Raw genomic sequence first — 60948 nt, forward strand, 5'->3', positions numbered from 1 at the left:
CACATTACAGATGGATATATGCAAGACTGGACGGAAGTCTTTCCATTAATTTTTAGGTGTAACACATAAAGCCCCAATGCAACTTAATCCAAGCGTTTTCAGAGGCGTAGCTATGATATTTTGCGCCCGGGGACGAACTATAAAATTGGCGCCCCAGCCCCCTCCCCGTTTAATCACATTTTTGAATATTATCCTTGTTTACTTATTATAATGTAACGTTGTAAGCCTCATTTTGGCGCCCCTGTACCTTGGCGCCCGGGGACATACGTACCCCCCTGCCCCCCCCCCCCCCCCCGCTACGCCTCTGAGCGTTTTCACGGACTAAATTTAACAGCTAACTGGCAGATATCGAATGTGGTCTCAACCTGCACTCAGTTACCTACAGGAATAGTGATATTCATTTTCGAAGTGGGGGAATTTTTGTTTCAAAATTCCTGTCTCCAAAAAGCTTGAACAAAATTATCTTGCTCAGTTATGAAGACATGTTGGAGGGTATATACGCCATATACTACTACTACTACTTCACTTCTGTCTGCGTGGGTTCGAGTCTCAGACTCGGCTAACGTTTGTACGTGAGAAAGCTTGCCAGTAGCTTCTCGTGGGTCTGCGGTTTGTGGTTCTTCGCCTTGGTTTTCCAGGGTACTTCCTCCACCAGTTATACTGGCCACCATGTATAGCCTATTACGTGCTGAAAATGGCGTTAAACCCTACAAGAACAACAACAACAACAACTACTGCTACTATTAATAATAATTATAATTGTGATAAAAGAAAACAATATCCTGGGTCAGAAAGAACGTATCTCTTAAGAGGGATGTCACTAAAATATCTTATTTATTGATCTTTGCTAAATGCTGACAATGTATCTTTCGAATTTTCCGTCATCCTGTCATGAAGTTTTGTGTCTAATTTAAGACGTATAATTTTCATACATTTTGAGGGGCCCCGAGTGGCCGAATGGTCTAAAGCTCTCCGTTACGGATCAGTGACATCTCACCTCTGTCTGCGTAGGTTCGAGTCTCGGATTCGGCCAATGTGGATATGTGAGAAAGCTTGCCAGTAGCTTCTCGAGGGTCGGTGGTTCTTTCCGGGGTTTTCCCGGGTTCTTCCTCCACCGTTAATATTAATACTGGCCGCCATGTATAGCCTATCGTGTGCTGAAAAATTGCGTTAAACCCTACAACAACAACAACAACATACATTTTGAGCACTGGACGTACAAGGGTTACTTTGAAGCACAAATATCTGACAACCACAACAAATAACCTCTCTTTTAGTTTTTTAATACGATCATGAAAATTAAATTCTTTGTACCTAGGTAACACACACACACACACACACACACACACACACACACATCAGCTCTACCATGTCGATACTTTAACCTTTAAAGGAGCAGCAGGGAAGGCGAACAGACCACTTGGTTGAAATATAATTTGCTTAAAACAAAACATCATACGAAAAAAAAATAAGGTCACAAACATCTTAGGGGTTATTCTTCGTATGTACTTTGTTTACATATATGAGGTCGCGCCTTTCCTGCTGCTATTAATTAAAAAAATTATTGTTATAATAAAATGGTACATCCGGAATCTCATGCTGCAAGAATAGCTCGAGAACGATTAGAAGCAATTAAGAAATTTCTTCCTGTTAGAGATTAATTTAGAAAAAACCTACAAGCGCAGCAGGAAGCACAAGTTGAGTACGAAGAAGATACTAAACAATTATTTAATTCCGTGACTGCAACAACTGAGAAAATTACAACTGTCATCAAGGAAGATCTTCTTCCGGTATCAAAACAAACAGCAGAACAAACTGAAAAAATAGCAAGAAGAACCAAACAAACAAAAAGGATTTTACGAGGTCTTCCAAGTGATATAGCTGCAGCTCAATCTCAACCTGTCGATGAAGAAATACTTGAGGGTATTTGAAAAATTCATACTGAAGTCGCCAACGTGAGAAAAGAACTTGCACCTAAACCTAAAACAAAAAGAGAAAATGTTGAACTGATTAAAAAAATTAAAGAAGGTGTTGTTGAGGAACTTAAAGAAAAAGTTAAAAAGGAAGATTTTTCTCGTTTTGTATTTGATAATTTTCCTCGAAGGTTTGAATTTTTTAAACCCAAGTACGCTGGCGCAGGGGATAAAAATTATTTTTAATGGTTATGTCGCGTGTATTATAACAAAACCCAGGCTAGAACTGGTGATAAAGTATACGATGAATATGTTAAAAATATAAATAAATTTCATTTGGAGTCACAACAACAATCACAACCTTCCCAGGGGGAACCTTCATATCAACTTCCTCCACCTTTGCAACAAATAGAACAACAACAATCACCACAGCAAAAGTTGATGTCAGAGCTGAAAAGGTCTGAAGAGCTACTTAAAAAAGCAAGGGTGGAAAGATCACCCTTAAGACTCTTTGAGAAAAGGGCGGAAACAAGTGAGGATGAAGGAGCAACGGGGAGTGGTCTGGGAAATAATTTTGTTTGTCCTGATAATATCCTCAATGATGTGTCACGGTTAGAAGTTCTCATAGGGGGAAAACGTGCCAGAAATAACTCATCAGAAATAATTAATGATGCAGCTGATATTTGTCAGCGATTATTCCAGGGTGGTATTATGGATATCGGTGTTCACCGAAAACTTATCGATGAACTCGTTGATGATTACAGTGACTAGTTGTTACCATGATTAGATAAATGGCAATTAAAATAAGATGATTGTACACAATAATCATCGTAAATCTGTACCTGTCAGAGTAGTGAACTCACGATTACCAGTCTACGAGGTATTTTACGGAGATGGACTTGGTGATGTTGTACGGGGATTATTTACAAGGATGGCTCCAAAAGCAGCGCCTATTGCAAAACAATTATCGATGAAGGCTATTGACATTGTTCGTGAAAAATCTCCTGCTGCAATCGTCAATGTTGCTGGTAAGGCGTTCTCGGCAATCAAAGATAGACTAGCACGATTAATAAGACGAAAATCACAACCAGTAAAACTACCAAGTACTGAAATTATGCTCGCAGACTCAGTAAAATAATAAATCAAGCTGCAAATCAGAGACTAGCAGCACTAGCAGATCAAGAGCTCGGTGAACCAAGGAATAATATTTCAAGTTTAATATCAGGAAGCGGAATTTCTCGAACACGATGATTCTTGTGTTAGACGAAAATAATTATAATAAAATGTTCAAGCGCGTATCCGACGAAGCGCTTGATATGGAAGCACCTGTCCGTAAGGATGAATCGGTACGTGATTATCAGTTTTATTCCTATGATGCACGATTACCAGATCAACGTGGAAGAATTGAACTACAAGTTCATGACACAAGTAGATATTTTCTACCCGCTGAGGCTTTTATTGAGGTAGATTTTACAATTGTAAGAACAAACGATGCTAATTACGCAGATGCAGTACAAGTTGGTTTTGTCAACAATGGTATTATGGCATTATTTGATAGCGCCACATATATGATTGATGGAAAAAATATTGAATCAATTCACAAAGATGTCGACGTTGCTACAACAATAATAGGATTGGCAAGATATTCTGATGATTATACAAGATCAGCAGGTCCCACAATGATGTTTGTAAAATATAATACTGGTCACCCCGATGATAGTCCGTATAATATAAGAGGACCAAGAAATTTTGCAGGAAACGCTGACGTTGATGTGGCGCCAGTAGTTCATGGTTCTAATCCAAATTTCAACTTGGGATTTGCAGCGCGTAAAAATATGTTGCTAGGAGCCAACAGAAGTTTTTCATATACAATTACATTATCGCATATTTTTGGATTTTGTAGGAATGTTAGAAAAGTTATTTTTGGAGCTAGACACACGGTTGTTTTTGTAAGAAATGGTGATGATAACGATGCAATCTGGAGACCTGCTGGTGATGCTGGTAAAGTAGTATTAACAAAATTTTCCTTGTGGATGCCGGTGATGACTCCAACGATCGCAGAAGAACAAAAATTACTTTCTTTCATGGACACAGGTGGTAAATCCTTGTTGTCATGGTTGACAACAAGCACGGATAGTATACAAAGTAATACTAACGGTCAGTTTGCATGGCATATAGCATCACAACAAGGTGTTTCTACACCGCGGCATATTTTTATTGCGTTTCAGAACTATGATCGTTTAAATAATCAAGAACGTACTCATATGATATTTGATAAACTAGGTATCACAGATATTTCTTTGCGAATAAACGAACAACAAGAACCAAAAGAAAATATACAACTGAATTATGAACAAAATCATATCGGACGTGTGTATCATCGTTTGATGTCGTTCATGGGACGTGATGAAAATGTGGATGCCGGTTTGCAAATATCACAACATGATTTTAGAACTTTGTATCCGATTTATTACTTTTCGCTGGAGCATCTTGATCTATCAAAACAATCTGTTGTTGATATACATCTCAAAGCGAGAGATTTTGTATGAATCAAAATATAAATCAAAAGGAGCTTCGATTAAAATTATTGATCATAACGCGCACGCGTGGACTAGCGCAGTAACAGTGTTTCCACGAAATCGAACTGTTAAATACTATCGCGGAGATATGTTTGATTTTATTAACGAAATAAGTAAAAACGATCCTGTGTCAGTATGGTTGTTTCAAAGTTCTGAAAACGACGAATATTGTACAAAAGAAAAAAGTAAATTTGATCAGTTTGTAAGACCGAATGGCGTTATTTATCGAACAGATCTTCTCCACGAGAAAATGAAAAATATTGCGCTGCAATATACTGATGATACTGATGAAATATTGAGAGCAACTGTTTTACTGTTCCGTCAGTTGCGGCTCATTTTGCTAGAAAGAAAAATTCGTGGAAACCAAATAGAGTTGATTTTCTCAATGACATAATATCGAGTTGTGTCGAATACGGACACGGTGGACTTTGGAATACTAAATACGATCATAAAGATGTTATTTCGGTTGATATGGTTGCATGTTATCCGGGAAGTTTTCTCGGATACGGAGATTGTTCTGTATACTTCAAGAGATTCGGTCATCCGACACACGAAATGACACGAGTATCGATAAATGGACCATTACCGGATTTTGATTTAACTGGATTTGCTTGTGTCGAGTCATTCGAGTTTGCTAAAGATCTCCATACGATTTGTTGTTTGGTTCGGTAGGCATTTTTCAGAAAAACGCTGGGCACCAATAGTACTATTATGGTATATGCTTGATTGTGCGATATTAATATTATTGATTGTAAGTGAAGCAATTATATCATATCGGAAACAAACCGAAGTTTGGTTACCACAGCAAAAAGAATATTCTGATGACGAAAACCCCAACAAAACTGATTACGAGAATAAAATCGCAAAAGATCTTGGCAGAAAAATAATTGGCAAGTTCACCCAAGGAGGATCATATGATCATAAACGATATTGTACAAGATTGATCATGGATGATGCTGAGTTAGATTTTATAATCGCTGATACAACGAATAAAAACACGTTTATAAATCGAGAAATAGCTTTCTTACCAAATGGAAATAAACTAGGTACAATTGTGAGCTATATGGACGGTGAGTCACCGCAGTTTACTCGTTTAAGATCTTCAATGTTAGCATACGTTTCGATAAATCTATTATCGATGATAAATAAAATTTCTGAGTTTGCTGTCAGAGTCGCTACGGATTAGTTTTATATCAATAAAAAATATTCAGGACTGTTAAAAAAATTAAATATAGACACTTGTGCATCGTTAGGTTCGTGGAGAATAAAAAAAGAAAATATACTTAATTATTCCGAATCAGCTGATGTTGCGGTTAAAGACATTTATTGTAAAAAATATCAAACATTAAAGCTATCGTCTGCACTATCGGTATACGATCCAATAACTAGAAATAAAACGGTTTATCTAAACGGACCTGGGGTTCTGGTAAAACCACTCGAGCGATCGAACTATTTCAGAATTCAGATATGATCGTGCTAACACCTACACACAGACTCGCGCGAGAAATGAAACAACGAGGAGTACAATCATGCACTTATCACAGCTTTTTTAGGTACAAAGGTGATGCATGGACTCCTGATCGAATGGGAGAAAAATATATTCCGAGGATTATCGTTTGGGATGAAATATGTACAGTATCATCAGAAACATTAAAAACATTTCTTGATTGGTTATTAACAAGAAATACTGCTGTGATAATGTGAGGCGATCACGGTCAACTACCACCTATAGTTGTACCATCTCCACATGATTGGTTGAAAAACTTCGTTGATTACTATGAAGAAATAACTGATGATCATAGAGCACTTGATGCAGAATCAAGAGAATTAAAAAAATTATTCAGACTACAACCGATTAAAATTCAGTGTGAAGTAATGCGTAAAATAATTTCAGAAACCTCTATGAACGACTTTTTGCAAACGTGGAGACCAAATGATTTGATAGTTGCAAGTAGAAAGATAGTTCGTGATACACTTCAACAGGAGTTGTTTCAGTTAAAACGAGAAAAGTTTCCAACGTTGCCAGTTCCGTTATGTTATCGACCAGCAGATACGCGACGGCAAAATATTGACGTTGATATACCAGGATAGGGGAAACAGAATCTTGTGTTGAATAATATTGTCGTAGTTGATGTTGATGTTGTTGAGGATGCTCTACCTGCTGATAAATCCCCGTGGACGCTTGGATACGCGATGACGATTAACTCATCTCAAGAATTAACTATTACTGATACAGTTGTCTGGATCGTTGATGATCGTATCTAACGGTCAAATTTGGTTTATCTTGCAGTGTCGAGAGTCAGAAGAATATCTCAACTGCGGAGAATTGTCATGGACTCGTCAGTGATCAATGATGATATTGACAACGATATAATAAGAAAAGAAAATTAGTTGGTTATAAACAAAGTGACAAAAAAAAAAACAACGCGATTTTGATCTCGACGTTGAATTTATCAACACGCTGAAACAACAGCAGAATAACCATTGTGCAAGTTGTAATTGTATAATGTTGTGGCGGTATCTGAAAAATGATCCAAGACAATTTACCGTAGATAGAAAAAATAACCGTCTTGGTCATACACAAGAAAATAATATGTTGACCTGTCTTGAATGTAATCGACGTAGAGGTGCTAGTTAAGTGATTTGGGCGATAATTGTGTGTCCTCGGGAATTACTTGTAATTGTTCACGTACAAATCCACGTTGAGGAGCAGTTGAATCCAATCTGTAGATTGCGGGTCTACCAGTGGATCTTGTTACGCTAGATCTTGTGCGTCGTAATACTCCAAATAGGATCAGTCGCTCTTTTTTTACCACCTTCAAGTTCACCGGGCTCATATAAATATCTTACAGTGGTATTACCTAATACTGGCTGTGTTAAAAAAATCACGTCGTTGTGTAGCTATGTTTTTTTTTTTTGTAATTGCATTAATGGGTTTCATGTTGGTTGTTCGAGTAATTTCATTATTTAACGCGGCTATCACATTTGGTAATCTTGCAACCCATTCGCGAGATCTCTTGTCTTAAATAAATTCCTTCGCGTATTGATATCCAAACAACCGCTCAGCAAGTGTTCGGTTAAATCGTTCAACAATTGCCTGATCACGATGAATTGCAGTATGTCCTCGTCGTATTTTGACATTATGTTGTTTCATCAACGATGATACTGGACCAAGAAATTCATTGCCAGGATCAACCTGTAATAGTTGTGGCCATCGCAGACCACCTTGTGGTCCAAGTCCTCGTTGATAAATTCGTTCAAACGCAGAAGCTATCTCAGATGCTGTTTTAGCTGATAGCGGTTCTGCATCTTTATATCTACTTGAAACATCAACAACAGTTAGCGCGTACTTGTATGTTATTTGACGTCTTTGAATTTTAACGGTATTATGTGGTAGAAATAATATATCAGCTTCATGAACTTCAGTAGGAACACTAACATCGAAATGTGCAAATCGAATTTTCTTAGGTGGCGGTAGATACATTTGCCATATTGCTTTTTTGGATAACCACGCTTTAGCAGTAGAATACTTGACTTTTGCTGCATCAGCGAGTTTACTAATTGCTGCTTTACCCCTCCAGTATCCTCTTGGAGAATAATAAATCGATTCCATTTTATATATTACCAGCACCTAGCGCTAATTTACCTTTCAACGCGGATCTTACTAACCAATTAGCTAATGATTCTCTAATGTTTTTATTTTTTTTATAAAATTTAATGAATGAATCAACTTCACATCTGCAATACGTCTGTCTTGTAGGTTTTTGCTTTTATATGCTACATCATGAACGTGACATGCTTTATCAATAGCGTTTATTGGTTCCTCGCCTGGGTTTGGTTGATCTTAGTTGTCAAGTCTGATATCAAGTTGGAATCCAGGGCCACAGTAATTATATCCTGGAAGATGTTTTTTTCCAGGGTATTTAGCCCAGGGAGTGCCTTGGAACTTTGACATTAATTTAGCAATATCACCACCATCTTTTTTAGGTAAAAAAGAAAACTTTTTTCTGTTACATACTGCACATTTTCCACCATATGCTATTCTCGCATTTTTTGTTGTAACCGTGGATAGATCATTAGTTGGGGTATTAGTTCTACAGCGTAAACAATATAGATTCATGTATTTATATAATATGGATATAACTGATTTCTCAGCAACTCGAAAACGAGAACCTATCAAGCACCATCCTGCGTTACCGAACTCGATTAGGATGATAATAATAGGACCATCTGGAAGTGGAAAGACACAGTTGTTGCTTAATCTTATAATGAGATGGCTAAAATGGGATAAGTTGTATTTGTTATCCCCGTCTGTAGATGATCAACGATGTTATAATGTGCTTAAAGATTTTAATGAAAACGCAAGATTATTGGATAAAGATAACGATGTTATCGAGTTTATAACCGATATTGATGAAGCACCGTCGGTAGATTCTATTGATGGATTTATTAATAATTTGGTTGTATACGATGATGTGATGCTGGACAAACAATCAAATCCTGCTAGGATTTTTTCTCGAGGTAGACATAAAAACACTGATGTGATCTATGTTACTCAGCGATATGTACAAATTCCGAAAGTAACCAGAGACAACTGTAATATTTTAGTTGTGTTTAATGGAGTCGATACTCATACGTTGCGAAATATTCATCAAACTTGGTGTGGCGGTGACATGGATATAAATAAATTTAGAAACTTTTTTTCACGAGCGCAAGCTACTCCGCATGGATTTATAACGATAAACTTACATGATCCTCGAACACGATATCGTGTAGGTCTCGATAAACGTTTGGGATAAATTAATAGCAGCAGGGAAGGCGCGACCTCATATATGTAAACAAAGTACATACGAAGAATAACCCCTAAGATGTTTGTGACCTTATTTTTTTTTTTCGTATGATGTTTTGTTTTAAGCAAATTATATTTCAACCAAGCGGTCTGTTCGCCTTCCCTGCTGCTAAAGGGTCGGAATGATTTTCTGTGAAATATAATCACTGATGACCGAAAATTGTCGTTATATGTATATAAAAATCAAAATATGGTACCAATATTATTACAACACATTTTTAGCTATTCGAGTTATATGGTATGTCATGGTTCGGTGTTTATGGTCCATCAACACTTTAAAGAGGGCCCCGAGTGGTCTAAAGCGCTCTCCATCTCACCTCTGTCTGCGCTTTTCGAGTCTCGGATTCAGCCAACGTGGGTACGTGAGAAAGCTTGCCAGTAGCTTCTCGTGGGTCGGTGGTTCTTTCGGAGGTTTTCCCAGGTTCTTCCTCCACCATTAATGCTGGCCGCCATGTATAAGCCTATCGTGTCCTGAAAAATGGCGTTAAACCCTACAGCAACAGTAACACTTTAAAAGTAATCGTGCCGAGGCATGCTGTGTAAAGTGCCAGTTTCAAGGACACACGCCATTGAACCAGCACCATTTTGGTCACGAGTCCAACACCTTAGTCACTGATGACCTTGGTACAGGCGAAATGTTAATTTTATTAACCTTTAAAACACGTCTGCAACCGAAGTCTTCATGGGTTGCAAATCGTTACCATAGGTACATTTCAAGCGTTACCAGTCATAACTTATCTAATCAAAAAAAAGTCGCTAGAAAGCGTATAAATTTAGCTACAGGAGAATATGGTCGTACACAAAAATACTTCTTATAACAAGATAAAATAACACCTGTCTCATTACAAAGCATAACTTCAGCTACAAGAGAATATGCTCGTGCAGTCATGTGCTCCTCATAACAAGGTGAAATAACACCCGTCTCTTTACAAAGTAACATAACTAATCGCACAATATCAGACACTGTTTGAAAACAAATTTGCTACTGTAGATAGTATCTCACTATCAACATCATTAAATACATTTTTAATCGAAAATTGCGTCATTATCATGAAGACCGTGTAGTAATGACTGCATTTTTTTCTCTCTCAAAAAGTTGTGATTTGGCACCAGCAGTTCTTTTTACACCGTACAGTATGATTACGTTTTACACTGGAAACGTTGGGGGGCGGGGGGTGGTTATTGGAATCTAAAAATCTTGGCGAGTAAGATGTAACAAAAACGACTGTGTAGTCATTTTAGATACATTTACTTGGCTTTGCAAGTCACTGAGAAACCTCCAAAAATAAGGCAGATTTACTGAAGAAATCATAATTTCCCAAAAATATTGTTAAGACTCGTTGGTCTTAAAGTAATAGAAAAGAGCGAAAATCAACAAGTTTTGTAAAATTCAACAAATAATTTATTTCCCTATAATGCAAAGTGAAAATGTAAAAAGAACTTACATGGCAAACATCAGCTACATCACGTTTCTCCATGGGTGAATACCAGTGTCAAAACACTCGGATTAACATAAATATGTTTATTTCTATTGATAATGATCTTAAAATGTAATCTACACTCACAAAGAAATATTAGCTTTGTATTATGTTGTTTACAAAATCAATGTCCTGAGTCAGGTACAAAGGGAATTTGATTTTGGACTAATCTAAATTACAAAATACAATTATACATAACATATAATCATGGGGAGGGAGAAAGAGTCAACAAACAATACATATCAAATATATATGATATGTACTAACGAGTTTAAGTATATAGAAAATTCTTTTTAATTAAATTTAACTGCACTTAACTGTCTCTATTTTGTTCTTTGTCCGAACATCTCATACCTGATACATGCAATGAATGCGTACTGGTAAATTTTCGTGTCAGTCACAACCTTTTGTATACCGAACTCGCTACAAAACAGATCGGTAAGGCGTAGGGGTCATTTTATTATTTCGGACATTAGCGGCGCACAACCAGTAATATCAGAAAATAATAAAAAGTGGCGGAAAACATTTCCGTGGTGTACAAGCGATGTATTATTTGGTGATCTCACAACGCTGGTCAGGTTATAGCGGTCCAGCGGCATTTTTAATAGTTAAAATATTTATTCTCGACGGTTTCTTTTCGCATAAAGAGCATAAAAGAAATGCGCTGGTTCTGCAGTTTTGCACATCACTTTGGCATTAAAACCTTCAAAATATTATTACTTTGGAATGAATACAACGAGTTGTGTCAGGAAGCTGTCCACTTTACAGACGGCTTTCTGACCAACAAGAAGTATGCATGACAATACATCTTACAGTGGGCTCCAGGAATTGATTGCATGCTGGAAAAGAGACAACACCAATTCTGGAAAGAATGAACATAAATTTAATTCAACAATTCCGTTAAGAGCAAAAGGATTTGTGTTGAGGCAACGCCAAAAGTAACCGGACTGAAGAAATAAGATAACACTAAATGCCCCTCCCCCGTTACAATACAAAGTTTTCCAAGGAAACTTTTCTTCCAGTAAGATTACATCAAACAACGAAGCTGTCATTATTCTGATACCTCCATGGTCGTCGACCAAAGGGGTGGGGTGGGGCATCAATAGCATTGTCCCTTTGGAAAAATGCACCCACCCCAATTTCTTGAAGTCGCAAAGGAATTAGCCAAATACGTGTACCAGCTAAAGTAGTATTAAATTCAGTTACACACACATGTATGTATGTATGTATGTATGCATGTATGTATGTATGTATGCATTCATGCATGTGTGTGTGTGTGTGTTTAAACTAGTAATAAAATAGTTATGTAATTTATCTCGTGTACAAAAGCTATCAACATTCTCTTTCAACTTTAGCATTCTTACATAGCAACTTCCTTTTTATTGTTTTGGTTGTTAATATTACCAAATGCAAATCCGGATCAAGGCTTGGGGGACCTGGGTCAATGAAGATAAGTGGGCAATTGTAGATCTATAAATACACCCTAAAAGCAGTCATTATACTGCTCTTTATATGTGTATAATTATTATGGCTATGTTATGCTAAGTATTAGACGGCTTGGACCTGTATTCAGTTAATTTTATCCCAAGCAACCAAGGGAACCTTGTGACTAGGACGGCCTGGGGCAGGCAGTTACGTAATACATTGCGGACAATAAAGGGTATTTCTTAAGTTTTCTTAGGTTTTTGTGATTATACGCGCTTACACACACAGAAATGCGAATTAAAAATAAGCAGTTCAGCATATATAAAGAAAAGGTCATCTACTCCGCTATATCTTAAACAAATAAAACTCCGTTCTGTTTACCGTGTCTCGAGTTTCCATCTGTTAATGCATAACAATAATTTCCCCTTAGAAGCCTCAACAGCAACAAGTGCTCCCAAACGGAGTGAATTAAATTCTTGAACACGATTGGTCAAGATCTAGCGGAAATAAGTAAAGGGAGATAAGATATTTACTTTAGTACGACAATGGAACACAGGTGATAACCGAAGCTTCATCCACGAAAACTACGCCAGATTTTAAACACGACATCCCGCCACTCCTGGAAATTTCTGAATTTGTCATTACCTACCTCCTATTTTAAGGTAAGAAGCTTAGAATACGTTTGAGAACTTTTATTAACTTTGTGACCATCGTTGTAGTTAAACTTCAAAAGTTGGAAGAAGGTCGCGCATGGTTTTGGTTTCAGTGTCCCCATATCGGAGAACTTTGCTCGTTGTTTTGAGCGTGGCCACGCAAGTTAATTAATTTCACATCCGTGTTAAGGGAATGTTCTTATATTGTTTTAAAAGCGTCATAAGTGGAATTTACTGATTGAAATTAACGTATGAATATTTGAGGTCATAAAATCAGGGACGCGGAACTTAGCCATTGTTTAGGGGGGGATGGCGCCTTATTTAATTACGTAACATGTTTACTGTAAAGACCCCAACCCTTTGTGTACTGTCGATATAGATTTGATAAGTGTAGGTGTCATGCATCATAAACTATACATGTGGACTTAATATTGGCGGGTCTCTCTGGCGTGGGGCCTGAGGGATTTAGGAAACAAAAGAGTTTGTTGATATTAGGTAAACAAGCCAGTAATCAAATGTGGTGCTATTGTGTAAGGATCGGTTAGTAAGGGTACACAAGTCCATTTTTATAGCCACATCCATTGTTTGTAAGAACTTGAAGAGGGAAGTGCAGACATCTTGTTATATGCTGGAGCTGAGTAATATTTATTTATATCTTTCTTTACTTGCTTTAATGATGACTTAGAAAGCTAAATTAGGTTTAGATGATCAAGAAAACTTAAGTGTGACATATTGTTTGGTTATTGGCATTTTGTTAAATGTAAAGTAGGATTTTTTTCATTATAACTTTAATCATATCATGTGCTGCAGTTAATAATTTGTTTGTACAGTATTTTAGGAATTTACTCTGGTGTTAGCAGTTAGCATTTCCAATTTGACACTATTTACATTCAAGTAAAAATTAATTATATTTTGCACTTTTTACAATGGAAGCAAAAAATGGAAAACATGAGGTAGAAAGATGAGATATATCACATTGAAAAGATTGTAGAGGATATTGTTTACTACAAGTTTTTAAACAGTAAAACTGGATCTTTTAAAAACCTTTATTGTATTATATGCTTTAATTATTACTTTTGTGACATTTTAGGAATTTTTTATCCCAAGTTTTAAAAAAAACATTCACCTGTGTCTTCTCAATATATTTTGACCAAGCTATCACTTCTCTCTGTATTGCTTTATTGACAAGAAGACATAGCAGAGAATTGGGATCATGACCCATGGATAGTTGGGTTGGGGACAGGGTATAACATGTTATTGCTTTAAATTGTATAAAGCATCGTCACAATGGATAATTTTGTAAAATGAATGTATGTTTGTTACTGCAAAGACAAATGAACTTTGTTTAAAGGCATTATATATATATTTTACGAACCAATTTTTTTGCAGATATTTTCTGATTTGAGATGCATACATGAAAACATGTGGGTTAATATTAACATTGGTGAAAAAGAAGATGAAATATATTGCTTTGATTGGACCATGTGCCAGAATAGTTGGCTATAAATGAGCAGAGGTCTCTGTAATGCTTTATTGACAAGAAGACACATAGCAGAAAATTGGGATCATGATCCCTGAATAGTTGGGTTGGGGACCAGGGTATAACATGTTATTGCTTTAAGTTGTATAAAATATCGTTACAATGGATAATTAATTTTGTAAAATTAATGTAATTTTGTTACTGCAAAGACAAATGCACTTTGTGAAAGGCATTATATATATATATATATATATATATATATATATATATATATATATATATATATATATATATATATATATGAACCAATTTTTATGCAGATATTTTCTGATTTGATATGCATGCATGAAAAAATGTGGGTTAATATTAACAGTGGTAAAAAAAGGTGAAATATGTTGGTTTGATTGGACTGTGTGCCAGAATAGTTGGCTAAAAAATGAGCAGAGGTTCTGCATGCTCTAGAACCACCTCAAACATGTTCCACTGTAATCACACACATAAAGAGCTATGCCATATTTGCCAAACATCAGCACGGTTGTTACTAAAATTTCAGTGAGCTATGTCAGTAATCAATGAGTTGTCATATTTACTGAATATCTGACAGCTGTAAGACATAAGTCATAGTGGTGAAATGGTAATTGATATATCAATATTTTTCTTTATCAATACTTAATTTGATTGCAGTGATGAATCTACAAAACAATATGAGTTACTTTAATATTTTGCAGTCTTGAATACTTATTAGTTGCCTGCCTTTTATTCTTTAAATTGAGAATTACCGTATTTTCCGGCATATAAGTCGATACTTTTTGACTTGAAAGTTCGGTCTTCATCTTATACCCCGAATCGACTTATATATGGATTGTGTCATTGAAATTGCATCGACTTATATATGGATTACAGTATCCGGTATGCTATTGACTTTGCTCTATAATCGGCATAATCGAAAACAGGTCATAGAAGTACAAATTCATGTTAAATTACTCTGTCAGTAAATTGTCATAAACTAATATGACTGCATTTATATTTGTAAGTTTTGTCATTATTTATTTTGCATTCTGCGTGTTTTTTCTTATTTCTCAAACATAAAATAAAAGAAAACAATTTACCGTACCGGTAAAAACTTAACCGGGCCGCATAGCACACTTACGGTCTATACTCTATAGTGTACTGTACTAATTCAAAGCATATTGTTTGTTCCTAAAAAAAAGATATGAAATAACTGGTCCATTAATATTTGATTTTCCAGTATAATGTTAGACACACGTGAGCAATTACCAGCATAGCTTTTTAAGAAAACAATTTACCGTACCGGTAAAAACTTCACCGGGCCGCATAGCACACTTACGGTCTATACTCTATAGTGTACTGTACTAATTCAAAGCATATTGTTTGTTCCTAAAAAAACAAGATATGAAATAACTGGTCCATTAATATTTGATTTTCCAGTATAATGTTGGACACATGTGAGCAATTACCGGCATAGCTTTTTAATTGATCCAATTGATCCTACAAAGGGATGTAATCCATATTAACTCGAGTATTCTATGAGTATTTATAAAATAATGTAGATCATGCATTCTACTGAATCCCCCAAATCCAATGTTTCTAATTGTATTTGACAAAGTTTCTCAAATAAATTAGTTTTAAACTACACTAAAATCAGATATATAGATGGACTACCAGTACTCATAGATCATCAGTGATCCATGATTTTTAGTTTCGCAATTCAGTTTAAAGCAAATTGTAATGTCAACACTTCACCTATATTCATTCTTAACCAGCTGACGATTCAGTGTCTCTCTTTGATTATACCGGTTGTTGATAAATTGGTCTTTGGTTTCCAACAACAATCAAAGCCAGTTGCCGCAATTGTTTAGACCTTGATATTGGCTTTAGCTACCGATACTAGTTACCATATTGGCGGTACCCCATTGTTCTTTATCATTAATCCGCATCAGTTACGCTACCCGTTTTTAATATCAATGGGATTAAGTACAACAGGAAATGATGCCCACTCCCTTCTCTAGATGTAAATAATGAATTTAGCCATGGGCATTGTTTTCATTGCTATAGTACGGGCACATTTTAATGAGTTCGGTATATTTTGATCAATCTTTTCATAGCATGCACAGCCACGTGGCTCTTGTTGCAATGGATATCATAATTAAAACAAATATGGTTTATACTAAACTAAAATCAGATATATTGTGAGCGCGCGCGTGCTTGTGTGTGTGCGCACGAGAGAGAGTGAGAGATGAAAAAAATTGTCAGTGTACAAGATCGTTCTTTTATTCAGGGCGCTTTTTATTTGTAGATTTTGCAAAGAGAAAAAAGACGGTATTTTGAGTTACCTGACGATTGTGATAATCCTCATGTATTACGAGCCTACTATATTCCATTATCAATAAACACTTCTAAATCAACAATTCATTCTTGTTTTAATTACGATGTACATTGTCACAACAACCACATGGCTATGCAGTGTTATTTACACGGTAATTAAACATGCTTAGTGCTTTGGCTATAATTGAAACCAGATTGAGGGCAAGAATCGACAGAATAGGTCAAATCAGCGAGGCTGCCAATAGGGAAATGAGGCTTTTTTTAGGGAAATGAAAATCTGTCAACATTTTATTGAAGTCATTGTCCATACAAAATTTGTTATAAGGACAAGAGATCATACCCATTACTTTGTATTCGAACTCGCCGATAAAGATAATAGTGGGGTATAGCATTGAATAGATTAGTAATAAAATGTTAATTATATCCAAGTCCAAACAGAACAAACACTTAAAAAATAGTATATGTATATATACATATATACGAATCGATTTAAGAGAGTCCGTGACTTTTAAACTTACGACAGAAAATGACAAGTTTGTGTAAGTTACGTTCATAACTACAGGTAATAAAATGAACTACAACATGGATGTGCTTTCAATTATAATAAGACAAGCATGGACTGTTTATTCAGCTGTGTCAATTGATAACAAAATATAGCAGTTCAGAAGTAAAATCACAAGCATGTTAGCATTGGTAATGCAATTTCACGATTGCCGGTAATATGGAATATCATACAACGATACCATCAGTATTCATGCAACCGGAAGTTACTACCGGTAGTATAAAATACAAAGCCAAGTTATTGACCTGGTTTCGTCTTATACTCCGAATCGACTTATATATGGACGAAGGATGGAAAATTTACAAAATTGGTCAATTCGACTTATACTCCACATCGACTTACACGCCGGAAAATACGGTAACCTGAGATGCCCATAGCAGACACATACATTTATTTATGTCAGTAAAAAAACTAAACTTTGACAACACCCACTTGCATTCTCCAAATTAGCAAACAGATGGTGAATCATATGGTTTGAAATCTGTTCCCTCCCCTGTTCAATTCCGACAGTATGCTGCGTCACTGTTAACATATCATCATAAAGAAGACATTCAAGATTTATTCCCCATCTGGTAATTCAAAGTACTTTTATGTGAAGTTTCACTGTTGCTTCACATACCCATTTTTATCCAATATGAGGGCTACACATCCAGTGTCTGACACAGTAAAATATATTACATTCAGTATTGGTTAATGTTTATTTTGTCCAGAGTTTAACAGTGGCCACAGTCAGAACTAACTGTAACTTATTCACTACATCACACATTAGAAGTGTTGACAACTTAACTCAATAGAAATTGATACAAAGCAACTGAGAAACTCCATGCAAAAGTGGATGGACCCTTCCTGTGGCCTATTGGTTAGAGCTTCCGCCTTGGATGCATGAGTTTGTGTGTTCGATCCCCGGTCAAGTCATACCAAAGATGGTACTTACACCTTCCTTGCTTGGCACTCAGCATTTCGAGGCTAGTTGTTGTGAAGTTTAACACAATTTTTCAACACATGATAGGCAATGCATGGTGGCCAGTATTAATGGCGGATGAAGAACTGGGGAAGAACCATGTTCCATGAGAAGCTACTGGCAAGCTTTCTCAGATACCCACATTGGCCGACCCAGAAACTCGAACCCACACAGAAAGAGGTGAGATGGCAGTGATCTCTGACATTGCTTTAGACCACTCAGGGCCCCTAAGAGATTAGTGTTTGGACTGGTCAGCCTGGTGTCAGGATAATGTGACTTAGTTGGACATTGTGCTATGTGTCTGTGGCATGATGCCCTAGTGCTAGACACCACTATAAACTGCCACACTGCAGACATCGTAGCGATATGACTGAAAAATTGTTAAAGCTATGTTAAGAATCCAAAATCACAAATGTGCGCGCATGCAAAAGTGGATATTAAATGATCTTAAATGCAGTTGACTCATACACTGGGAATAAGTTTGGAATGTCTCCATTTATGCTGATATATTTTATCAGTGGCTGAACATGCAGACAGGATAAATAGATGTTTAGCACGTAATTCGCAAGCGGACAAATTACAAACCATACAAGTTATAGTCACCCAGTTAATTTGTGGAAATGGAGTTTTTGATAATTTCATGGCAGTTGTTTTGCATCATCAAAGTGAATGATTTGTTTCTTAGTTTACTTGTCACAGTAAGATTTTCTTAGTATCAGGAAATAGTACTATTTCTTTTTTTAATACAGTAGCTTAGTGACCTCAAAAGTTAAGTGAAGACATTAAATTGATAAAAAATTTGTTTTGAAAAGCATTCACGCAGTGTCAAAAAGGGCTGATCAGTGGCCTGTATGATAAGTTTATGTCTGTAATCTGTGTGCTATAAATACTTAGTCCAGGCAGTTTCAATTCAGTTGGTGTAAATTAATAGACCACCTCTTTTGTTTTGGCTAAACTTTGTACAAAAGACACAAAACTGATTAGATTTAATTTTAGATTTTATCATAAAACTACTGCCACAAACCAGAGGGTACAGAACAAACTGAGCATCTTTTCTATGACTTAAGTTACTGAACAGTTTTGGAAATTATTTGTGGAATGAATCCAAACTTACAACCAAAATTTAAAATTACATGAAAAGACATCTTTATTGAAAATACAAAATTGATATTGTCAACTTATCTAATTTTGCTTGTAGAAAAATCACATTATCAGAAATCCCAAATCTCATCTATTGTTTTATCAAATAAGCTGGTAAAATATGTTGCCAAAGTGAATAACAGAACTGATGAGTTTAAGAAAACGTGGACCATTTTGTCAACCTTGGACTTCACTTCGATTTTCTTTACCTTCAAAGAAACAAACAAGCAATGTAAAACACTTTGGGGGTTTGTAAATGATTGGTTCTTTTACACAATATTTTGAGAGTTTATATGTCATTGTAGGTGTGTGTTGTCTAATTGAAGGAACATGAGTTAAGTTCAGGATGGAAAATAATCTTAAGGTAACATGTGAAATCCTGACAAGTTGTGTTCAATGAAAATAAAAAAAGGGATGTCAGTAAATATAAAACAGCACTACCATGCTACTGGAAGATATTCTAAAGATGAAAGAACTATGAAGTTTATATGTCTATCGATAATGCATTGTATCATAGGATGTGCATCGTGAATTTGTTGACTTTTTTGTTTTTGTGTGCTATTCCTTCTAAATGGAATGTCATATTGAGATTGTGTTTTTACCAGAATCTTTCTTATGGTGTCTATGGTCCTAAACTAAATGATGATCTGACATCCATGTTTAAAATTTGATTTTGGTACATGTACTCATAGTGACTTTTTGTATTCATAAAGAATGGTCACGAAAGGATTTGTTATGATGCTAAGATTTTCAAAAATAAAAATTGCAATGATCTAACATCCAATATTGCCACAACAAAGGCCATCTTGAAAATCTTGTTATGGTTTAAAATATCAGATGGTTTCAACCTGTAGCAGATAAAAAGAATATATGTCTTATATTGACTTGTACAATTTGGTAGAATACAAAAGTACTGTAAGCAGTTTGACTTTTCAGGATATAAACAGTTTTACCAAGTACACAACAATGACATTAGTTCATGAAAATCTATGGTGTATTCCTTAAATGTCATCTTATTTTCATCACTTTAAATTTAACCTTTTTTTTATTCCAATCTCCATTTCTACCTATTTCTCTTTCATTAGGGTAATGATGTGGTTGTTTCGATCAGTTGTGTCCAGACTGAAATGTTTCACCCACAAGGAGGATTGGAGAAGCTGATACCACATATGTATTCATAATTCATTGTCATTGAGGCTATGGCTTGAACAGAGACCGGTAAGTTTAGACACAGTTGCTAAAACTCACCGCTTTGGTGGCCTGAGTGGTTAGAGCATCACCTTCAGATGCAGAAGGTTGCATGTTCGAACCCTGGCCAAATTATACCCGAGATTTATAAAAATTATACTGACAGCTACCTCGCTTGGTGCTCAGCAATAGGAGGTTAAGGCTGGGTGGGACATGATGCTACATGTTTGTGGGAAGTTGCCCCAGTGGTGTACATCGCTATAAGCTACCACACTGCAGACATTGCGATATGACTGGAAAATTGTTATGGCTACTTTAAAAGTCCAAACATCAACCCGTAGCTGGCTCTTACTACCCTTTATATTTGCTTATAAGCTGAGTCAAACTGCAAACAACAGATCTAGATCTGCCATAGCATAATGCATCTGCAGATCAGGGTTCATCTTGTTTGTTCTACTGATTACTCCTAACAAACTTGTTCGACCCAGATCTGCTGGTGCATTGTGTGATGGGTCTGTAGTCAGACTCAGTTTATAAGGGAGTATCGATTGTTATTCTTAATCCCACATAAGTCGAACAGTTATCGTAGTGAAGTGTCTTGAGTGTGGGTATCTGCAAAATATGCAGACAGATCTGGGTCTAAAGCTTTCAGTTGGACTCGTCTTAGAAATAAGTATCATTTGTTATTCTAACACAAGTCAAACAAATATCCTAGCAAAGTGTCTTTTCCATGATGTCAATTGAAATCTGATGTACATGTACAGGTAGATTTGGGGGCCCTGAATGGCAGAGTGGTCTAAAGTGCTCTCCATTACGGATCACTGCCATCTCACCTGTCTGCATGGGTTTGAGTCTCGGATTTGGCTAATGTGGGTATGTGAGAAAGCTTGCCATTAGTTTCTTGTGGGTCGGTGGTTATTTGGGTTTTTTTTCGGGTTCTTCCTCCACCATTAATACTGGCCACCATGTATAGCCTATCGTGTGCTGAAAAATGGCATTAAACCCTACAAGAACAACAAGTAGAGTCCTTTCCCTTGGTTTAAAGTACTTAGCAACATGTCCACTGTATGCATGTAAGTGACAATGTGCATACTATAGGCATGTTAACTTTATAATGTATGCATGTCAACATCAACCCGTAGACATGTAATATAAGCTGTATACTATAGATATGAAGTATTGAAGAAAACCATATAAATATTAAACAAACACATATAAATATTAAACAAACACATCTAAATATTAAACAAATGCTACTGTGATCAAATGGAATGACTCCATATCTATTGCATCTGTCACATGTTAATTTTACTAAGGCTGCAGTGTTTACCAGAGTTTATAAACATGCAAACAAAACTGTACAGTAACTAAAATAATGCAGTTTAAAGAGATTGATTGAAAACTCAGTCTTGTTTTGACAGCTGTTTTTATGTAACCCATTTCTCACTTGTGATTCTTGTATTTGGAGTACATGTTTTATGATGCTTATTATGTCATCGTTCCATTTATAAACCACATCTTTGTAAATATATCTGAATAATGTGCACATTTTTTCAAATTAAATCAATGCATTTTTGACCTTGACAGGAGTTGCATTGCTAATATCATTGTCACAACTCAACACAACGACATTAGTTTAATCCCTGGTCCAAGTTTACTCTAACCCTACCCACCCCATTTTAGACTTACATTTTTTGGACAAAAATTAGAATTCACCACCATGGTTAGTGTCTTGGCTTGAGTGAAAACCTTCAACATTTTCCTGGTTTATAAGATCATGGAATTTATGGTCATCAATAAGAAGAGAGCTTCAAAATCCAAACAAAGACTTCCCTTGGTCAGCAAACACATAGTTTTTAATTTGTTTTGAAAATAAAAATAAAAGCTTGGATTAACATTTATAAAGCAGAAATGGGTGCTTTAATTAGCAATTAGTCACAAAACAGTAGCAGAAGGGGAATCAGCTTACTTTTTGGATGATTTAAGGCATTGTTTTGACAGCAACTATGTGACTGTGATGAAACTGGCTTCTTGGCTTCATCACTTGTTATGCTGGAGTAGCAATCTAATACTGTGTTTCAGTAATTTGATAACTGTGGGGACTCAGCCTCTAAGCTCAAGTTGTCTGTTTTAACAGACTAGGAAGGCAGAATTGTACAATTTGTATATACATTTGCACGACATGAATCTTTCAACGAGTTAAGCCAGCTCTTCTTAAGGGTGCTGTTTTGCTGTTGTCAGCAACTGATCAAAGTGAGCAGGAATATGGAACTACAGTTGCATAAAAAGATATGATTTTGATGTTGAGATTGTTCACCGTGAGCACTAATTTTTTTAATATTTTAAAGTTCGAAAGAATGTGAATACCAGTAGTATAGGAGGAAATTTTACTGTTAAAAACTGGCATTTACAGAGATTTACTTGTTTCACATGAATATGCAAAAACCAGTTTAATCAAATGCTTTGAGTACAAGTCTTCTGGCTATTGTGATACAACATATGCTTTCATGCTGTTTGAATGAGCCTGACTGACTGACTTTCTCTTTTGAAACACAATAGATCAAGTGGGCCAATTCATTTTTGTGTTGAGGATTGTAGCATTGTTATGTTGATGACATATTTTTGTGCATGTGAAGTCAAGAAAGATCAGTATGTTTGTACACGTCAGCCATTGATGAATATGGAGCAATGGCTATGGTAGCTGATTCTAGTCAGAAGATTCTGCATCTACATAAATTTTTCAATGCATTTTTGAAGAAGAAAAAGTTTCTAAGGATTTAGACAAGGATATTTAATATATGATGTATAATAAATAGGGCTTCAATTAAGATTATTTTTTTAAGCCAAAATACATCAGTGGTATGAAATTTTATCAGTTGAAAAAGTCCATGATATGTAGTATGTGCTCAATAGAATGATTTTCTCACATGAGTTGGTAGAGTTCTTAAGTCTTTGTAGTCTGGAAGCTTGAATAGTACAGACATGATCTGTTTGATGATTCCTAGTTTCACATCAACATATTTCTGGGAGTTGGGGTCATTCTGCATTAGGTGGCTTATCAGGTACAAACAAGTGAACAGGGTTTTGTAAGGATGGTCTATTTGATGTGTCTTGACATTGTCTTGGCAACTTTTACTGTTATGATTAAGATAATGCAGCAGCTGTTCTTGGAGTTGTATGTTGTTGATCTCATCTGTTGTGTGGAATATTCCATTGTCTGCACATGTATCACTGACATGTATCCATTTCAGTGTTCTCAGTATGCAATGGTAGAACATTAAAGTGTAAATCTGTTGCTTGTATTGGAGCTCCAAGAAAAATTAAACCTGAACATTTTTAATTTTAGTAACAATACTGTGAGATGCTTTTCTAAAATATACCAGTAATTCATTGATAATCTTGTATTTATGTCCTTCAGAGTACATTTAACAAGAATTAGTCAAGTTTGTTAAAAGCATTTTGAGAGTGAGTGTAATTTTCTAAAAATCCTGATTGATTTTAGATAGCAAATTATGTATTGATTGATGTTTAGTGTTTTCTCCAGAGTGCTTGATTGTGTGCCTCCCCCTCTTCAAATTTTGATTCCCCTGCGTTCTGACATTAATACGTACAGCTGATTTGTCCTGAGTATAACAGGAGCTGTAACATTTATTAATAGTAGTAACACAATCAGATCACTTGAGTGCTTGACTTCTAGATCAACTGCCATCATCTGCTTATTGAGTTTTCATTTATTATCGAGTTGTACCAGCTGGAGATGATAAAGTTGGATTTGCGGTTTTAAGGCATGTGACGTGGTGCCTTTGCAATAGTACGCTCATTGTCGCTTTACAGATAATGGAGATCCAAAACTTTTTTAGTTGTCTTTATTCATTTAATGTGATTTGTCATGTGCATTTTTTAAAAATACCATAGTCATACATTTTGTAGTATATTTCACTACATATGTTAGGATATAAACTAGTATATCTGATTTGTCATGGACAGAATGCTGGCTTTGCTAGTGTCGATTTCACACCCTGATGCTTTTATATGAAAATGCATGAAAGGTTTTCCCATCATTGTAAAAATCCGGGAGAAATCTGTGTTATAAATTTATTTTCTGCATGCTTATGTTTTCATTGGCTGCTGGACACTACTAAAAGTTGTACAAAGAAAATCTATGTATTCATCAATAGCGTGCTGGTTTGAAGACAAGTATGTCATTAGCATATTTCCATTGGTCTTGAAAAGAACCAGTGTTTATAATAATAATAATAATAATAATAATAATGAGGACTTTGTATAGCGCCTAATCTTTAGAAGCTCTAAGCGCTTTACAACATTAGACAAGGCATATAAGATAAAAAACATATAATGATATGATTACAAAAGCAAACACCATGAAATTAGAAAACATTAAAACACATGCTGAGAATATGTATAGTAGGAAACATTAGGTCTTTAAGTTTGTTCTTGCAGTCAAAATAAGTTTATATGATAGTTCATAATGAAGTTTATGCTTTGATGGATATTGTCATAAAGTTTTTTAATTTTCTTATATTTCTTAACATCTTGATGGATTTTATTCATAAATTGGATGAATCATTGTGAAGTTAAGACGTGTTTCTGCAACATGCTTGCTGAACCTTTGGGTTGCCATGCTGGTTATGGCCTTTCTGTTGGTCACAAGTTTTAACACGTTAACCCCTGGCAGATTTTGTTGTTTACATCATAAATTCAAGTAGGAAACATCAACTTCCAGGTGATCTTCCAATTAGCTACTGCCTAGTTGTGTTAGAAACATCGTTTTTTCATTGGCTATTTGGCTCATGCATGAGTAGAAGAGTAAAAGTTCTTTTTTTTGTGTGCTTAATGGACCCAATTATTTTCATATCAAGACCACTCTTTATTTCAAATGCCCATCTTATCCTACTTTTTGCAAAGGTTCATCTGTCAGTTGGCAGTTCATATTGGTCTGCCTTAGATCTGAGACCAGAAAGTCTAAAATCTGGACACAAAATCAGATTGCGACTATGGGAAAATTTTGGGTAGAAAAAAGGGTTTTTTTAACTCTTTCTTTTGTAGCGTATTTGTAGATTATTTGGTATCATTGTAGAGCTACATCTATCTTTCTATAATACCACCCACTTTATTGTATCCTACATGACCTTGATGTTGGCTACTACCTCATGCCACATAAACTCATCACCAGGGGTTAATGTGTTAAATGGATTGAAAGAAAACTTTTCAGTCTGGTTTAGTAAACAAACGTACAGAATTTAATGATAGCTACTACTGCTCATGCCGTCCCATTCAACAGTTTGTTACTTTGATATTGTATTCAAGTTTTCACTAATAGTCTTTCGATTCTCTCTGTTCTAATGAGAGGCAGAATCGACTGACCTCTGTAGTAGGAGCTTTGGTTTCACATGGTCCGTAAGGCTCTTTCCACAACAGTTCACAGTACACTACAACCTTCAATGTTAAAAATTTGATATGCTGTGAAACATCAAACCAGACTAAATTTAAACCTGCAAAAGTTTTGCAGGCTAAGTAAAACCTCAATTCATGTGCTCTGCAGGTTGTTTCTGGGAGAAGTTGTAAAATTTTGATGATGATACCTTTAACTGACATGAAATAGTACATATAGTACTCATCCATTGTATTTCTCTTGCATTTTACCACCAGCTTACGTGTTCTGATATTTGTGTTGTTCCCCTCATCAGATGATCTCCAGATAACCATGGCAGCCAGGCGGAATAATCGTGGCAAAAACTCCAAACCCAGTGATGCACAGTCTAGATTTTCTACCCCTCTCAAGAAAAGAATGGTTAAAACTCTTGAAAATGTGAACAATGATGTCAGCTTTTCGCACTTATCAGATGGATGCAGGAAGGAGGAAGCTAATTTGACTCTGGATGTTAACGCCAATAGAAAGTTGTCAAAAACATCTTATTCAGGAGCCACAAATCTGTCTAGTCCCAGTATATTGTCTCATTTGTCTTCTGTTAATCATTCCAAAGAAAAGCCTGTTGATTACTGTGGTAACCATTCCACTGAAGGTCATCCAGGTCAAAATTATGAAACAAAAGACATTTCATTGACATGTGATCAGCAAATAGAGGTAAAACCTCATGTCTCATATAATACTCATTCCATGCTTCGTCCACATCACCATAGCAACCATTCCATGGACAGGAGTCCAAATCACCATAGTAACTACTCATTCGATAAACTCACTAGTCATGAAGATATAAATAGTACCAAGGATGTTCAGGGCAATAGTAATGGACAAAAAAATGGCGTTTCTTACTATAAAACACAGAATGGCATTAATAGGTGGGAAGAAATTGTGTTGAGAGTACAGAGCAGTGGTAAAGAATTAAAACTAACAAGTTCACATGCTTCAGTGAAAATGAATGAAAAGACCAAAGAGGGTTGCTTGCAATCTCCAAGAAACAGATGCCAAGAAATAAAAACATTTGATGCCCCTGCATATCAGACAAGAAAATTGGAAGAAACTATTGCAGCTTGTAGTTCACAAGGAAAGTCATCATCTGGTGTAGAATCTATAAATACAGATTTATTAATGAAGCCATCTAACAGCCATGTTTATAGGGAAGACCCAGTTGATCAATCACATCAAACCAGTGATGGTAATGCTACCCCTCCATGTGAGAAAGATATTACAGATGACAGACAGCTGTCAGAGAATGAAAGAAAGGAGGAACAGCAAGCTGCTGTGAAGGAAATATACATTTGCTCAATATGTGAGAAGGAATTTAGACAAAGTGGGAATTTTCATAACCACATGAAATCACACACTGATTCTCTTCGTTATTGTAAGTGTGGAAATTGTGGGTCAATGTTTGACAGTGATGAAAAGCTGCTTCATCATATGCAAAAAGAGCACACAGGGTCTAATCCTTATAAATGCGAACATTGTGATCGTGAATTCAGTCAGTTGAATAATTTGCGCAGACATTTGCGTGTTCATAAAGAGAAGATATATAAATGTCGTCTCTGTGACCGAATTTTTAATGAAGCATTTTATTTGACGATGCATATGGGCTCACATACTGGTCATCGGACATACAGTTGTGGAGTGTGCACTGCAGAATTCACATCAAGTAGTGATCTTAAAAACCATGTAAAGAATCATCCCATGTCAGAACTCCATGTTTGTGATGTATGCAGCAAGGGCTTTAGCAAAGCATGTGTTCTACGGCAGCACAAGAAAGCACACACCGGAGAACGTCCCTACAAATGTGAACAGTGCCATAAAACATTCATCCACCGACATCATCTCACCATGCACATGAGGTCTCATACAGAATCAAAACCTTTCACTTGCAAGACATGTGGGAAGGAATTTTCACAGACTAGTCATTTAAACAAGCATAGTCGACAACATTTGTTAGAGGCCAAATTGTCTGGTTCCAGTCCTGAGGAGACTAATGGTCGAGAAGGAAAGGTGATCAGCACTTTGGGAGATAATAGTATTCCAGACAAATTGAATTGTAAACCAAGTAAATTGCAACAAAAACCAAAAGCTAAACCTGACCGGAAAAGATCCAGAGGTCCAAGAAAGAAGGTAGTTTCACCTGCTTCTTCTACATATTTGCATCATGCCTCACAGATTTCTGAAGCAAATCCATTCCAGTCTGATTCTTCAGATCCTGGTATGTTTGGATCATTATCAAATGAGGCAACTCAGAATGTGATGAAACAGATGAACTTTCCTCCACCAGGCCACCCAACCTACCAGAACCCAATGTATATGGCTTATGCTCAGGCTTTTATGGCAGTTTATTATAACAATTGGTACTTGATGAATTATCTGTCTCAAAGTGGAAAGGGTTTAGGAAATGAATATGCACAGGATCTGTCTCTTCCAAAAAGAAGCCCATTTTCTTATGAAAGTCCTAGGTCATTGTCCCATATCAGAGATTCTAGTCTTACAGTCAATTCAGTCAGAAAGACACCAATTGATTTTTTAAACTATAATATGCCTGTCCCAGTAAATGGACCTTTTGACTTGCCTTTACCTACAACACAAGGGAGAGGTAAACGTGTTTCCATTGGTGAAAACGATGTGGAAGATTTTTCTGGTAGAGGAAACCATACAAGCAGCTCTCCCTATGCTACCAGTAGCATGTCATTGCAACCAGATACTTTGTCTCATAGTCATTTGTCTGGTCCCATTGATCATTTAAAATCAGCATCTAACTCCATCATGAAGCCTTCTAGAGAAGACCAGAGTAAACTTGACATGCCTCCACTGGAACAGTTGGGCGTGATAACAACACAAAGCATCGGCAAACATCCACCGCTACACCCTTTGAGTTCATCTATACACAAGATAAAACATAATGACTCAAAATGTGACAAGCCACTTAGGATCAGGAGTCACACAGATAGTTTTCAAGATGATTGCTCAGACCAGCAGCAGAGAAAGAAGCTAAGGAATGAAACTCACTACAGCAGTAACATGGATTTTAAAAGGAGAAAAGAAATTTTGAATAGTCCAGACCTATCAAGGGGTGCAGCTGTGGAAGATAGAAAACTTGAAAACTGTAAAGTGAAGGATGAAAAATTAGATGAGCTGAAGGAAGAGGCATATACAGAAGAGAAACAAGTTGAAGATAACGCCTTTCAGGCAGAGGAATTCTCTTGCCTCAAACAACAGATTGAGGAGGTCAGGGAGATGATCCAACATGAAATTCAAAAAGAAACCATAGATGCAGTGATTGATATTGAAGAGGAGGAAGAGGGGAGACTGATGATCGTGGAGCAGGACACTGAAATACAAGCACACGGCAACAGAAGTTCTGAAATAGAGAAAAGATATTCAGTTGTCTGTCGGGATGGAGTTTTTTCACAAGGGATGCAGCATGATTTGGAAAGAAATACAGTCAGAAGAGATACTTCACAAGGACCGCAGATTGGATCGATCTGCTGCAGCAAGTCAGTTGTCAGTGGAGAGTGCATTCATGGAATGTATGAAGAAAAAGCAATGCATCTGGTTCCTGTCAATCTTAGATGGGGCAGTGTTGTGGAGACTTCCAGGAGTCATAGTGCAGTGCAGACAAATAGTCCATTTGATATCTTGCAACCAACAGCAACTTTACCTTTTCAAAGAGCAGATAATGATCTTGATTTCAACGGCAGTTCAGGGATAGCTCTTGACATGTCCATGAAACATTCAGCAGCAGAGAAACAGCAGATGCATAGGAATCAAAAGGGAGACGAAACAACTGCATGCCCAGCATGTCTTTTCCCTATCAACACGGACTCTGATCTTTTCAAACATCTGGAGGCCAGCATGCAGTGTTATCAATTGTATATTGCCAAGAAATTGTATCAGTCAGCATCAAGTCCCTCAGAAGAAACAGTTCTGAAACTTTCAAAGAAATATGCTTGTCAGGGAATGAGAGGTGAGGGGATTTATGTTAGCCAAAAACCTCTTGAAGAGCCAATGGACTTGACTGAAAAAGCCTCCTCTAAGATAAAGTCTAGATCCATCTATAAAATGTAATGAGTTTTAGCTCCTAATTCAGGTCTGTCTATAATATGAAGCATTCTTGTATATATCGGAAGTATACATGTGTGTGTGTATATATATATATATATATATATATATATATATATATATATATATATATATATATATATATATATATATATAGCATGCATACTTGTATAAATAAGAAGTAACACATATATAGCAAGTGTACTCGTATACGTAGGAAGTGGGGCCCAGAGTGGCCAAGTGGTCTAAAGCGCTCACCGTTACGGATCACTGCCATCACACCTCTGTCTGTGTGAGTTTGAGTCTCAGCCTCGGCTAACGTTGGTACATGAGAAAGCCTGCCAGTAGCTTCCCGGGGTTTTCCATGGTTCTTCCTCCACCAATTATACTGGCCGCCATGTATAGCCTATCTTGTGCTGAAAAATGACGTTAAACCCTACTACAACAACAATATGTAGGAAGTATACTTGTATATATAGGAAGTATACTTGTACATATATATGTGTGTGTACTCCAGGTGCAATATAATAGGTGTGTTCAACAATAATCGTTCATTATGTTATATTCAGCTTGGCCATACAATGTACTGTTATTAATGATAATAATGTAAACAAAAATATTGACCTTTTACCTCATGAGTTTATGGTATTGCCCTCCATCCAGGTATGTGTTGTGTATAATCCATCATGTGTCTTCAGTCAACATTTTGCAGTTTTAAGCTTTTAAAGAAAGGCAGAAACACTAGACAAATTTCAACCAGAGAGCATCCTAGCTTGAAGAGCTTTTAAGTTTGGATAAATGTTGCATATCCGACATCAAATATACTGGTGTTACAAATAAAATAATCTTTTAATGACTTCTCATGCATAGGACATCACAAATGGACAGTTTTGATATCATCCTGGCATGATATTGCCCTGCATCCAAGTTTGTGTTGTGCATTATATGTAACATGTGTTGTCTGTCAGCATCTTACTGTTTTAAACTTTTAATGAATGGTAGCAACACTGGACCAGTTACATCAAGAGAGCATCTGAGTTTCAAGGGCTTTGATGTTTGGATAAATGATACAGATCTGAGATCAACTATACTGCTGTTACTAAAACGGAGAAGACCTTTCAGTGACTACTGAAAGACATGACACCAGGAATGGAATATGTTTTCAAATCAATCTGGCACGGACTTTCCAGTTTGTAACATTGATTCTAATCTGCAGTCAAATAACTTGTTTAAATAGCACCACCATTAGACAACTTTATCAAATTCTTAAAAAAATTCAGTATTTGGTCAACTAAGTTGGAATAACCTTGCTATTGAACAACTGATGTCCTCTGCCTAAAACTCTATCCTTGTGCTCTAACACGTGAACTGTTTCATATCCATTTTATAAACAGTCTGATCTTGAATTAGACTAGTAGAGAGATAGAATCAGTCCAGTCTAAAATCAGTCCACAAATTATGGTACCAACAAGAATATGTTTTGCATATTCATGAAAGGAAGGAAATTTATTTCACTTGGTCACATTGATCAGATTTTGTTCAGAGTAGATTCACTTATAAACCATTAGTTACATTTTTGTAAATATTAAACTTTGCTTTATTTTCAGTACTTTGTGTCAGGTATCTGTGCAATCAATAATTTTTTGCGTACACATCACTTTGAAGGTGTTGAGGCCAAATTAAACAATATGTGTGGTTCTGGTAATGGTGTGATTGAAAGTAGGGTAGAAGGGTTTGTACAGATGATTTGTTCATTATAATTTTAATGCAGTTTCTAATTTTCATGTTAAAAATGGGGTATGGTGATTACATTGTACATTTGTTTCGTCTTTAATTTGTATGTTTTATACATGATAACAACAACAAAGGGTTAGCATTATTAAAGGTTACCACAACTACACATTTATTTCTTTGGCCTAAATTTAAAATGTTAAAAAGCATGATGAAATAGTTTTTCATGCTCAACATTATGTTTAACTTGACTTGTGATAGACAGGAAGAGCTTATCGGATGTCCATTGCTTATGGTCTGCCCATTAGCACAAGTTTTGTATCACTATTACTAAACTACATGGAAGATTGGCATGAAAATTTGAAGGTCTTTATGTCTGTCCTCCTGACTGGAGGGTTATATCAACATTGGATTTCACTGAAGAAACGTCATATGAGGTCTGCTTGGTCCAGAATGAAAATGGTTCCAATCAGACACCTATTATGGTCACCTTAGCTGTCATCTGGATATACCAAAGATTAATACTCCTGAATCATGTCAGCATGGGATATTCATTAAAAAACTTATGTCTACTTGGTCCAAAATGAAAATAATACAGATCTTACATCCAATATCACTGCCATGGTGTGTCATCGGAGGTAGTTTCAGGAAGAACCCAGGAAAACCCCGGAAAGAACCACCTACCCACAAGCAGCTACTGGCAAGCTTTTTCACATACCCACACTAGTCAAACCAAAGACTTGAACCCACACAGAGGTGAGATGGCAGTGATCCATAACAGTGTGTACTTTAGACAACTCATCCGCTTGGGGCCCATTTTAAAGTTGTAAGCCTGTCTTATTTATGGTTTTGCAGTTGCATATAATTGGAGATATGTTTTCTAAGAGGTTGTGAAGAGATTGCAATACTTTGATGTTGTTTTTGCATATATTTGGATTCTCAGATGAACTAAAACTGCTGATACTTCCTGCCAATCCTTCAGTCAAAAGTAGGTCAGTGTAACTATTCCCTACTCTATTTGACTTCATTAACCTTTGTAATTGACTCAATTTCTTTTGTCCTTTAATATTGGGTGTACACAGACTCAGTGTAATGCATTTATGAAATGTTGATGAGACCTGGTTGCAGGCAACTTGAGCAAAGTAAATTATGTGAAACCCAAAAATTTACACAAAAAAACAAAGCTTTGAAATCTGGTCATACTGTTATTGGCAGTTTTCTTGTTATTCAACATAGATAACCTTCAGGTGGAGTATTTTTTTTCTCTTGCATATTTGTGTTTGTATCATTATCATTCTCAATGGAAACATTAATCTGGTATGAATATCATCATTGTTGTCATCTTTGATACAGCTGTATGTTATCTTCATCATCCTCATCTTCAGTATCATCATCAACAACAAAACATGGTGCTTTTATTTAGATACACAATCACATTTACATATATTCTGGATGCAACTTTATAGCAATAAAATATTCTATTGATTTTTAGCAAAACATTAGAATGAAATCTAGTCACAGACTTTGGTGTCACAAATATCGTCCAGGTTCTTTTGTCTTAAAGACAATACCATGTGCGAATTTAAGTGGCTAATTACTGTGTATATATCGGTAATTATTTTATTCTTTAGACTTATTTATGTTCATTTTGATAATATTTGTAATATTTTGTAAACAGATATCCTGGTTTACTTTAGTGAAGTAGGTTTTGCATAATATGTTCATATTTTTAGTCATTATCGTTGAGTTTTATGTTCCCATATGAATGAAATGGCAGTTTGACAGTAGCTTTCAGAAATTATTGCTTAGCAACAATGTAAAATCTCTTGATGAAGAGAATTAAAGTTTATTTCAGTCATAATATAATGCATTGAATGTAATCCCTTTTTAAAAAAATAGTTTTTTTATATACCTATAGATATTTATTAACATTTTCCATTAAATATCTTGCAGTTATATATTTTGTTGTCATACTGAGGTAACAGGGATACAAAGTTTAATGAATTCCATCGAGCAGTTTACATGTGGTAGCAGTAAGGGTATTCCCCCAAGTTGTTTTTTAAAAAAAAAGTTTAAATGAAATAAAATCTTCTGCAATACTATAATTAAAATAAAAAGGTATATTTTATGATTTAGTATTGTAACTAAATGTTCAGGCTTTCACACAGTTTGCAGTTGTTTCCCTTTATTCCTTTGCGGGAGTAGTGGTAGCTAAGTTGGTACAGTGTCTGATCTGTAATCCAAGGGTAACAGGTTTGATACCTGCCCAGGTTGGCTGTTTCTGTGTGGTCTTGGCAAAGGCACATAACTCCTATTTCCTTGTTCTGATATAGTTAACAATGTGTTAACTAGCTACATGGGTGTGGGTATTGCGGGGTGGTGAACCAAGACAGGAGAAGCCCACAGTGTCATGTGTTGTTAAAATGACATTAACACGATATGTTTCATGTGTTGTGCATTTTTCTCCTCCAGCTTTGTCAGTTTTAGACTACAGGATCTCTTACATCCATGTTGTACATTCTTTGTTGTAGCAGGGTTTTTTGTACTCTTCCGTATGTAGGATTTGAAAGAAGAGGGTTTGCTAACAGGAAGGAACTTTGTATGACAGACCACTGTGAATTTTCTAATTACAAAGAACCAAAATTTGCTTTATTGTAATATAATCAATTTTAGATTAAATGTGAGAATCAGTCAGTCGAAAACAATTAGTTTTGATTGTTTCCTTCATTGGCAAAATTGTTTGCAGTCTTTATATTGGTGGATGATTAAAAGTTGTGAAGGACCCATTATATTTTCACAATGTATTTTAAATATGTGTTGCACTGTAATGCAGTTTATGGCTCTGATAGTTGGAACAGATTGACTTATTTTCCCTGATACCTTCATGAGAAGAAAATGAATTTAAAAAATTGTTAATGTTCAGGATACATGTCAGCAGGGTTCATTAAGCTGAACAAGTTTAAACTATTGAGTGAACTTTGGATATAACCAAACTCAAGGAACTCCAAAAATCATAAACTTGTATTTCATTTTGTTAAAAGTGTCAATATTGTTAAAAACATATCCTTAAGATATCTGATATTTCAGTAAATCCATTTTCATTATACACAGTTTGCCATATTTTTTCTTTGAAAAATTGTCTCAGTTTTCATAAAAGTTATTAGCACTATTAGCACTTTTTCCATGTGAGATTATTGACATATAAGCCAAGTCCAACTGCGGACAACATGATTCCCAAAATTTTGTTTCATATTGCGCTGACAGATCAGTGTCCATGTTATTTGTTCTGCTGTTTAATCCTGAAAATACAACATAGACCCAGATCTGCCAGTGCATTATGTGTGGACAGATCTGGGTCTTTGTTGTTTGCATTTGGACCTGATGTACAAGCAAACATAGATGGTGTCTGTTTTGTGTCCTGGATTTTGATGATAAAAATTGACCTCACATGAGAGTCCTTCAAATTAAATTCATTCCTTGTGCATTTGTCAAAAAAGAAAAAGGTTGGCTATATTTAATGAAATTTTATTTAGTTTTAGAATAGATTGATTTTTAATTATTTTTTCGAGAGTGAAAGAGGCTCCTTTGCATAGTTTTAGAATAGATTGAATTTTGGGAAGTTGCAGCTATTCTTATTCATCTAACTATCTCAGCCTTGCAAAAAATCTCAATTTCTCAAAAGTACCATGTGTAAGATCAATTCGTGTCTCATTTGGAGATATTAGGAAAGTTTCACTGAAACTGGGGGCATGTATTGACTTCGGAATTAAAATTGCCAACACTTGGATGCCAGATGCATACGTCTAATTGGTCACAAGTTAGATATTAGTTGATTAGGTCCCTATTTCACTAAACATCTCAACATTTTTTCTCATCCTGAATTTAACCATATTTTTCTTATCGCCAGCTAGGTGATGATTGATTTGCAGAACATTGATCAGGCACCATAAGAGTACTACAATTATTGTTCTTTCCTTATCTGTGAGGAAATTGAGGATTTCTGAACTTTATTTTCAAGAATAAAATGCTTCCATGTCTTACATGCATAAGTAAAATGCATTTTTGTTCGCTAAATCTTCCTCTAAGAAGAATATTGATATTGTTAGAAGTATCATAAGAAGGATCATGCAAATTTAAACTGAAGGGAACATTTTTGGTTGAATGGCGTAAATGATGTCACACGTCTGTTGAGTACGAGTGTCATAATATTTTGTAAGCGTGAGCTCAGGTGTGTATTATTGAGGTGTTAATTCAGTGCAGGTGTGATCATTACCAGTATTTTCTTCAGATGGAATTCAGAACACTACATTTTTTGTTGAAATATTGATGTGATAGTATTTTATGTACCATGTTATATGATAAATGGTTGGACCATGGTGGATTGACCATTTACTTTTTAATCATTCCATTGTATCATCTTTGTTTGTGTTCAATCTATTCAATACTTGGTTTGAAGGCCACACATTTTGCCTTGTTTAAAACATATCTATGCATTTTAAGTCTGTTTATGTACTTGCATATATTTTTGTAACAGACTCAAAGTGTTCATTGTTCTTTTTGTATGATACCAAGGGCTATTTTTCATGACCCCAAAGTGTTCAGTTCTCTATTGCTTTTTGTTTGTTTGTGTTTTTTATGTTGCACATCAGAAATAGTGTTAGATTTCAGATTTAACCCCCCCCCCCCAAAAAAAAAAAACTGGGAGAATTGGGAAATATGGTTGAAATATGTTGACCTGAGAGAGATGGAGAATGTTCAGCTTATTCATCAACTTAATCCCTTAAAATTGGGGTTACGTTTTATGATTTACAAATGAATTCTAAGTATATGATGAAAAGTACATAAAAGATAACGACAGAAAATGTCAAATTTAAAACTACCCTTTGTCCCACTTAGCTTGGTGAGAGCTTGTCCATCCATCCATATAACGATTCACTTGTAACATCTGATTGGATTGGGTTTTGACTTACCCCTGAACATGGTACAAGTATCAAGTGCATACGCCAAGATTTTGTGGAATTTCAGTAGATATGATGATACTTCTTAAGGTGATTAGACTTGTTAAGGTAGAAAAAGGTTGACTTGTCAATGTGATTAGACTTGTTAAGGTAGAAAAAGGTTGACTTGTCAGTGTGATTAGACTTGTTAAGGTAGAAAAAGGTTGACTTGTCAATGTGATTATACTTGTTATGGTAGAAAAAGGTTGACTTGTCAATGTGATTAGACTTGTTAAGGTAGAAAAAGGTTGACTTGTCAGTGTGATTATACTTGTTATGGTAGACAGAAATTGACTTGTCAATGTGATTAGACTTGTTATCGTAGAAAAAAGTTGACTTGTCAATGTGATTAGACTTGTTATGGTAGAAAAAAGTTGACTTGTCAGCGTGATTAGACATGTTATGGTAGAAAAAAGTTGACTCATGGATGTGCTTAGACTTGTTATGATAGAAAAAAGTTGACTCTTGGATGTGTTTAGACTTATTAAGGTGGAAAAAGTTGACTTGTCAATGTGATTAGACTTGTTATGGTAGAAAAAGTTGACTTGTCAATGTGATTAGACTTGTTATCGTAGAAAAAGGTTGACTTGTCAGTGTGATTATACTTGTTATGGTAGAAAAAGTTGACTTGTCAGTGTGATTAGACTTGTTATCATAGGAAAAAGTTGACTCATGGATGTGCTTAGACTTATTAAGGTGGAAAAAAGTTGACTTGTCAATATGATTAGACTTGTTATGGTAGAAACAGTTGACTTGTCAATGTGATTAGACTTGTTATGGTAGGAAAAAGTTGACTCATGGATGTGCTTAGACTTGTTATGGTAGAAAAAAGTTGACTCAAGGATGTGCTTAGACTTGTTATGGTAGAAAAAAGTTGACTCATGGATGTGCTTAGACTTGTTATGGTAGAAAAAAGTTGACTTGTCAGTGTGATTAGATTTGTTAAGGTGACAATAAGTTGACTTGTGAATGTAATTAGAATTATTTTAAGGTGGAAATAAGTTGACTTATTCAAGTGATTATACTTATTAATGTGGAAATAGTTTGATCTGTGGATGTGACTAGACATATGGTGGAAATAAGCTGACTTGTGGACATATTACACTTGACATCAGAAAGAGAATATTCAGCTTATGAATTAACTTAATCCTTTAAGATTGGGATTAATCTTTTTAATGATTACATATGAAATCTAAGGCAAAATTCTAATTGCAAGATTCACATCCATTGAGGAAAGTCTAAGGCAGCCAGTAGTAGTTTGTATCAGTATGAATGAAACTAGTGATAGTACAAGTTATTATAGGTGAGCAAAATTTCCATATAGCTAGAAAATCAAGTCAATGATTTCATACTAGCGTACAACACCATTGCTTGAGTATGACTGCATTGTACTTACAAGTTAAACCAACGTTTCAGTTTATTTTGTTACTTTGTGATTAACTTGAATTTTTGAAAAGCATAATATATGAGGGTGAGTACTTGCCAAATGTTTTCTTAATAAATTTTGAAGAAACACTGTATTTTGTTATTATTTCTACTGGACATAAACTAGAAGAGCCTATGTAATAGCCTGTTAGTTGTCCATCCATTCAATAGCAGAAGTGGTAAGCAACATGCAATTTTGTCATAAACCTTTACAGGCACATTCCACATTCTTCCCAAGGTCAGTCTGATCTTAAGTGAAAACAACGCCACTCAGCCAGCCAGTATGGCTGTTTCTGTGGTCATCTTTAAATCATATTGCTGCTACTTCCCTGAACAAAATGTAATATTGACATAGTGCTTCCATGTATTGTGCAATATCATTTCAGCGCTGTCCTAGGTGAAAATCCTTAGGGGTCATGTTCTTTGTTATTACCATAATCGCTGATTTTATCAATGAATAAGAAGTCTTGTACTTGTGTATTTGGGAACACTTCAGTGGCCGATGTGGTTATAGCATCCGCCTTGGATACAGGTGACCAGTTTGAACCCCGGTTGAGTCATACAAAAGACTAATAAAAATATGACTAGCAGCTGCCTCACTTGGTACTCAGAATTCAGAGGTTAGTGTTAAGTCTAGTCAACCTGGTATCAGGATAATTTAGCTGGGATTGGTCATGATGCTACATGTCTGTGGCATGATGCCCACTGCTAGGTAGGTACTATAAACTGCAGACATCGTAGCAATATTGCTAAAATTGTTAAAGCTACATTAAAACCCTCCCCTCCCCCCTCCAAAAAAAAACAGAGCTTGTGAGACTGAGTAATTGCCTCCCTTAATATGTAATGCCAAGTAACCAATAGTGTACAACAGCGGTGCATTGTACATCGGCTGAAAATGGTAGAGGCAACTGACTTTCAAAAGAATACTTTGCAAGTTTAACATTGAAAGTATTACTACGTACTAAAGAGAAGCCATTGCAGGTGTATTTTGATGTTGAGACAGTTCACCTTCAAGACTTTAAATAGATTTTACAGTTCATCAGTTCATGAATACCAACAGTCTCACTTTCTTTGGTACAAAGACAAATTTTGCTTTTTAAAACTGGCATATACCAGTGTAACGGAAAACCCTGGCTATGTTCCTTTATTATCATATCTGCCTGTGCAGATATTTTTCTGGTTCACAAGAATATGAAAAAACCTGCTTAACCAATTGCTTGGAGTGCAAGTCAGATCTTCTGGCCATTGTGATCCAAGATGAGTTTTCACTCTGTTTGAATGAGCCAGTCAGACATTTTATTTCAAACACAATAGATCAATTGGGCAGTTCATCTGCGTGGTGAAGATTGTTGCATTGTTATGTTAATGACATGTTTGTGCATATGAAAAATCAGGATGTTTGTACAAGTCAGCCATTGATGACAAAGGAGCAGTGGTTATGGTAGTAGATTCTTGTCCGAAGATCCTGCATCTGCATGAAGTTTTAGGCATTTTTTAAATACATTTTGTAGTTTTTTTTACAATTGTGATTTTAAACAGTACATAGGGGCACCTTAGGCCTAAGCACTGAAAATATTATTGTGCCCCCCCCCCCCATTCCTACAAAATGTGAAACTTAAAAAATAAAAAAAGGTGAAAAGATGGCAAAATACCATTGTTGTCATCATTCCACATCAGAATACTCATAAACGCAGAACAAAATGGTCATATATAATTAATTTGATTTTTTTTCAACAATTAATCTGAATTTATTTTGGTGCCCTAAGAGTGTCTTAAGTGTGCTTCATTTTTAATCTTTAGCACTGGTAGTAATGTTAATCTGGAAGGTTAAATGATACTGACATGATCTGTTTGATGATTCCTAGTTTCTCGTCAACATATTTCTAGGAGTTGGGGGCATTCTGCATTAGATGGTATATAATCAGGTACAGACAAGTGAACGGGGTTTTGCCAGGATGGTCTGTTTGATGTGCCTTGACATTGCAATACATTACATTGTCTTGACACCATTCTCTGATATGATTAAGATCATGCAGCAGCTGTTCCTGTAGTTGTATGTTGTCCTCATCTGATGTGTGGAATGCTGCATCATCAACACATGTATCAATTTCAGTGTTCTCAGTATGCAGTGGTAGAACATTAAACAGGTATAGGAGCTAAAAACAATAACCTGAACATTTTTAATTTTAGTAATAGAATACTGTGATTTACCAAGTGAGATGCTTTTCAAAAATAGAACAGTAATACATTGAGAATCTTTCATTTACCTATTTCAAGATACATGCACCAAGAATTAGTCTAGTTTGTTTAAAGCATTTTGAGAGGGAGTGTAATTTTCTAAAAATCCTGGTTGAATTTTAAATAGCAAATTATGTATTGATATTTTAGTGTTTTCTCCAGGGTCCTTGATTGTGTGTCTCCCCCCCCCCCCCAATTCCAAATTTTTAGTCCCCCTGCCCTGTGACATTTGTGAATGCCCAGTAATCACATACATTTGATTTGTCCTGAGTGGAATTACTGTAGCTGTAATATTTGTTAATATGTAGTAATGACATGCAGTTGGATCATGTGAGTGTTGGCTTTGAATTAAATGCCATTGTCATGGGCTTATTGAGTTTTCATTTTATTATTGAGTTATAATAACTGCACATGGAAAAGTTGGAACATGTTTGATGAGTTTGGAATGGGAGAAAATTAGGTACCTTCTTATAAATTGTTTATTCCAAATTTTTAGTAGGTTTTTGTGGTCACATTACTAGAATTTTTACACTTTAACATAGTCTGTAGCAACATTGGCAAAGAATTCAATAAATTTTATATACCTTTGCTAATGTTATTTGTGACATTTGTTGTTAAAAAGGTTTGATTTGGTACAGTATGTTGGAAACCATTCTCAGAATTCATTGGTAGTATCGATACACTGGTCTAGGAAACTTTTTAGAAGTGTTCTTTGCTTTTCATTTAAGATAATTACATCCTCCATTAATTGGGTGTGGGGTTGGAGTTGAATCTTTACATTTATGTTTATTTCTGATTTTGATTGCAATTTTTATACTGTAATTCTACCACTAAGGTCAAAGTCTTTATGTAATTCTGAATTAATTTAATAAATTTTGAAATTACATATATTTAATAGTCCAGTTTTAAAGCTCAATTTACAAGATTAAAATTGGGGCCCCAGATGGCTGAATGGTTTACTTTTATTTGTTGAATGGTGCATTTCAAGACTTGTGGAAATAATTTATTCCAAGTGTCAGCCATAGTGGTAATATTATCAAAACAGCCTTTCCAGGGATCCAGAAACCTCAAGATCCATGCTGGAAAGATTAGGGTCAAACTTGTTTGCACATCTGTATTTAATGGAAACTTTTGCATTGGAATTACTGTCAGATTGTTGTCTTTGTTTTCTGACACATGATGTAGGATGATGTCACTAAGATCTACTTAGATACTGGTACAGGAACTTTCTGTAGGGTGTATAATCTTATTCATATGTTGTCAAACAATCAGATACTATTTAACCATTGCCTAAAATTACTACAAGTACATAGACAAATAAATAAACCATAAATTTGCAATCCTGTCAATGCACTGTTGTAATGAAGCTATATTAAAGTGACTGATTCCATTAAGAAACCTCTCCATTTAAAAATAGATGCATTCACGTCTGTTGATTCTGTAGGAAAAAGGGACTGCAACCTTTGATGGTGGGACTCCTATTTTTACCAAAATGGGAGTCCTGGACTCCTAGTTTTAAAATCCTAGCGAGACCTCTGACTGTCCATATGTTTAAAGTGACTAGTTCTGTCCTACATGAAGATTTGACGCCAGCTGCCTAGGGGTCATGTTCTGGTGACATGTTACTGCTATCATTGCTAATTTTATCAGCCAATCAGATGAAGTCTAATATCATCATGTATGGGAGACTAAGCAGTATGGCTGAGAGAAACTGTTTGTGTGGCACATTACAGTTTTGTATTTTGCATAGGGTTAGAATTTAAAGAGAAAACATTTCCCCCTGGTTATACTGGCTATTTAAAAAAGACCTTTTATATCTTAGGTATTGTTCAAAGAACCTTTCATTCCCTTTATTTTGGTGTATGATTGTAGGGTTTAATATGGGTTATAGAGTATACAGCTTGGCCTTACTCCAGAAGTGCATCTTTCAAAAACTGCTAGCTCTGCTTGGTCATTTTCACTTCCTGGACTTCAAAGGTAAATTGTATTTAAAAAAAGCAGATAACTCTTCTTACATTTTTATTTGGTGAGTGCCCCCTCGCCAAATGATTCAGTTACCTTCAGATTCTCTAATCTTCATTTCCTTTGGTTAATTCAAGATCATCAGAACATGACCCATAAGTGGTCATCATCAGATTTTCAGTATTTTATATATATATAAATAGTGAATGCTAACCCTGTTTGTGGATAAAATCAGAGTTTCATCCAAATGCTACTTCCTGTTGTACTGGAATTCTCAAGATCATGTATCAAGTTATCATTGTGGAAGAAACAGATTTTATTTTATTTCTGGAGCCCATGTGGAACTGATAATATGAATCACTTTTTTGATTTTGTTTATTAAATGTACTTTGTTTTGGTTTAAAAAATTTCATTTGCATGTATTTCTTAAACCCCTTGATAGATTCTCATCATATCTTACATTACAAAATCATTATGAAATTAAGACAATCAATTCAGCAACATGCTTATTGCTCCTGTTGACCTTAGAACATTTAGTCTCAAATTATAAACCTATGTCACCTTTATCATTCCTATCCTATGTATGTGTTTGAAAAGGTTGTGACCAAATTTTTTAAAAAGTGAGCTAAATCTGTACTAGTTGTGCAGGACAGGTAATAGTTCAATTCAAATTGTCAAAGCTTGGTGATTATACCTTTAACCTTTAACCATGAACCTTTAATCAAATAGTACATACAGTACTTATTTCATTGTATTTTTCTTGCAGGCATCATTTCACCACCAGCATATGTGTTCTGATATTTGTGTTGTGCCCCTCATCAGATCTCCAGATAACCATGGCAGCAAGGCGGAATAATCGTTGCAAAAGCTCCAAACCCAGTGATGCACAGTCTAGATTTTCAACCCCTCTCAAGAAAAGAGTGGTTGAACCTCTTGAAAACGTGGATAATAATATCATCTTTTCGAACTTTTCAGAAGGTTGTAAAAACGAGGAAGTTCATGTGATTCTGGATGTTAACTCCAATAAAAAGTCATCAGAGATGAAGTTTATTTCAGGAGCCACAAATATGTCTAGTCCCAGTATATTGTCTCATTTGTCTTCTGTTAATCATTCCAAAGAAAAGCCTGTTAATTACTGTGGTAACCATTCCATTGAAGGTCATCCAGGTCAAAATTATGAAACAAAAGACATTTCATTGACATGTGATCAGCAAATAGAGGTAAAACCTCATGTCTCATATGATACTCATTCCATGCTTCGTCCACATCACCATAGCAACCATTCCATGGACAGGAGTCCAAATCACCATAGTAACTACTCAGTCGATAAACTCACTAGTCATGAAGATATAAATAGTACCAAGGATGTTCAGGGCAACAGTAATGAACACAAAAATGACGTTTCTTACTATAAAACACAGAATGGCATTAATAGACGGGAAGAAAATGTGTTAAGAGTACAGAGCAATGGTGAAGAATTAAAACTAACAAGTTCACCTGGTTCTGTGAATGATGGAGAAATGAAAACGAATCAGAAGACCAAAGAAGGTCACATGCATTCGCCTAGAAATAGATGCCAACAAATAAAAACATTTAATTCCTCTGCACATCAGACAAGATCATCTCCAACTTATAAATCAGAAGAAACTTTTCAACCTAGTAATTCACAAAGAGATTCAACATTTCACATGCAATCTGTCAATAACGGTTCAATGATTCCATCTCGCAACCATGTTTATAGGGAAGACCCAGTAGTTCAAACCAGTGATGGTAATGTGACCCCACCATGTGACAAAAATAACATTACAGATGAAAAACAGCTGCCAAAATGTGGAGGAAAGGAAGAAATACGAGCTACTGTGATGGAAATATACATTTGCTCAATATGTGAGAAGGAATTTCGGCAAAGTGGGAATTTTCATAACCACATGAAATCGCACACAGAGTCTCTTCGTTATTGTAAGTGTGGAAATTGTGGGTCAATGTTTGACAGTGATGAAAAGCTGCTTCATCATATGCAAAAAGAGCACACAGGGTCTAACCCTTATAAATGTGAAAGTTGTGACCGTGAATTCAGTCAGTTTAATAATTTACGCAGACATTTGCGTGTTCATCAAGAGAAAATATTTCTATGTCAACTTTGTGACCGAAAATTTAGTGAAGCATTTTATTTGACGATGCATATGGGCACACATACTGGTCATAGGACATACAGTTGTGGAGTGTGCACTGCAGAATTCACATCAAGTAGTGATCTTAAAAACCATGTAAAGAATCATCCCATGTCAGAACTCCATGTTTGTGATGTATGCGGCAAGGGCTTTAGCAAAGCATGTGTTCTACGGCAGCACAAAAAAGCACACACTGGAGAACGTCCCTACAAATGTGAACAGTGCCATAAAACTTTCATCCACCGACATCATCTTACCATGCACATGAGGTCTCATACAGAATCAAAACCTTTCACTTGCGAGACATGTGGGAAGGAATTTTCACAGACTAGTCATTTAAACAAGCATAGTCGACAACATTTGTTAGAGGCCAAATTGTCCGGTTCCAGTCCTGAGGAGACTAATGGTCAAGAAGGAAAGGTGATCAGCACTTTGAGAGATAATAGTATTCCAGATAAATTGAATTGTAAACCAAGAAAATTGCAGCAAAAACCAAAAGCTAAACCTGACCGGAAAAGATCCAGAGGTCCAAGAAAGAAGGTAGTTTCACCTGCTTCCTCTGCATATTTGCATCATACCTCACAGATTTCTGAAGCAAATCCATTCCAGTCTGATTCTTCAGATCCTGGTATACTTGGACCCTTATCAAATGAGGCAACTCAGAATATGATGAAACAGATGAACTTTCCTCCACCAGGCCACCCAACCCACCAGAACCCAGTGTATATGGCTTATACTCCTGGTTTCATGGCAGCTTATTGTAAGAACTGGTATATGATGAATTATCTGTCTGAAAGTGGAAAGGGTTTAGGAAATGAACATGCACAGGATCTATCTCTTCCAAAAAGAAGCCCATTTTCTTATGAAATTCCCAGGCCATTGTCCCATATCAGAGATTCTAGTCCCACAGTCAATTCAGCCGGAAACACACCAATTTCATCTGCCGCCATCTATAAGGAGCATAATCAGTATTTTCATAACAACACCTTTGCAAGACCTGTTGAGTTTTTAAACTATAATATGCCTGTCCCAGTAAATGGACCTTATGAGATACCTTTACCTACAACACAGGGGAGGAGTAAATATGGTTCCATTGGTGAAAACGATGTGGAAGATTTGTCTAGTAGAGGAAGCCATACAAGCAGCTCTCCCTATGCTACCAGTAGCGTATCATCGCAACCAGATGCTTTGTCTCATAGCCGTGAGTCTAGTCCCATTGATCATTTAAAATCTGCATCTAACTCCATCATGAAGCCTCCTAGAGAAGACCAGAGTAAACTTGACATGCTTCCACTGGAACAGTTAGGCGTGATAACAACACAAAGCATCAGCAAACATCCACTGCTACACCCTTTGAGTTCATCTATACACAAGATAAAACATAATGGCTCAAAATGTGACAAGCCACTTAGGATCAGGAGTCACACAGATAGTTTTCAAGATGATTGCTCAGACCAGCAGCAGAGAAAGAAGCTAAGGAATGAAACTCACTACAGCAGTAACATGGATTTTAAAAGGAGAAAAGAAATTTTGAATAGTCCAGACCTATCAAGGGGTGCAGCTGTGGAAGATAGAAAACTTGAAAACTGTAAAGTGAAGGATGAAAAATTAGATGAGCTGAAGGAAGAGGCATATACAGAAGAGAAACAAGTTGAAGATAACGCCTTTCAGGCAGAGGAGTTCTCTTGCCTCAAACAACAGATTGAGGAGGTCAGGGAGATGATCCAACATGAAATTCAAAAAGAAACCATAGATGCAGTGATTGATATTGAAGAGGAGGAAGAGGGGAGACTGATGATCGTGGAGCAGGACACTGAAATACAAGCACACGGCAACAGAAGTTCTGAAATAGAGAAAAGATATTCAGTTGTCTGTCGGGATGGAATTTTTTCACAAGGGATGCAACATGATTTGGAAAGAAATACAGTCAGAAGAGATACTTCACAAGGACCGCAGATTGGATCGATCTGCTGCAACAAGTCAGTTGTCAGTGGAGAGTGCATTCATGGAATGTATGAAGAAAAAGCAATGCATCTGGTTCCTGTCAATCTTAGATGGGGTAGTGTTGTGGAGACTTCCAGGAGTCATAGTGCAGTGCAGACAAATAGTCCATTTGATATCTTGCAACCAACAGCAACTTTACCTTTTCAAAGAGCAGATAATGATCTTGATTTCAACGGCAGTTCAGGGATAGCTCTTGACATGTCCATGAAACATTCAGCAGCAGAGAAACAGCAGATGCATAGGAATCAAAAGGGAGATGAAACAACTGCATGCCCAGCATGTCTTTTCCCTATGGACACGGACTCTGATCTTTTCAAACATCTGGAGGCCAGCATGCAGTGTTATCAATTGTATATTGCCAAGAAATTGTATCAGTCAGCATCAAGTCCCTCAGAAGAAACAGTTCTGAAACTTTCAAAGAAATATGCTTGTCAGGGAATGAGAGGTGAGGGGATTTATGTTAGTCAAAAACCTCTTGAAGAGCCAATGGACTTGACTGAAAAAGCCTCCTCTAAGATAAAATCTAGAACTGTTGAGGACTTGTCAGATCATAATGAGAGTAAGTACCAATTATTTTGCAAATGTTGCAAAGAACCCATGTTGAATGAAGTGGCACTCTCACTTCACTTGTCTAAAAATCCAAGATGTTTTCATAGTCACTACTTGGGCCGTAGTCCTGTCTCATTACGTAAGATTGACAATGACTTTAGCACAGATTCAGGTACACTGAGACATATAATGGAACCCCTCAGTGGCAGAAATTCTGAGCCAACCACATACAGAGATACGAAAGCAAGCTTAAAATGTGACATGATAGTAAGCCAAACTGTCAAAGGAAGTCAACCACATGTTCCCATCTCAAGTCAACATCATCTACCAGGCTGGCATTACAGGCCTATCATGGCTCATTATAATCAGTCTGTTTCTTCTAATCAGCCTCACTTCTATTTATTGCAACAGGAAGCTCTGTATCCAGTTTATTCAGGAGGAACCCTGGAGCAGGATCACTCTTTACCGCTTGCCCTTGTTAAAAAGGAGACATCATCTGTAGAACCCATTTCCTCTCCAAGAAATAGTCTATATATACCTAATGAAGAAAAGATGAGAGAGGAAATCAGGAAATCAGTACCAGCCTCTGAAGTCCAGTTTTGCTGCAGATTCTGTTATAAAACCTTCACTACATCCAGTGATCTTGAAGCTCACCAAAATGAGCATGTCCCACAAAAGGATGATTACTATACATGTGAGTTCTGTAATGGTATTTTTTCCAGACCATTTGATTTCCAGTGTCACATGCTGACCCATAAAGATGCTTTTGGAATGCATCAGTATAACAATACAACAACAGAAGAGACTAGGTCACTGAGCAACAGAAAGAGTATTGAGCAGGTGCAACCATGCTTAAACTTTTCTGATGTAAAGAATGTCATTAATGATCAGTATAAATGTCATGTCTGTGGAGAGGTATTTGAACAGGTCAAGTTTTACCGTGACCATATGGAAACACACACTGGTGAGAAACCATACAAATGTGTTGTGTGCAGCAGGGGCTTCACTTACAAACACAACTTAAACCGACACCTTATGTCCCATAATGCTAAAACGTTCTCATGTAGTGTGTGTGGTCGAGCGTTTAAAGAAAGTTTCTACCTGCAGATGCATATGAAAATACATGCTGAAGAGAAGAATCGTCGCTGTGAGATCTGTGGTCAGCACATTCCAAAGTCGGATCTGTGGCAACACATAATTGCTCATCTTGGCACCTCGGATCAGAACCCAACATATGATCAGATTGGTGAACGAGTAAAGGAGATCTTGAAGGAACAAAAATTTAGTGGGGACAATATCTCCCTCATGGCTATCAATGAACATTTGAAAAAATATTTGCCAGTAAGCGAAGGCTTAGGGACTCTAGATGACCTAATGGCACTAACAGCAGATTTCAAAGACTTTCAAGCTGGGAAAGAAAAAGAGGTTGATGGTACTAATGGTGAGGCCAAGTTTTCTTCCGTTTCTAAAAGTAGTGTTAGCATCAATAACGATGAGCGCAAGCATGGGTGTCGTAGCCGACCCAAAGGCAAAAGAATTCAAAAGACAGTTGAGCAGGTGTGCCCAATTTGCAACTGTGTGTTCAAAACAAAACGTGAGTTTGGTAATCATCTTGGTGTGCACAATGGAGAGAGAACACATATTTGTAAATTGTGTGGGAAAGGTTTCAAGAAGAGTTGCATTCTTAGGCAGCATGAAAAGATTCATTCAAGTGACCGTCCATTTAAATGTGAAGTTTGTGGTGCATCTTTTCTTCACTACCATCACCTTCAGATTCACTCCCGTGTTCATAATGGAGACAAGCCATACAAGTGCCATATTTGTGGTATAGGATTCAAGCACAGCAGCAATTTGCCAAAGCACTTGGAAATGCACGCGCTGGAGTCAAGGAATCAGTCTGACCAAAAGTCCAAAGAAATTCAAGATTCCAAAAGCAGTAAAGCTGAGATTGAATCTTTCAAAAACATGACTGATAAACATTCAAGAAAGAAAGATAGACCAAGAATGACCGCAAAAAACAAGTCACTGGAGTCTGGTATAAACCATTTTGAGGCAGCTGGTATAGGAAATGTGAATTCAGAACAGGTCAGTACTGAAGAATCAATGGAGACCCAGTCTAGAGCAAGACAAAATGTTGAAGAGGAACGTGATTGCAAATCTAAAAAAGCAAAACGTCCAGCACCTTGTAATGGTCATATTACCAAAGAGGCTCTGGCTCTTCCAAAAAGAGCATTTTCGGTCAGAAAAAATAAATAATTCTCCTGTTTGCAAAGAATTGCCTCAGTACCAAAGCCATATTCTAGTCTGAAAGCAGAAAACAGGCCCAAGATCTCATTGTGCCATATACTGTGTTCTTGGCAAAGAAGGAATTGCATTTAAATACTTTATATGGTGGTTTGGATTTTCTTGTAAAAATGATTTGTATATTTTTTCTTCTTGTTTTCATTTATTTTTGTTTTGAAACAACAACAAAAATCCTTAGATACCATCATGTTCAGTATGCTTTAAATGTTACAAAAGGCAACATCTGCAATTTTGGGCGAGTAGAATTAGTAACTGATTTAAGATATTTATATTTTTATGATTTATTTTTGAATTGATTTTACAACTTTAAATTTGCATTCATCATCATCGCTTCATGGACATATTCACAGACATGTAATGTATCAATCATTCAAAACTTTTAGTTCCAGATTTACTTCCCTTGAGAAGAAAAACTCACTCCACCAATCTATGGGTCAAACTTTTTTAGTGTTATTAATGACAAGAATGGTAATATTTTTTGTTTAATAAGACATGACCAAAGAAACTCCATTAGTCTATGCACTAACAAAATTTATGCTGTTTTGTTTTATTCAAGAAATTTGCACTGTTTTGAATAATTGGTTTCCAAGGAATTGGTTTCTCCTTGATGCTATAAGTGTTGTCATAGGATGATGGAAAGATGCAGTCTGTGATTTCAGACAGAACTATTAAAAGCTTATGAAATTTTTTAATGAAATCTTCCATGGTGTAAATTTTTGATGACAATAACCATATATAATCGGTGCATCAGTCGTTAGTATTATACAATGTATCCAAGCAGATTTCTCAGTTTTGCTTGTACAGTACTCACTTTAATGTTCTCCATGGGAGCCACAGATTGTACGACCTTACAGTAAGAATGCCTTATGATGTAGTAGTATGTTGTAGACATAATTCAACTACCATTGAATGAAGTGGGATCCATAACCATCTTGCCCACCGTGTAACAAAAACTGTATGACAATGAAGTTCTTTATAGTAATGGAGTCCAGTTTGCTGGTTAAAACCCTATTTGAACTGTGATGAGTGTAAGGTCTTATTTTAGGCAGCAAAGAAATATTGAAGAAATTGGTTTTGTTCCAGTCTGTGTATATATAGGAAGTATACTTTTTTTAAAAGTGTACTCCAGGTGCAATATAATAGTGTGTTCAACAATGATTATTTTTTTTTGTTGTCATCTTCAGCTTGGCCATAAAATGAAATTTTATTAACAATAATAATGTCAACAAAAATATTGAGCTGTTGCCTCATGTGAGTTTATGGTATTGCCCTGCATCCGGGTAGGTGTTGTACATAATCCATAAAGTGTTTTCGATCAACATTTTTCTGTTCTAAGCTTTTAAAGAAAGGCAGCAACACTAGACAAATTTCAACCAGAGAGCATCCTAGCTTGAAGAACTTTCAAGTTTGGATAAATGTTGCATATTCGACGTCAAATATACTACGGTTGCAAAATAAAATATCTTTTAATGACTTCTCATGCATAGGACATCACAAATTGAACAAGTTTTGATATCATTCTGGCATGAAGACTTTACGGTTTGTACAGTTTATTCTAATCTGCCAGATATGGACACTTGCTAAAACAGAAAAACCTTTCAACAACCCCATCTAATATTTGAAGAAATTAGTACTATTTGGCCAACTATGAAAGCAGCATTGCTTAATAGTGAACAGTTGTTATTCTCGGGCTAAAACTTTTCCCATGTGCTCTAGCAAAGATTTGCACATGAACTGTTTAATAGGTCCCTATTTGTAAAAATCTTCATCTGCTCTTGAATTAGGCTACTATGTAGATGGAATCAGTCTGCAAATCATGATGCCAACAAAAATATGTTTGTGAATGGTTAGAAATTTATTGGATATGGTCACATCAGAATCTGTTAAGAGTAGATTCACTTATAAACCATTAGTTACATTTTTGTAAATATTAAACTGTGCATTATTTTCAGTATTTTGTGTCAGTTATCAATGCAATCAATAGTTTTTGCATACACGTCAATTTAAGGTGTTGAGGCCAAAATAATGTGTGGTTCTGGTAAGGGTGTGATTGAAAAAAAGGTGGAAGGGTTTGTACAGATGATTTGTTTTATTATTTTTTTGATGCAGTTTATGTTAATTCACGTAACATTTTCTAATCTGAAATTAATGGTTTTAATGTTAAAATGGGGTACGGTGATTACATTATATATTTTTTCTTTAATTTTTATGTTTGAATTCATGGTAACAAAACAAAGTGTTGATATCATTAAGATACGGTTGGTCATGTTACCACAACTACACATTTGTTTCTTTGGCCACAAGTTATAATGTGAAAAACCTGATGAAATGCATTTTATTATGCTCAACATTATGTTTAACTTGACTGGTCATTGTCAGGAAGAGCTTATGGAATGAACTGTTGTCCATCACTTATAGTCTGCCCATAAGTACAAGTTTGGTTTAACTACTACCTGTCTTGAGAGACCACTGCTATGAGAGACTGCCTGTCTTGAGAGACCAGGTTCTCCATGTACAGATTTAGAGATTATATAGTGTTATAACCTGTTATGAGAGACCACCTGTCATGAGAGACCATTATGTTTTGGCAGAAAGGGTGGTCTTTCAAGACAGGTTCCACTGTACTAAATTGTGTGGAAGATTGCCATGAAAATTTGAAGATCTTATTGTCTGTCTTCCTAACTGGAGGGTTATATCAACATTGGGTTTCACTGAAGAAATGTCCTAGGAACGTCTGCTTGGTCTGAAATGAAAGTGGTTCCAATCAGACATTTATTATGGCCACCGCAGCTGTCATCTGGAAATTCCTCTGATTACTATTCCTGAATCATGTCAGAATGAGGTTTTCATCAAAAGATGTGATGTCTACTTGGTCCTAAATGAAAATATTGCAGTTCTTATTTCTAGTATTGATGCCACGGTGAGTAATCAGATGTAATTTCAGCACCCATCAGTAAAGACAAAGAACTAATCTTATCTTGAATGATAATCCAGTTGAGCACTAGTTCCATCAAGGGACTCTTGTTGTTTATTTGTTGAGAGGCAAGGCTGATTGGTTTAATGTTGTGTTGAAGTAAAGTTGTAAGTACATTAATATGTTTAGGTGGATTTGTGTTGAAGTTGTAAGCCTGTCATATTGATGATGTTGCAGTTGAATATTGTTGGAGATATTTTCATAGGATGTTGTGAAGAGATTGCAATACTTTGATTTTGTTTTTGCATATATTCAGATTCTCAAATGAACTAAAATTGCTGATACTTCCTGCCAATCCTTCAATCAAAAGTAGGTCAGTGTGACTATTCCCTACTCTATTTGACTTCATTAATTTCTCTTTTTCTTTAATATTAAGTGTACACAGACTCAGTGTAATGCATTTATGAGATGTTGATGAGACCTGGGTGCAGGCAAAAGAAATTTATCATGTAAAACCCAAAAATTTACACAAAAACAAAGCTTTGAAATCTGGTCATACTGTTACTGGCAGTTTTCTTGTTATTCAACATAGATAACCTTCAGGTGGAGTATTTTTTTCTCTCGCATATTTGTGTTTGTATCATTATCATTCTCAATGCAAACATTAATGTGGTATGAGTATCATCATTGTTGTCATCTTTGATACAGCTGTATGTTATCTTCATCATCCTCATCTTCAGTATCATCATCGACAAAACATGGTGCTTTTATTTAGATACACAATCACAATTACATATATTTTGGATACAACTTTTATAGCAATAAAATATTCTATTGATTTTTAGCAAAACATTACAATGAAATCTAGTCACAAACTTTGGTGTCACAAATAGCGTCCAGGTTCTTTTGTCTTAAAGACAATACCATGTGCGAATTTAAGTGGCTAATTACTGTGTATATATCTGTAATTATTTTTTTCTTTTGACTTATTTATGTTCATTTTGATAATATTTGTAACATTTTGTAAACAGATATCCTGGTTTACTTTAGTTTATTAGTTTTGCATAGTATTTTCATATTTTTAGTTACTATGGTTGAGTTGTATGTTACCAAATGAATGAAATGGCAGTTTGATTCAGTAGCTCTCAGAAATCGTTGCTTAGCAACAGCATAAAGTTCTTGATAAAGAGTCACAATGTTGAAGTTAATCCCTTTAAAAAAGATGGTTTATATTTCTATTTGCATAAATATTTATTAACATTTTCCATGAAATATCTTGCTATTATTTATTTTGTTGTCACCACTGAGGTAAAATCAATACAAAGTTTCTTGAATTCACCCAGCAGTTTACATGTGGTCGCAGTCAGGGTATCACAGTATTCCCTAAGTTGTTTAAAAAAGGTTTAGATAAAAATAAAATACTCTGCAGTACTATAACTAAAATTTGGACTGTATGATTTGGTATTGTAACTAAATGTTCAGGCTTTCACACAGTACACATTAGTTTCCCTTTGTTCCTTTTCAGAAGTAGCAGTAGCTCAGTTACCATAGTACAGTGTCTGTCTTGTAATCCATGGGTAACAGGTTTGATACCTGTACATATTGGCTGTTTCTCTGTGCTCTTGGAAAAGGCACTTAACTCCAATTTCCTTCTGATATAGTCAGAAATGTGTTTTTAAAAAATGCCATTTAAACTAGTAGCCAAAGTATATTTTTTATTCCATGGAATACTTACTAACAGAGTCATTAACATTATATACTTCATTTTCTGCAGCAGACACAACTAGTATACCAAATTTAAATAAAAAATAGCTACACTGGGTGGTGGGCAGGGTGAACCAAGACTGGAGGAGCCCACATCATCATGTATTGTTAAAATGACGATAACAAAATATCTCATATGCTGTACATTTTTCTGCTCCAGCTTAGACTACCTGATACTGTTACTTCCATGTTGTACTTTCTTTGGTATAGTTCTTGTTTTTTTCATGCTTCCATACGTAGGATTTAAATGAAGAGGGCTTGCTATCATGTTTTAATCTCAGAACCTTGTATGAGGTACCACTATATGATTTTTCTTATTACAGAGAACTAAAATTTGCATTATGTAATTTAATCAAATTTAAATGAAATGTGAGAATCAGTCAATCAAAAAATTAGTTTTGTTTCCTTTATTGGCAAAATTGTTTGCAGCCTTTATATTGATAGATGACTATAAATTGTGTAGGGATCCATGGTATTTTCACAATGTATTTTTAAATACATTTTGCATTGTAATACAACTTATGGGTTTGGTAATTGGGACAGATGGACTTATTTTCCCTGTTTCCTTCATGAGAAGAAAATGAATTAATGGGATCATTCAGCTGAAGAAGTTTTAACTTTTTAAGGTGAACTTTTGATATCACAAACCTCAAGGGACTCAAATATCGTAATGTTGTATCTGATTTTCGTAAAAAAATGTCAATATTGTTAAAAACATATCCTTAAGATATCTGATATTTCAGTAAATCCATTTTCATTATACACAGTTTGCCATATTTTTTCTTTGAAAAATTGTCTCAGTTTTCATAAAAGTTATTAGCACTATTAGCACTTTTTCCATGTGAGATTATTGACATATAAGCCAAGTCCAACTGCGGACAACATGATTCCCAAAATTTTGTTTCATATTGCGCTGACAGATCAGTGTCCATGTTATTTGCTCTGCTGTTTAATCCTGAAAATACAACATAGACCCAGATCTGCCATTGCATTATGTGTGGACAGATCTGGGTCTTTGTTGTTTGCAGTTGGACCTGATGTACAAGCAAACATAGATGGTGTCTGTTTTGTGTCCTGCGTTTTGATCATGAAAATTGACTTCACATGAAAGAGTCTTTCAAGTTTAATTCATTTCTTATGTATTTGTCAAAAAGAATTTTTTTTGTATATTTAATTAACTTTTTTTTAGTTTTAGAATAGATTGAATTTTGGGGATTTTTTAATTTTTTTTTTTCGAGAGTGGAGGATGCTTCTTTGCATAGTTTTGGAATAGATTGAATTTTGGGAAGTTGCAATTATTTTATTCATCTATCTAAGCCTTGGAGAGAAAATAAATCTCAATTTTGCAAAAGTACCACGTGTAAGATCAATTCATGTCTCATTTGGAGATATTAGGAAAGTTTCACTGAAACTGGGGGCATGTCGTGACCTCAGATTTAAAAATGCCAACACTTGGATGCCAGATGCATGCGTCTAATTGGTCGCAAGTTAAATATTAGTTGATTAGGTCCCTATTTCACTAAACATCTCAACATTTTTTCTCATACTGAATTTAACCATATTTTTCTTATCGCCAGCTTGGTGATGATTGATTTGCAGAACATTCAACAGGCACCATCAGACAGTACTGCAATTAATGTTCTTTCCGTAAATGAGTCTTGCCTTACCTATGAGGAAGTTTTTAGGATATCCTCAGATTATTTGAATTTCTGGACTTTTGTCAAGAATAAAATGTTTCCATCGATTAAAGTTTAGACATTTTTTTTGTCACCAAAGAAGAGTATTGATATTGTTAGAAGTATCGTAAGAAAGATCAAGCGAAGTTTAAACTGAAGGGAACGTTTTTTTTGTAGACTGGTGTAAATGATGCATTATGTCTGGATGATGAGTACGAGTGTTCAAATGTTTAGTAATTTTTGAGCACAGGTGTGTATTGTTGAGGTGTTAATTCAGTGCAGATGTGATGACTACCAGTATTTTCTTTCTAATAGAATTTAGAAGATTACATTTTTAAACAAAAATATTGATGTGATATCATGTTATGTACCTTGTTATATGATAAATGGTTGGACCATGGTGTAAATGATCGACCATTTACTTTTTAATCATTCCATTATATCATCTATGGTTGTGTTCAATCTATTCAATACTTTGTTTGAAGGCCACAAATTTTGCCTTGTTTAAAACATATCTATGCATTTTCAGTCAGTTTATATACTTGCATATATATATATATATATATATATATATTGTAAGGGACAGAAAGTGTTCAGCAGGTGTACATTTTCATTGTTGTTTTTTGTATTATACCCAGAAATATTTTTCATGATCCCAAAGTGTTCAATTCTCTATTGTTTTTTCTTTGTGTTTTTTTTATGTTGCACATCAGAAACAGTGTAGGATTTCAGCTTTAAACAAAAGAAACAACTGGGAGAATTGGGCCAAGCTATAATTAAATTAGGTTGTTAGATTTCATAAACAATCTTTGATGTTTATATTTTTTACTCTGTTGTCTGTTTTGTTGGGTATTGACTTATCCCTGAACATGGTAGACATGCAGATGTCTAGATTGTTTTGTGGAATTTTTAGTATATATGATCTTATTGCAGTGGAAGTAGGTTGCTTTGTGGATGTGATGAGAATTGTTAAGGTGGAAATAGGTTGACTTGTGGATGTGATTAGACTTATTAAAGTTGAAATCAGTTGACTTTTGGATGTGATTAGACTTGTTAAGGTGGAAATAAGTTTGATTTGTGGATGTGATTATAGACTTATGGGGGAAATAAATTGACTTATGGACGTGATCAGACTTGTTATGGTAGAAATAAGTTGACTTGTAGACGTGATCAGACTTGTTAAGGTAGAAATAAGTTGACTTGTGGATGTTATTAGACTTGTTAAGGTGGAAATAAGTTAACTTGTGGACATAATTAGACTTGTTAAGGTGGAAATAAGTTGACTCGTGGATGTGTTTAGACTTAATATTTAAATAAGTTGATGTGTTGGCATTATTTGACTGATTTAGGGGGAAATAAGTTGATTTATGGACATAATTAGACATAAGGTGGAATAAGTTGACCTGTGGATATGATTAGACTTGTTAAGGTGGAAATAAGTTGACTTGTGGATGTGATTAAACTTCTTAAGGTGGAAATAAGTTGATTTGAGGATGTAATTAGACATAAGGCAGCAATAAGTTGACTTGTGGAGATGATTAGACTTGTTATGGTGGAAATAAGGCTCATGGAGATGATTATACTTGTTAAGGTGGAAATAAGTTGATTTGTGGACATGATTAGACTTGTTAAGGTGGAAATAAGTTGACATGTGGACATGATTAGATTTTTTAAGGTGGAAATAAGTTGACATGTGGACATGATTAGACTTGTTAAGGTGGAAATAAGTTGACATGTGGATATGATTAGGCTTGTTAAGGTGGAAATAAGTTGACTTGTGGACATGATTAGACTTGTTAAGGTGGAAATAAGTTGACTTGTGGACATGATTGGACTTGTTAAGGTGGAAATAAGTTGACATGTGGACATGATTAAACTTGTTAAGGTGGAAATAAGTTGACATATGGACATGATTAGACTTGTTACGGTGGAAGTAAATTGACATGTTGACATGATTAAAGTTGTTATGGTGGAAATAAGTTGGAGAAATTTCAACTTAGAGATATGGAGAAATTTCCTCTTATTGATTTACTTAATGCTTTGAAATTGGGATTAAATGTTTTTTTATGATTTACAAATGAATTCTAAGTATATGATGAAAATTCCATAAAAGATAAGGGTAGAAAATGTCAAATTTAAAACTACCTATTGTCCCACTTAGCTTGATGAGAGCTTGTCCATCCATCCACATAACGATTTACTTGTAACAACTAATTGGATTGGTTGTCATGCTGTTGGAATACCTGTAATGTGATTACTTGTTGATGTCACCTTTGTCTAAGTGGTCAGTTGAGTTTGATTTTTAAGTTTATGTTTGGAGTTCAGAGGGATTTGATTCGATCAGGTAACATTTTAAAAAATTATTTTATGGCTCAGTTTTTCTAAAACATCTGAATAATGGATCATGTTAAAATGAAATCCTAAAATGTCCCAAGTCCCTTGTTGGAAACTTGTCAGTGATTTCATACTAATGAACAACAAACACTATTTGCTGGAGTATGACTGCAGTGTATTTGTAAGTTAAACAAGCTTTTCACTTATTTTGATACTTTACGATTAACTTGAATTTTGTAAAAAGCATTATGTTCGGGTGAATACATGCCAAATGTTTTCTTAATAAATTTTGAATAAAAACTGTATTTTGTTATTATTTCTACTGCCCCCTCTCTTAAATATTATTCTGCAGGTGTCCCTGTCTTATTGACATGTTCATATTGAACGCCATTTCTTTCATAAAGTTCATTACCTTGAGTTTTCAGCGTTTTAAATGCTTTCCCTAAACTTGTCTTTTAGCTTTCAGTGGATTTTAACGAAACTTTGTGGAAAGTTTTACGAAAATATGGTTTTTTCATCATTTTAACATCAAAGATATACTTTGTCTAATTACAACATACTTAAAAAAGATCTAACACCTTTGAAGACCGATAATACAATTTAAGATAGCAGCCAGCATCCGAGTGAACGAAATAACTGACGCAGTTAAACCCCGAAAATGATAGCAATGTTTAAGTTTTAAACAAACTTCGTTGAACTTCATCTAAAGATCAATTTAATGTTTGGAAAGAATAGACGTAGGAAAATCATTCAGGAAAACGTCAAGCCAGAAAAGTGCCAAGAGTACAAATTTTCGGATTTTACCATTTGAATAACTCTGCCACTGCCGGTCTCAAGCCGGGATGTAAAAGGAGGAGGATTGGGCGTGGGGCTGGCAACCCGACCCTGTAAAACCCAACTTACTACAAAAACGTCAACAGAAGAAAAACTAGAAAGTTAAAGCCTTAGATTGGAAGGGTCATCATGAAGACTTATGACGCTATGTGGTAAAAGCCGCGAGCCCGTGGAAGCCATAAAGCAAACCACCCTTCTATCAAACAGGATAATTAACATGGAACGTGAGGACAATGCAGGAGACAGGAAAAACAGCACAGTTATCAGCAGAGATGAGAAACTACAACCTATCCCTACTGAGCATTAGCGAGACAAGATGGATTCAATCTGGACAAAGAAGACTGGTGACAGGAGAGATGTTACTGTATTCAGAACATGAGGAAGATAATGCGCCTCATACGAGGGCGAGATGAACGAAAATCGAGAGAGATTTGTAGACCTTTGAGCACTGAACAACCTGGTCATCTGGGGTACCATCTTTCCCCACAAGAAAATCCACAAGAACACACATATATGTCACCAGACCATGTGACAGAAAATCAGATTGACCACATCTGCATAGCCAAGAAGTTCAGAAGATCCCTGCGAGTTGTTGCATGGCTGAAGGCTTGTAAGCTGAAGAAGAACTGGATGGGCACAAAAGAGAAGAAAACATCATCCCGTTGAAAGATGCAAAAAATAAAGAAGAATACAGACTGACGCTTAACAACAAATACTAAGAGCTTCTTGAAGATGAGGAAGACAATGCGAACAACAAATGGCAGAAAGTTAAGAAGGCAGTAAAATCAACATGCCAAGAAGTACTAGGCCCCATGAAGCACCAGTAGAAAGAATGGATTTCAGCCCAAACATTGCGTAAACTCCAGGAGCGGAAACAGAAGAAATCAGCAGTAAATAGCAGTAGGACAGGAACTAAAAAGGTAAAGATACAAAAAGAGTACACTGACGCCCTTAGAGGAGTGAAAAGAAACATCAATATAGACAAGAGAAACTACGTTGAAGGACTGGCAGCAGAGGCGGAAGAAGCGGCCGGAAGTGGAAACATGAAGACGCTGTACGACATCACCAAGAAGCTGTCCGGCAAGTACAGCAAAACAGAGAGACCCATAAAGGACGAGCATTGAAGGACCATAGCAAGTATAGAACACCAAATGAATAGCTGGGCAGAACATTTTGAAGAACTGTTGAACAGGCCAGCATCAAGTATATGCCCCAGAAATCCGCCAAGCCAGCGCAGATCTCTCCATAAGCTGTGACAATCCCACCGGAGACGAGATCAGGAAAGCCGTCACCCACATGAAGAACGGCAAGACAGCTGGACCTGATGACATCCCAGCAGAAGCACTCAGAGCAGACCTAGAGGCTTCAGTGGAAATGCTAAACTCCTCTTTGAGAAGATCTGGGAGGAAGAAGAAATACAGACTGACTGGAAGGAGGGACACCTCAACAAGATCACAAAGAAAGGCGACCTCAGCAACTTCTCCAACTACAGAGGAATCATATTCTTGTCAGTACCAGGGAAAGTCTTTACCGGGTCCTCTTGGAGAGGATGAAGGAGGCCGTCGACCCAAAGTTACGAGATGAGCAAGCGGACCTTCGGCAGAACATATCGTGTACGGACCAAATAGCTACTCTTTGCATCATAGTCGAGCAATCGTTGGAGTGGAATTCTTCACTCTACATCAACTTTGTCGATTATTAGATGGCATTCGACACCGTGGACCGAGAGACACTCTGGAAACTTCTTCGCCATTACGGCATCACAACCAAGCTGGTGAACCTGATCAAGAACACTTATAACGGAATGTCCTGCAGAGTCATTCATGCAGGACCGCACACAGACAGCTTCCTAGTGCGGTCTGGCATGATGCAAGGCTGCCAGCTGTCGTCGTTTCTCTTCCTTCTCGCCATCGACTGGATTACGAATACGTCCACCAATGGGCGGAGAAATGGAATT

The 60948-nt window shown here is 35.8% G+C and overlaps 1 protein-coding gene across 1 annotated transcript; it reads left to right on the top strand.

The window, feature by feature from the left end:
* The first annotated feature begins 20474 nt into the window (after positions 1-20474).
* On the top strand, positions 20475-58457 carry LOC149793955 (uncharacterized). The gene is made up of 4 exons (XM_089969074.1): positions 20475-20604; positions 26283-30091; positions 31696-31820; positions 43208-58457. The coding sequence occupies exons 2-4, from the start codon at positions 26300-26302 to the stop codon at positions 49419-49421; spliced, it is 10131 nt and encodes a 3376-aa protein (XP_089825200.1). The 5' UTR covers positions 20475-20604; positions 26283-26299; the 3' UTR covers positions 49422-58457.
* Positions 58458-60948: the final 2491 nt, after the last annotated feature.

This window comes from Sinohyriopsis cumingii, chromosome 8 (genome assembly GCF_028554795.1).
Source record: "Sinohyriopsis cumingii isolate HCF-2022 chromosome 8, ASM2855479v2, whole genome shotgun sequence".
NCBI lineage: Eukaryota > Metazoa > Mollusca > Bivalvia > Unionida > Unionidae > Sinohyriopsis > Sinohyriopsis cumingii.

Excerpts from the sequence above, each read along its gene's own strand:
- LOC149793955 (XM_089969074.1), top strand. The coding sequence starts at position 26,300 with ATGGCAGCCAGGCGGAATAATCGTGGCAAAAACTCCAAACCCAGTGAT. Across the intron at positions 30,092-31,695 it reads CTAGATCCATCTATAAAATG|TACTTTGTGTCAGGTATCTG; the intron begins TAATGAGTTTTA and ends CTTTATTTTCAG. Across the intron at positions 31,821-43,207 it reads ATTGAAAGTAGGGTAGAAGG|GCATCATTTCACCACCAGCA; the intron begins GTTTGTACAGAT and ends TTTTTCTTGCAG.